Source organism: Struthio camelus, chromosome 1, assembly GCF_040807025.1.
Source record: "Struthio camelus isolate bStrCam1 chromosome 1, bStrCam1.hap1, whole genome shotgun sequence".
NCBI classification, from domain to species: Eukaryota; Metazoa; Chordata; class Aves; order Struthioniformes; family Struthionidae; genus Struthio; species Struthio camelus.
In genome coordinates this window covers 17858035-17930123 of record NC_090942.1, presented here as the reverse complement: position 1 = coordinate 17930123, position 72089 = coordinate 17858035, and the positions used below count along the sequence as shown (strand labels likewise).

At 44.7% G+C, this 72089-nt stretch overlaps 1 long non-coding RNA gene across 1 annotated transcript; it reads right to left on the bottom strand.

The window, feature by feature from the left end:
• Window positions 1–34291: 34291 nt before the first annotated feature.
• Window positions 34292–71237, bottom strand: LOC138065727 (uncharacterized). The gene is made up of 4 exons (XR_011138828.1): window positions 71167–71237; window positions 70768–70914; window positions 39503–39576; window positions 34292–34907 (listed from the first exon to the last, which is right to left on the bottom strand). It is a non-coding gene; the product is annotated as an uncharacterized lncRNA (long non-coding RNA).
• Window positions 71238–72089: the final 852 nt, after the last annotated feature.

Genomic DNA, 72089 nt, shown 5'->3' with positions numbered 1-72089 from the left:
GGCGACCAGCTCCTGCTAGCGTTTTCACGAACAAATCCACACATGGGATGGACCAGAACCAGCATCACAGCTGACAGTGGAGAACTCATCCGAAATAGTGCACGAATTACAACTAAAACCTGTCTGAAAAGAACATCTAAAATGTTCATATACTTAGAATAGAAGGAAATGCTCTCTTCTGAAAAGCTGTGAGGGTTTGATCCTTGAATTTAGCACAGGGTTGAAATTAAAGGACCATGAATCCTAATTCCAGCTCCACCACTCAGTTGCACGCTTTAACTTCACTTCTCGGCAACTCTGATTTTATGCTACAAAATGCAGACAAGCACATCCTTTCCCACCCCTTGCAGGGTGCTTTACTGTATCTTGAACTCCTAAGTAAAAGCTGGATATTACTGGACTTCCTTCACTTAATCATAGTAGTACAGGCAAGGGGGAAGCGGCCAGCCAGTAAAATAGGAAATTAAATTAAAACATCTCATTGGTAGGACAGCTTTCCTCTACCAGTTTTGAAACTTGTTTTACTAAACAGAGAAGAAGAAAATATTGTCATACCTAGCAAGCTGTGGTAGGGAGAATCAATAGGCGAGAACTCAGATGAAACTGTTCTGATACAAAGATTTTGTCTAACAGGCAATTTGTATTCTTTCCAACACTGCTTACATCCTAATCTTTACCACAGAAAAATTAGACATCAGAGAAAAGTCTCATGATCCACTGAGCTGGACATTTAGAAAATAATAACCATTAATTCAGGGAATAAATTAACCTGTAATTCATCATAACCTCTCAACTATAGCTAGTTAACAGGACTCTGTGCTCCCAATCCCCCCCTTTTTTTCTCATTTGCATTAAAGTCATTTTCATTTCCCTTCAAAACCTTCAGGTTCTGTTTAGCAAAGTGGATGCTTTACATATGGGACTCCTCGTATAACCAAGAATGGCCAGGAGCTCTTCCTTAATTAGCTCTGCTAGTGCAACCATGCATTTTAATTTGAATACTTGACTTCTCTCCCTCTACTTGTGAGAGGTAGCCTTCATGCACATTTTTACAGTAGGGAGACAAAAAAAAAAAAGATTTCCTAACCATATTTCCTCTGTTCCCTTAGCTTACATTTTGGATTAAATCTGCCTACTTCACTTTTAACATTCATCAGAAATATTCTGTGATTAAGTTCCTGCGCTCAGTACGGCCATGAGAGCAAGGAACCGACGTGCCAGGGAGCAAGAAAGCCTCATGCTCTTCATTTCTCCTAATAAGGATCCATTTGCAGGATTTTGTCAAGCTCTGGGAACGGTGCTGCTAGCAGTCATTCTTAAACACATGAACAGAAATGTTATCGTTATTATTGCTTGATTGGGATGTTGCTCCCCGTCGCCATGCACAGCATTCATAATCTGCGGGTCTGATGCTGTTTCCATAGTAGTCAATGAAAGCCTGGTGCTGTTAACAAGGAGCAAGGCCCAGCCTTAATCAAACACATCATCTATTTCAAATAAACGCAGCATGCAAAGTTACTGGAAGAAATAAACAGCAGTGGGTGGTGCAATACTATATATTTTAATGTAAATTTATTTACTTACTGAGTTTGGGGGAAGCAATCAAAAAAACGTAGAGGAAAACCAAATTGCCACTAGGCTTTTACCTTGAAACAGCTAACTCAAAGCTAACACCAGTTTGAGCATTTGGTTCCTTTGGAAGCGCAGTTGCTTGGAGAAAGAGAGAGAGAGAGAGAGAGAGATGCAAAAATGCTTGATAGATAATGTTGTCACTGCTAGTGAGCAGGGTTGCCCTGAGCTGGAAGAGCAAGGTGCTGAAGCCGAGGACCACCTCAAAGCCATGTAGCTTGACATAAAGCCTGGATAGCCTAGGCTGCATGTTATCAATAACTCAGCATCCTCAGAAAATAACCTCTCTGCTGCAGGAAGACAGCTGCTGGAGGTAAAAGTGCTGTCAAAGCCCCACAGAAGAGGCTCTTTACACAAACCATAACACCAGTGAGAACCGGGCTTGGGGCACGCTGACTGACCAAGGCGCCGAGCAGTTCACGTCCCAGTGACGCCCTCTCAGTCTGGGGCACCGGAGCTGGAAAAAAGCCTTCCCAAGGCCTTGGCCACAACCCTCATCCATGTCTCCCACCCCGCAAAGTGCTGTGCCCTCGTTTGACTTTAAGCAAATGACTTATTCCAGTCAACGCACTAAAACTAGTCAAGCGCGTCGTGACAGCCGAAATGAATTAAGGCCGAGGAAGCCACCGGGAGATTTGCCGTTTGTTCTGAGAAGGGCGACTCTCTTTGCTTCTTTCATATTTTCATAACTTTCGTAACTGCCTTCTGACCCGCTTAGAGAGCGTTGCAGGAGCCTTGGCAGGTGGCTGGTACTGCTGAATCTAGTGAAATTCGGGCTTGTTTCTGCTAGTGTCTCTCTCTCTGCTGCGGGGCTATTGTTCTCACGCTTTTTGTCTCCACTGAACACTCATCTGTCTTGTGCCACTGGTATATTTAACAGTAGCATACTGCAACTCTGGTTATACTTTGCCCTGTAGAGTAAATACTGTGATTTAGAAAACTGCAATTCCTGCACTGGGTCTGACATGTGGCAAAGTACGAAAGCTCTTCTCATTATTGTCATAAAAGGGGTTGTCTCAGAGGTCCAGCCTGTTACATAACATATGTCTTTAGGTGCACAAGGACACAAACACCAGCCAAAATAGCTTTCAGCTCAGCCTGAGGCTTCTCCCTAGGACACTATAATTCTGATTAGTTGGTACTGTAGATAGACTTCACTCACTTGTCAAGCAAGCTCTGCTGCTTAAAGAAAAGAACAAATCCGCTTCGAGCCTCAAAGGGGGGTTTAACTTGTTGTTTCTTTAAATTAAGCCTGCCCTGCCTCAAAACTCTATTGAAGTGTCAGCAGGTATATTCCAAAAATGACATATATAAAAATGACTGCCTTCGCCTCTTGCTATTCTCTGTTCACCCATGTAGAATCTAATTCTGAAAAACAAAATTATCTGCTAATAATGCTAATCTAATCTCCGTTCCTATGTCTGACAGTCTGCAGGACTGGCTTTTACAGCCTTTGTGAAGTGATTACAGTTCAGTGATGTACCAAAAGATGTGGCAGAGCCACACTTTGTCCAATCTGCTGTTTTGCTTCAGGCTGCTCAGCAAGTGATTTATGTTGTGGCACTGTCCGGTGTTGCAGCAAAAAATTGCTAGGCTTTTTTTTTTCAGTCTTTGAAAATTAGTAACGTAATGTGCTGCTGTATCTCATACCTGTCTTCATTTGAAGGATTGGGTCCACTTTTCAATCGTTCTTGTTTTGGTGATGCCTTAATAATAATTACAGTGAACATGAGCCTCAGGAAGCATTAGTATATCTGATCGCAGGAAGCAGGAAGGTAAGGGGTTTTCTCCCACTGGTATACGGATGACGTACGTACATAATTTCCACAAACACTTATGGTGGGGGTTTTTTTGCGTGTCTATTCCCCCTGCAGAGATGAGCCACGCTGTCTGACACCCACGTGGCTTCGATTGCAAGAGCAATAGTTCCATTTGCTGAAATCGGGAAGGAACAAAACCCAGCAAGTTCCCTTGAGGACTGAAATCAGACAAATCTTCAAGGAGAGGTTCCTGCAGCCGGGTTTGATGCCTGCGTCTGAGCAACAGCGCCGCTCTGCGAGGAAGGGTGTCCTTCAGCCGGTGCCTTTGGGTTTGGAGCCAGTTTCCCCCCATATAAATCCTTGTTACTGCAGGACGTGAGGCAGTCTAAACGCTGCCAGCACCGCATTGCACGGCACGCTCCCCCTTCTCAGCCTGCTTTCTGAGGAGTTTTTGAGATTGTTTTCCATAAGATCATGTCACAAGTCTGTCAAAATAAACAAAAATGCTTCGCAGTGCCATCCCCAGCAACACAGCTGAGTCTGCTGGTGGGGCTTCCTCCACACCAGGACCCTTCATTGCCTTCCGCAGGGTCCTGGTGGCAACGTCATCTCGCGAGCACATCATGGAGCCCTCTGGGCCGCACAGGGCCCACTACAGAACATAATGGGAGGAGGAACTCATTTTTAAAAAAAACTCTCTTCCTTACAATTTTAGTTACTTTTTTCTGTTCAGTCAAACAAAAACTCTCTCTTCTCTCAAAATGAAATTGTGTATGTTTAGCTCTTTTTGATCTGAAAGTGTTTGGGATTTTGTGGAGCGCTTTATATCTATCTGAACATTTTCTTTTCAAGTTCTCTTTAGCTTCTGGTAAAACCTGGAGTTACATTTTGTGAGGCAATCCAAAGACCTTTGAGTATGAGGTCTCCTTGTACGTATCTACTGTTCATAAACAATTTAATGGTATACACTAGATAGTACAAAGAGAATGACGGTTTTAATAATTACATTTTCTGAAAAAAGGCTCTGCTACGCTGCTCCCGCTTGGCACCTTAAAACAGCTTCCAAGAGGAAAATTTATTCTGATTTAGAAAGAGTAAAACATTGCATTGTAGAAGCGGTAAATCACTGCCTTTCAATTTACTTAATGCCATAAAACTCTATAGCACTGCTCATTCCTGCTTTTTAAAACGTCGGGCAGTAAGAAAAGTGAGAAATAAATGGCTTGCTATATAAATGGCATTACTGAAGCGCTGGTGCTCCCCGGGGGTAGAGCCGGGTAGAAGGGAGCAGTGGCTCCAGCGCCAGAGCTACGTGGGCACTGCGTGGAGTCACAGGCAGCAGGACAGCTGGGCCAAGAGCCGGAAAAAACCCATCGGAAACTGTGGAGCAAAGCTGCCACTGCAAAACTAGAAGAAACAGCCGAACCCATCGACACCAAGAGGGTGGACAAGGTATGTGCATGCAGACCGTCCGCCTGACCACCTCCAATCTCCCCGAATGCAGTGGGTCTGCGCTTGAAGCACAGAGTTCTTTAGATGCAGCACAAAAACTTGTTAGTGCTATGGTCGCAACCGGTGTGTTATGCAGAAGCGGGAGCAATTTACTTACCCCACTACATATTGCGGTGCAGAGAACAAAAATAATTTTTTCCCCAAAGATGGATGTATTGCAATCTTCCTTTAATGAAAATGGAATGCAGGGAGGATAAAGTTTATCAGAGGGCGGAACCGCTTGGTGAGACAGAATATGCACAGGTTTAAAGGAAATTATTTTCAGGCAGTTATGGGGATGATAGTTATGTGTGTATGAAAAAAATGACACAGTTGCAAAGTATACTAATCTGAATGGGCCCTGCTTTCCTGTATATGTTCAGACTGTGTCTGAGTTTACTTGAATAATCCTTAGAAATTGCTTGGGTGTTGTGTTTGGAGTGAATACCTGAGTTTTTCTTCACCGATTTATATTCATCATATCCTGCGTAAGAAAGATCGTGTTGTTCTAGCCGATTTATGCAATTTAAAATTTTAAATTCAAAACGCATGTATAAAGCCATCTTCATTTTAATGGAAGTTTTAACTGAAATATCTTAAAAACAACCAACGAAGGGATCACCTCTACCCCCTCTGACTGAATATCAGAGTTACATCAACAGCAGCATTTTAATTGAAGTAAGACAACCAAATATTATCTTCCCAGAGAATAAGTAAGTACTGTGTTGTGCCATCTTCCTGTCATCAGAGAGGTTCGTCTCCTTCACGTCCGCCTGCTGGGCTATGGGCTTTGCGCGCGTTCTCATTTGCAACCAAACAAACCGCTGATGTGAAACTTTCTACTAGTTTTCTACCGCTGCTCATGCTGTGTGTTTCTTGCCATTTCCTTTGCGAGGTCTTCATCTGCAGAGGCCTCCACAGTTCCCTGTTATCATTTCTTGCTTCTGATGTATTAGCCAGCTACTTCAGAAAAGGGGCGTTTCGACTTAGAGTATTTAAGGCACTGCAGCAATACATGCAGCAATTAAGAATGATACAGTGAAGGAAATGGGTCTTAGGTTGAATCCAATTACCCAAGCGTGAACATATTTGCACTCATTTTAGATCTGTAGCGGTACATCACAGGGCGGATACAGCTCTCCTCTCAAAGTGCATGCTTATGGAGCTGGCACTGACAGCTAGATGATAACTGCAGTTTATAAACTCATAACCAACATGCTGGGCCTTTTACAGTCTTTAATTTCACTTCTACTTTCCCTGTAGCTTGTTTCTCTACAGCTTCTGTAGTTTGAATTCATTGTTCCCTGCCTGCTTTTTTCCAGATTGAATCTCACTTTATTACCTATTTATATCTCTAAATTCTGCAGGTCTCTTTTTATTATTTTGCCAGCTATCTGAGCTTTTGCAACACCTTACAATTTAGTATGATCTGTAAATTTAATTAATGGCATGTTTGCCAAAGACCATAAGGAGTCAAGTCAATTGCTCAGCCAAAAAAGAAAAAAGGAAACCTTTATTGTGCAATAAATGTTCTGCTAAAAATCCTGCTCTGTCAGGAAACTTTATAGATTTCTTGGCCTTCACAGATATAATTACAAAGTGGCCTGTTTTATCCACAGCGTTTGCGTCATTTAATCGTTTGAAAATAGATTATTATCAAAGCAAATAAAGAAATTTAAAATGGCAACTTAAATCCTTTTTCTTTAGCTTAAAAGTGCTGAACAGGGTTAGATAAACATTTGTAGTATACGTTTTGCTATAACGTATCAATTAAACACACCACAGTGTTACTTGAATAGAATTAGCTCAGATTGGTTCACACATTAAGGGTGAATGCAGGCAGTCAATTAATAATTGATTTTATTTAGAAAGCCTGCTCTTTTCCCACTATTTCCATCATGTATTTTATATATATATATATATATATATATTGCAATTATGTGATGCCTCAGCCCAGTCTGATAACATTTGAACAAAGTCTGTAATTCTCTATCATTATTATCTCTAGACTATTATGATGCTGCTAGGAATTAGAGCAGAGCAACTTCCATCATTCTGCTAGGAATAACAGCAATTACTACCTTGGTCTCTGACTGAGGTCAGAACAAATAAATCAAGGCAGATAATTACTAACAATTCTCAAATTCGTCATTAGCTGTAACTCCATTTCTAATGCAGAAGGTTAGATTATTGGGGCTGACCATGATAGCTGCTCATGACTTAAACTACAGAAGAATTACAAAGCTCCTTCCCCCTTTCATTAGGCCTTTTGTTCTTAAAGTGTTCTGTGCAGGTGAACTCAGGATCACCTGGGGCACACTAATGAATTTTAACTTTTACAAAGAAATTCATGACTTCTTTGAAAATTGATTCTGAATGTTCAGTCTGAGCACCTAATTTTCAGACAGTGCAGCTCTTTGCTGGCAGAGAAGAAAAGAAAAGGGAGAGGATTATGCCTTCTTTACTCTTTCAAAATTGTACCCTAATTTTGGAGTGAGATAAAACATATGCTTTTTAAAGTGTGGGGCAGAATTTGTCGTTTATTTGGTTAGTGAAAGTACACAAATGAAAGCATGTAATCCAGCAAATCATGAATGCACCAAAGTTCAATTGACATAAACAGGATACAAGCTTGTAAACAGGATACAATGCATACATTCAGCATGTAAACAGGATACAATGCATACATTCAGCATGCATGCAAATTTATCCAAGGAAAAGTTAAAGAAGTCCTATGGTACCATTTTTATATTCTTTGTTTAGTCTGTAATTAATTGCTTTTACTTTTTTAGGATTTGTTTCCATAACTTATTGGCCTGCAGAGATGACACAGGATCTCCTTTTCCTTACAGATTTGTGCCTTTCCATAGGGGCAGCTGGATAATGTAAACTGGACACCCTCAAAGGGTGTTAAATACCTGTATTTAGACTTCAAGTAGTGTTCTGGATGTCACAGTGGCTGCAGTGATTCAGAGCATTCAGGCACATTAATTTTACGCCTTGCAAATGGTTTATCCTATTTTTTAAGAGAGGGATAGCTGACACAGATATAGAATTAGCAAATTGTTCTCTTCAATACAAGCACCTACTGTCAGCGTAAGAAGCACTAGGTATTAATTATTGGACACAGCAAACACGTCACTCCTGTGGGTTTGCAGAAGAAACCCCTCGGTCCTGCTCAGCCGTCAGCCCACGCAGCCTCCCCGCTTTCATCTCACCTCCCGTCAGCAACAGTCACTTTTGAGAGATGTTCTTCATTTTACAGTTTCAAGTTTCTGACTTTAGGTTCTGCCCCACAAACTCTGAATGAATCCATGGCTAATTTCTGCTCTGAGCCACCTGTGCTACTGTGTTAATGTCTCTTCACTCCAAAATTATCAGAGAAGAACTCTCTCTACCTTTGACTCATGATAACGTGTATTTATCATCCACTCATGGGAGGCAGTGCAGATGTTGGGCACTGGCTAAAGAGAGGTAACCTGGGGTATTTGAGGGTGAAATCACACAGAAAACTAGACCACAGCAGCCCCCAGCAAAGCAGCTATCCTGCAGCAAATCAGAAGTGAAACAGCGTGGGTGAGAGAGAGGGGGAGACGCAGTGAAACCCGTGAAAGACTGGTGCTCGCTTTTTCACGCGCTGTCTCTCTGGAAGGCGTTGAGATGCCATGGTGATGGGCACAATAATTAGAGTAGGCCAGAGAAAACTGCAAACTAAACCCCGCCTTTAGCAAGTGCAATACGCTCTGGGGGTCTTGGCAGGCTCTGGTGCACTCGGACACGACAGGACCACTCGGGGAAGGGCGACAGCCAGAGCCCCGACGGGACCTGCTGATGGGAGCGCGCCAGCACCCACTGCACAAAATAACACGCTGCTTTCTTTTCTCATAGGCAGGCACAGAGCGCACGACGGACAATAGAAAAATCAGCATGTTAGTTGAGCTGTCCGATAAAAGTGCTCTAGCTGTCGCTCAAACAGCTAGACTTGCTGTGACTTGCCTAGGTCTTCAGGGCTGGCGCATGGAATGAACGCGAGGACCCGAAAGCCACATCACTCCCTCCTGGAGGGGAAAAAAAGACTGAGAAGTGATTCACTCATTGAAAAGGCTGGCTTGTTTGGTTTTATAGGTAACAATAATATTTTAGCAATTCTAATTACAAGCAATAATTATGGAGCTGGGCCAGATCAGTGCTGGAGTACAAACACCTGCTTGTGTGTTTCCAGCTGTTCTCCACTGGAATTATTAATAAATACGTTGTATAGACATTTTACAGTCATTTTATGATCACCACCATTTTCTTTCTCACCTGTTCTGAAGCACACGCTTTACTACAGAGTTTATTTAGACGGAGAAAGAAAGCGGGTGCTTGGGGAGTGATAGCATTTAGTATTTCGCCAGCCTTTCTTTCCTTTGTGTAATCACTTTCTGCACCTGAAGGGAGCACGACATGAAAAGGAGACAGAGGCAGCTGATAATGAAACAACAGCTTAATTCAAATGGCTGAAGGAGGTTTATTCATTTCTAAATGAGAAAGGATGCCAAAAGTCGGCTGTAAATCTGAATGTCAAAATTGCTCAGAGCTCAGTCCACCTCCATGCCAGCGGCAGGCTTTCTGTGAAGCCTTATGACACTTACAGAGCTATTCACAAACATTTCCAAGCAAAGGTTGCAATCACTTATTATCCCGTTTATTCCACAAGTGCTCAGGGGCTGACTGAAAGCAGATCCCCGTTGTGCCGGGCATCGCGCAAACAAAGCCACGGAGACAGCCACTGCCTTGCTGGGCTTACCACGCTATTATTTTGCTGAAATGCAGTTTAAAATGTGGTTCAAATGTGGTCTTCTGGCTCTTAACAAAATGGGAAAATGTTATTTCTTGATCTGTGTCAGTTTGTTGGATGGGTTTAGGACAAGCAAATACCAATGAAGCTCTATATTTGAATATATTTGGAACAAATGTTTACATAAAACCAACAATTGGCCTAAGAGTAGCAATTCCTTTCGGGGTGAAATCATCCAGGAGGGTAGGCGAAACATGGAGGTGGTGGAGGTGAAGGAGAGGGATGGCGATGCTAAACGGGGCGCTGCGTGGCCAGGAGATAGGAGGTGGTGGCCCTCAAACCGTGCTCTCTCTGCAAGCTGGGACACGGTGGCCTGGAAAGGCAGCAGCTCCTCCCACGCTGCCCCAAGCACAGCCACCGGCAGCTGAGCCCAGCTAAAGATCTTACCAGAGCCGCAACACCAGGCAACGCGTTCTGCGCTCACTGGGATAACTGGGAAAACCACGTTTTAAGCTGTTTAGGAGCCTGAAAGGCTAGATAAGCACCTTACAGGATTTTCAAAAGCAGTTCAGAAACAGCTGAAAAATGCAGGGGAACCTTCCTGCATCAGGAAATCGTAACTCCCCACCTACCTGTGAAAAATGAGGTCCTCTTACAGCAGAAAACTCCTTACTTTTTCCTCTGAACTGCTCTGGAGCATAGACTGTCAATGCTCAAAATGGTAAGCAGTCAGACTTCTGTCCTAAAAGGCGAAAAAAATAAAGGAAGGGGAAAGGAAAAGAAAAAAATAAAGGAATCCAAGGCTTTTTTATTATACAGTTCCAGGCAAAACTGGCCAAGGAAGCTACTGAGGTTGACTACCCGAATGATGCACTTCATTAATTAGGGAGAGAAAGGAACGAAATCTCCACGATCCAAATAGCTTTTCACTTTTTAATAGCATTTCCTTATCTGCATTCTTTTAATTCACCTACACCATCCTTTTTTTCACATTCTCTTTTCTATTTATGTTGTGTCGATTTGTTATGATTGCCCAAAAGAGATGACAGGGAGAGCCCTAATGAGCTCTAAAAGCAGCTCAGGGCCAGGGAGGCAGGTGGCTCGGCTGCGTCTGAGGGTGATCACACATATTCGCAGCATCGCTTCTTGCGTCCATCTCTTGGGATCAGAGCAAGGTGAAGGCAGCCGTTGCAGAGTTAATAACTTCGTCTCCCAACACGGCATCAAACGAGGGCACCGCAAATTGCCAAGCCAGGCTGCATCTCCAGGCGAAGGGCATGGAGCCTCCGGCCCCTGCAAGCACCAGCCTCGACACATAGCAATTGGCCTAGATGTCAAAGTCGGTTACCAGATCTGAAGCTTTCTCGTAGGAAAGACGCCTAGCATCCCTACCTGACAAATGTGACGTGCCTGGGGCTCAAGCACAGTGATCTTTCTGCCTGCGAACTTCCTTTAGCAGACCCATGGAAACAGGCTCACAGTGGTATGCAATCCAGGAAAAAAATTATTGCAAAACTCTGTTCTAGTTAATAGGCATCTCAACGTATTTGGCAGAAGCATTTGAATGTCTGTCCAATTGCAGGAGGAAAGCACTGAGATAGTCTAATCACCTGGGGAAAGAGCTCTGTGCAGAGCTGGCTGTGTATGCCGGACAATAATGCACATCACTGCTAACTACTTTAACGCCCGTTCCTGGGGGATGTCCTGCCCAAACGAGTAGGCGAGGCATCAGCTGTGGCCAGTGCTCTGGTACCTGAGGTCCAGAGCACAGAGGAGGAAGGATGTTTTGCTTGCTGAAAGTCCAGGTCTGGTGAGCAGGATACCTGAGATGAGTCAGGCGAGCGGCGTGCTGGCTCGGCCGTGACCAGCTCCACGGCCGCAGATAAACCATTTGTCTTTTCTACTCCTTGAGCAAGAATGACATATAAGGCAAATGAGTATCCATATTGACCAGGATCCTACAAGAAAGGTAATTTTTGGGGTGATGAAATTCATTGCAAAGCATTACTTTTTATTGCTTCTTAAAATATCTACCACTGATGATATCATGGTATGACTTCTTAAAATAGCCACGAGTACAACTTCTGGCACCACAGTAACCCCGGCATGTTTCTCACGAAGGAGAATTTTTTTCAGTAACTTTCTATTTTGTATCAGTTTGTCACAAAATGTTGAGCATGTGTTGTTTAATGTCATGCAGAAGCACAACTTGGATATTGCTATGCTCATTCCCTGTTTCCCTTCACATCAAAGCCAGCTCATTTCCTGAGCAAGTGTTGCTCTCACCCATGCGTTTGCGATAAGCACTGAACAAAATCTATCTGTTGTTACAATACCTCGTGGAGAAAAACAACACAATTACAATTTTATGACTAATGAATTTAAAATGACCCCAGGAGAAGTCCCCGGCAACATCAGAAGGAAAACTGGGGTGTGTGGTGATTTGTCTTTACCTGCCTTGCAAAGTGCGTTGGGATAAATCCTCTAGCAGAGGTGTTGTCTCCTTTGGGGCTGTGAAGGAGACACACTAAACGTTCACTTCAGCTGTAACAGAGATGGAAGCTTTTCCCGGGTTGTGGATTTCACGTACATAATGCTTGTTGGTAGCCACCAGAAGTTACGCTTTCTGTACCTGTGGGATTTCTGTATGTTTTCCTTCCTCCAGAAAAGAGAAAATAAAAATGTTTTGACTTTGCAAGATCCAGGAATACAAGCATCTGTGACACTGGTGAAAGATAAGATCTAAATAAAACCTTCTCAAAACCAGAGAGAAATAGTCATGACAAGCGATGATTTTTGTTTTCTAATAACAAATGGCAGCTGGATTAAGACATCAGGTCACCCATGCCCGGAGCACTTACTCAAGTCTTTCATTTCCTAAAGCTCAACTGGCAGCAAATGCCTCTGTTTGAGCTGTTTTGCTATCTTGAATGTTAATCCCTGTGGCATGCAGTAAATACTCTTTTTGCAAATGCAATTTACATTCTTTACCCACCAAAAATATTCAAACCTCATTTCTGATAGTCTGCAAAGTGTACCAGAGGTGGCTTTGAATCAGGTGACAAATTTATCGTGCAAAAACATCTGTGCTTAAATTGCCCACTAAGGTACCTCATACTGCTTCCTATCCAACAACTTCTGCAAATTGCTTTCTTGTACTAAAAACCAAAACCACAGAAACGCTGATTATTCTAAATCGAAATGAGATCGTGAAAACACATTTTGCAAAATGACAATTAGGCAGTAGAGTTTTATTTATAGTTGTGAAATAAACATCAGCTAATCATCACCACAAGCACCAATTTCTATCCTCAGTTTAGGTGAGATTTCAGATGCCTAACTCATTATCAGCTTTCAGCAATGCCTGCTCATCAACAACAGTCATTTCACTTTAGACAAAATACAATGCATGTGATATGGCTGTAATTAAATCATACTCCAGGGAAGAGATAATAGTGAATTATAAGATGTCTTGAGAAGTGATAATAATTACTCCGTGGGGGTTCTTTTCTATTAGAGTTTAAATACTTTTAAGATTTCATAGAAAAGACTTAATTTGAAAGAACTGCTAAAGATGAAAGTAAACAAAAGCTAGGCGCTGTTAGTCCTAGCTGTGGCACACATCTCTGGCTGCATTTCAGCTCTTTTGCTTTCAGTTTAGCCCCACAAGATTAGCAGCTTGCCTTCAGAAACCATTATATTATTCACCAAAATTCCAAGGAGCTACCTAAATACACTCAATTAATTACGGATTGAGAGCTGCTATGCAGATTAGAAGTTTGGCCAAAGCCAAAAACACTCAGCTTAAAGGGAGAAACTCTGCTGGAGAGTTCCTTGGGAGTCTGAGATCTAAAATCCAGAGCTAGGAAAATACAGAGCTCTGGAAATGGAAGCAGAGGGCAAATCTACTGTCTCCTTATAAAACTGGTACTATTCCAATCTGGAAAAAGGCTGAGACTTGTCTGGAGTTCCAGTTTGAAGAATAGTGCTGGATCTCTGCGTCACGCGTGTGCCTTCTCAAAAATCTGGTTTGCTCTATGGGCTGGGCAACAAGAGGAAAATGAGTCTACAATGTTTGAAAAAAGAAATCTCTCATTCAATCTGAAAGTACTACTACATTCTGATTTCAGAAGATAACATTGTATTATTAAGTTTGCAGCTGTGCCTAAGACAAAGAAGGGAGCTGGGTGAAGGCAGGACCAGCTCCTGCCTTCAGCCCTTCAGTACAGATTACAGTCTAGGCCTACTCCCGTTGGCAGGGGGGTTCACGTGCTCTTGGTTTCGTCCAAAGCACAACTGTCATTTTATGAATATTAGTAGATAAGATATTCATACTGATGCCATCTATACAATATTCTAATATATAGTAACTGCATTAGACTCTCATGAGTTTTAAGATATTTCATAAAAAGGGTGTTATGCAGGTGTGAGAGAGCATATGGGTGTCTTTCGTCAGTGTTTACTGGGATGAATCTGAGATGCTGAGATCTTACCACAGCTCATTTGATCCTTTATTTAGAGTTTTGTTCCGGTGGAGAAATCAGGCTTAGATGTTTCAAAGGACCAAAGCCCTTTGCATATTTGCCACCTTCTGTCTGTCTGGTGCAATGGGCTTTTTTGAGAGTTGCTGCAGAACCCTCAGACAAGCACTTTGTGATCCTGGTGATTTGTTGTCACTAATACTGCCAGTTTATTTTAAAACCACCTCAATTAGCGTTTCAATGTGAGGCGATTCCTCAGTAAAGAAAAAAAAGGTTCTTACATGGGAACCTCACCATCCCCTCCCACAGTGAACTCTGATGCAAAGGATTCATTTTGCTCTTCTGCCAGGTCGTTATTCACCCTGAATGAAAGCCCTTTTACACTCTGGTTATCCATCAAGCCCTCTAATTCTTTGGCTGGTCAAAGGCAAATGCTAAAAACAAGTTATCACAGGGACACGAGTGAATGAATAAGAAGCATTGCTCAGATTAGTTGCTTTTCCACCTTTATGAAGTACTGGGTTTCTGTGGCACTCTGTACATAATTTAACTGCATTTTCGACCTATAAAGACCTGTTACACAATTCAAAATTATACCATTTCTCTATGAAGAAACTCTTCTAACACTCCTTCATAACAAATACAAATGAAAAGCAACTTACAATGTAAGAAAATACAGTTGAGCCCAAACAGGTGAGAATATTGGATACTGAAGTGATAAAATTTCCCTGCCATGCTTTTTTAAGGATATGAAAGAAATACGGTGCCTCTTCCTCGGAGGCTCTTCTCGGGAGACAAGCGTTTTGTAAACTACAGTCCTCTGATGATAGCGAAGCATTTCACGGAGCTGGCAGCCCTGCTGGTGCAGGCTTGTTAATGTTGCATGATAATAGATCAACTTCGAGTCACGAGCATTGATGCATAGGTTTAACTCCGTGCAGTTTACCAGTGCCCAAAATGTTTGAACACTAGCGCTCACCACAGCACTACGCTTTCCCAGTTGCCAAGTAACAGGCAGCACCGAGCAAGTCCCGATGCGTGAGAAACAGCAAAGCAAGAGGCAGTGTCTATCACAACCGGGGCGACAGCCAAATGCCGGCTTACTTGCCCTCCGAGGGTCTGGATGCTGACTGCGGATCTGTGTGCACCAGCGGCGCTAAAGGGTATTTAAGATCCTGCTTAGCTCTGAAAACGCAGCAGGACACGGTAGTCTTCTGATAAATCTGAGGAGAGACGCACAGGTCTAGCACCGGCAGAGATACGGCGCCGCATGCTTACGCCGAGCTCTGCTGACTCGCTGGGAATGTTCTTCTCTTACAGCCTCTCAAGGCTTTTCTATGGCCGTCTGAAAAAGATTAAAAAATGAAATACAAGTTAGTAGTAATGTTCTCTAGGTTTATGCATCATTCCAAACTGTCGTAGCCAGGTGAGATGCCAGGCCATTTTATCGTATTTAGAGGGTTATGTATTATTTTATCAACGTTTCTCTAAAATCCTACAAAATTTGTTTACATTGGCCTGACGTGATTACTGGCTGGCAATGCAGAAGAACAATGACATGTTTTAAACTCTGAGGAGATGAACAACAAGTGTCTTTACACCTTACAGCCACGCTAGAGAGGAAGCAGGAAAGTACTGGCACAGCTAAAGCTGGATGAAAGAGCACCAGCATGCACAAACGCGGAGATTCATTCCTCACGTTTCATGGGTCTGTGCATCTAATGACTGTGTTTAGAAGCACAGGTATCAAAATGCAAAGAGAAATCCTTTGCTTGAATATTTTGGACTCAGGAAACATCAAAAGAAAACCTGATCAAAGAGGCACGGGTAAATGTCTGTAATATTACCTTGACTGATCTCCTTCTGCATCTCCAACACACACATTACATGCCATCTGAGTGCACCCCTGTGCCTTAAGTAGATCTAATATATATTCATACACACTTTCAGATTGTTAAATCTTATTTTTTTCCTAGTATTTCTCCATTAAATACATATTTATCCCAACCAGCATTCGGGCTGTATTTGTTATCCTTCAAAAATCCCCACATTAACAGAACAGAGGACGGAAAAGCCTTGTTGCTCGCATGGTCTCAGCGGAACAGGTTTTCTCCAGCGTCCGCTCTACACACGCTACAGGAAAGTGTTGCTCATTCGTTCATTTAATGGTCCCTTAACTGGGCTTGCCACCTAGGATCTTAACTTTGCCATAGGGTAAAAGGGATACCGCAGTCTCCTGAGGCCACTTGCAATTTAGCAGTCCCCAGAGCCAATCTGTGCCTGCCCCTTGGACTCACCCTTGCCGCAAGGGAGGTAAAACCTTCTGCAACATTCTGATACATCAGTTTGGGCCACAGATGGGAACGTCTGCGCGCGACTGAGGAGCCCTGTGCTAAACCAAAGCCAAAGGCAGGCATATGTCGTGCATCTGCTTTCCTTCAACGGTGGGTGGGGAGCCGGGGACTGCTGGGATACTCTCCGTGGTTTTAATGCATGAGGCAGAGTTCAAATTTCACCCAGTGTATCCATCACGAGCAGGGTCAGTCCTTGCTTCTCCTAGACTCCTCCTGCCTACATGTAAATACCGTCTCCGCCACCTCCTCCCTCCCTCCCGAGGGGTGCCAAAGCCTGTCTCTTCTAATCACTACGTCGCCCAGTCACTGGCCAAGTTTTGTCAGAAAACATCCCCGCCAGCGCTGCCCTCCTGCTAATCCGTCCGTCCCAGGCGATCTGCCTTCCTCTGAGGATTTTCTCAGCACTAGAGCTAGGCTTACACCCCCCGTGGCAGTCTCACTGGCACCAGGCTCTAATAAGAACCTAGGAACCAGCCTCTCTTTGCAAATCATCTGAGAAGTTGACCTAAACGTTTGTTCTGAATATGATCAACGCTTCCTCCTCTCTGCATTTCCACCCATATCTGTCTTCCCTCGGCGGGAGGCAAAATTAACAGTCCAGGAAAGGTGTTGCTGTCTGAGTGGCGTGCTGACTGGCTCCGGGATACACAAGTCATCAGTCAAAGGCTAAAGGTAATCGTTGGCCAAAACACCCACTATTTAGCCTGTTTTGGGGGTCCTGTTCTACGCCACCACACCATAGTCCGCCTCCAGCGGTGGCTGTGGCCCAGCCAGGGCATGAGCTGCGGTGATACCGTCTGCGATGGGCCCGCAACGCCAGCGCGGGTCAGCCCACGGCTCTGCCCTTGCTCTTTCGCCCCCATAGGGAACAATCAATGGTTGCACCTTTTTGCAAGGTCCACCCACCAGGTAGTTTGGCCCCAGCTATAGCAGCTGGTTAAAGTGTCTCAAGATTGCCCGGGATTTGACAACCAAAGCCAAGAAAAATTGCTTTGGTCGCTGATTCCAGCTGGCAGCATTCGGGCAGCTCTGCAGGGGAAGCGGGCAGTGGGCAAGGCTTTGCCCCTCGCTTTCTGCCCCCAGGGGGGCTGCTCTGCTCGTTCAGGCATTGCAGAGATTTCTAGTCCAGCTCTCGGCCGAGCATCACCTCTTCACAGCAGCCAAGGGAGTGCTGACGTGTTCTAGCCAGCAGCAACCTCATTTTAATTAGAAGGTGAACATTAATCAAAAATCAAAAGCTGAACTCCCCAGCTCCAAGATTTCACCGTTTCCTCAGGTTTAAATTTCATATTTTAATCTTCTCTCACGCCAGATAATGGAATTTCAGCCAGGCAGGGGCAGCGTGTTTTACTTCTGTTGCAAAGTTCCTGGAACATTTTCAGAAGCTGTGAGAATAATCACACTAGGCATTAACTCAAGAGCCAGCAGTTAGCTCCATAGGTAGGCAGCTGGCTCGGCTGCCTCGGTGGATGAAGGAATGTGGCCCAGCAGCCAACGCTGGGAGGAATCCATATCCAAACCCCACTCAGCTTGTAGTCCCTGTGTGATCAGGGGGACGTTTTATCTCACCTGCCTGAGATGAAGTTTTCCCATCCATCAAATGAGGATAAAATGACGTTTTTACGAATGTTCTGCTGCCTGCACATAAATAGCGCTCAGCGTTGCTGGCCCTCTCCCTGCACTTGATTAACATGTACTTTAATCGCTGCATTAATGTTTGTTCTGCTGTTTCACTACCATTCTCCGACATCTTTATGAACTGTCTTCCCAGAATAATATTTTTCAAAATTAGCTTTCCAAAACAAAACTCCCCACTTTTTTTAGGAGGCACAGATTGTTTTGCCTGTTGGTGCAGTTGTTTCCCATCCACCTGGCTGCCTGTACTTCATGCCTTCAGCAGCTTGTTAAAATAGGGCAACATGGGCTGAGCACATTTCTTCGACACGCCGCACTCACAACGAGGGCTATTTATCAAGTGCACAAGATTCAAAACTGCAAGACCCTGAAATTCAGACTCATTTGCAGCGTCAGAAGCTGCTAATGGCCCATAAAATCTAGCAACTTCTCCATAAGCTGCTGGTTAATGAAAGATCAGTTAAATTGTTCACAGATCAGCTGGCACAGTGCCCTCTGAGTCACTGGAAGCTCTGGCTGGCAAAGGTTACCTTAACTGCACGCATGAAGCAAAGAGAGTGGTCAGAAGGGTTTGCCAGACCCTGCGACGTCTACTGCCGGGACTGAAGGTCTGTGCGCGCCCTCCTGCAGGTGCACGGCGGCACGGCGCTCGGCGCGGGTCCCCGAGCAGCCTCCGGTCGGCCCCGGCAGCGGAAGGGCCGCGCTTCCAGGCGTCCCTAGGCACAGCCAAACCAACCTGCTTGCATCTCGGCCACTTCGGAAGTTACAATAACGGACGTTCAAATCATTAACAAACAGCCCAACAGCCCCAGCCGAGGCATGGGAACAAGCTGCTCTGTCTGCAGCCCGTTTGGCTCTGCCAGCGGCGAGCGCTCCTCCGTCAGAGCAGCAAGCTTTCTCGGGCGCTGCCCAGATACAGGTGCTCGAGTTGCCAATGCCGCTACCAGGATTAAAGCCAGGCTGTGAGATAGCAGCGGAGTTCAGTTTAGCGAAGCAATTTTGTTTGTTGACATGTATACACACACCCAGGCAGTGAATCCCCGTTCTGCTTTTTAATTGAAACCATAAGGAAGAGCTGACTTTCCTCTCTCCAGGAAAGCCGCGCATGGAGCAGCAGAGACAGTCGCTGCCTGCGCGTTCCCGCAGCTCTTTGAGGGATGGAGGATGAGAAGAAGGGACACCGCAGCACTTAGCTGGGCTCCCGCAGAGCGTACGTTTGCCTTTTAGTGCCCCTGCTGCTGCCGCCTCTCACACCGATTGCTGCTTTAACTCGCAGCAGCTCTGCACAAAACACATCTGCCCTGCCTTCGGATGCAACAGTCCGGATGCGATGCAGAGCGAGGACTTGCTGTGCAAGACCAGGAAGCGGTCTGATGTCAGCCCAAATTAATGCCGCTCCCCACGCTGACATTGCGAGGCCTCACCTGTCAACACTGGCATTTACGATGCTGTGTAGCTTAACTAATGAGGCGCTCACAGCCCAGCCAGTGCAGGCCATCCATCTTACCAAGGCTGGGTGTTTTTGCACTGGCATATGCTACAATAATGAGAATCAATGTTGCTAATGACTTTGCCCTGCCCATTTTTCGGTCACCTTTGCAAATACACATTATGCTGGGAATGCACAGAGAAGAAAATAGTGGCTTTGAAATGCATTTCTGCAGGACGAATGCTCTGGCCTGTCTGGAGCACTGTGGAATAGGAGCTACTGCTCTAAAAGAAGCTATGCAACTCTGGGAAAGGAATTGCTGCTGAAGGCACTAGAACAGACAAGATTTGTGGCGTCAAAGCCCTTAAATATGTTGCACTGAATCTCCTCAGACTCATTCTTTCTTCTCCTAGGGCAAGCTTTCAAGTTTTTGCCACTGCTGAGTAGTTGCCCCCTTTTTCTCACACCAATCCACAAGCTAAAAAATGCCCGCTTTCCCTGATCGAGCATGCGCCCGGTGTCGGCACGGCAGGCTCCTGGGATGGCTGGCTTTCCTGCAGCAGGAAAGAAAAGAAAATTCCTTCCTTCGTGTTCAAAAGCACCATCTAGTCCTCAGGAGATTTACCAGATGTTCTGATTAAGGCAGTTCAATTGTAGTGTTTAAAAGCTTATTCCACCTGCTCCCTGCAACCTCCTCTCTGTGGGCAAGAGGAGCTCTAATTAAAAATTCCCTCCTGCTGTGACGGCTCCTCCCTCACCTTTCCAGAAATCACCATCATACAGACAACCCCCAGGGACTGTTCAGCCGAGGATGACTCTTCTCCTTTTTGTTTTTTCCTCCCTTACAGTGGAAATCAAAATTGATGGGAAATGAAGCCCAGTCGGTGTAGGACAGGAAAGCTCCTTCGCGAAGCTCTGCCTCCAGCGCTGGCCAGCAGTCAAAGCCTCCCCTCCCCAGCTTCAGCTCGCTTGTGCCTTTGAAACCCGTGAAAACGCACCTGCACTCACCTCAGAGGAAGAAACCTGAATCCGCATAACCCTTTAACATCCAATTCGCAGTCTCACTTGCCAGCTTCAGCCTGTCACAGCGAAGGACCGCGCTCAGGTGCTTGCCTTGCATGGCTCTTCAGAGCCAAGGGTCTTGCTCCAGCTCTTCGGAGCTGCCTTCAGAGCGAGGCGCCGGGACAGCTGAAAGCACCAACATGTAGCCTGAGAGCCGGGGAGGTACAACACCCGGCGTGAAGCATGTTGATACAAAACTCAGGGTACTCCTGCCTTGTTGGTGACTTCCCTGCTCTTGCAAGAAAAGCTGTAGCCCTTCTATCCTCAGGAGCCCCACTGTTCCCAAGTATACATACATATTGGGGGTCCTACCATTGCTCCTGCCCCTCTTGCTATGGTGAAAAACCTTTGTGTCCCGCTAACATCCATGGTTATTTACTCCAGCTCAGACTGGGCAGGAGCCCTCCCCGTAAAGCCCTTCATGATAATGTTCCCTTTCCTAACATATTCCAATGGAAATGAGATGCTGGGTTGTTTTACAGACACCCTGGAGATCCTGGCTCTTCACCTCTCCCACTGTTGAGCGGGATGCAGCAGGATTAGTAAAACACCAACCCTGCTCTTGAAGCTTCCCACCGTCCTGGGGCGCTGGAGGAGGTGGTGGCTGCAAACGGCTCCAGCGCAGAGTTGCCCTCTTCAGACAGTGGGTCGCATACGCTCTCCCTCCCCCTTCATCTGCACTCGCTGAAACACTGCATGTTACTATCCACGAGAGCACCAGTACTACAGACGCACTCGCTTGCCCCCCTCCCTTTGCTGAGCCTCCATTTTTATTGCGCTGCACTGATGAATTTGTGCGAGCTGCACCCAGGCTGCCGGCTGCAGCCTCGCGCCGCTCGGGAAAGGCCACACTGGAAAACCTTCTTAAGTGAATCCTCTGCTGAGATGTGCTGCTCGGATGATGGGATTAATAGTTTCCCTATTCTGGAATCACTCAAGCATGCAGACGGATAGATGCCCATTTAGCCTCTTTTTGAGTGGTAAATATGCTTCCCCCCCACCCTCAGGGGTTTCTGCCTCTATGCTTCATGCTAGGTGCATGCCTCTTATTTCACTGTCACACAACTCCTAGGAGCCGATCCCCATAGTAACAGGGCAGCGATGCATGAATTTAAAACTGCAGCAGGTCTGAGCACTGCAGCACTCAGCGTAGGTACGTATTCAGCGGCAGGGGATATGCACAGAAGTATATATAGAAGCAATGTGTGCTTGCTTAGCACATTTCGTCTGTGCACAGGTCAGGTAAATGTGGGTGCAAATGTGAGCCCTTCACGTACAGAGCCTGTACACGTGCCATGGCCAATAAGAGTAAAAATGACTGACTAAGGAGTCGGAGACCATTCAAGAGACTGTTCAGTCAAACATGCCTAGCACAGCCTAAAATGATCAGAGGATGATTTCCCAAGTTGTGTTGTTCAAACAGTTTATATTTGCATATTTTCATCAAAGAATATAACCCTTTAAAATGGGATCCGTCATAGCCCTAACATTAATTTGCATGGCAGGGCTGCAAAACTGTGCAGCTAGCACCACTTACTGGCAAAGCTGCAGACAAGGACATTTAACAAACTTATTTTGCCGCCAGCTTCTAGCACAGCAGACTGAACACAAATCTTAGCTCTAGCATTTATATATAATAAATAAATGTAGAACATCATCTCTCCCCTTCCCTGCTGAAAAAAGATAAAGCAAAAAAAAAAAAAAGGAAGAAATTTCCCTCTAAAGCAGCCTCCAAATAGCTTCCAATAGCTAGTGTTCCTTGCAAGAAATAGCTATATGCTTTGGCTCAATCTGTTGTATATATCCTGTGCACTGGTTACACCTCTCCTCTCAATCCTCCCTCTACTGCAATGGGTACAAATCCTCAGCCAGCTTGGGAGCAGGGAGAGGGGTCTGCACCTTTTCTCTCAATTCATCAAAGGGGTGATGTATGTCACTCATGTGGATATGTATTTACATATGCGTATGTGCGCATCTGCCAGGACCATGGATGGGCAGCTCTGTCCATCATTTTTAAAACAGAGAAAGCGAACCTTGTTTGGAGACATTGCCCTCCCCTGAGATATGCTTCATGCTTGCTCAGCTGACACAAAGCTCCGCAGGTCCCACTCGTGGGGGAGATGCCTTCAAAGTCGGTCGTAGTCCTTTAATCATGGCCAATATGTAATACACAACAGTTTTTCTTCTTAACAGAGGGTCTTCACAGGCGCCCGCTAAGCTGTCTCCTGCTCTGGTAGCTGTGATTTATCTGGGAAACGATGAATCAGTTCAGAGGCAGTGTGGTGTCTTCAACTTACAGGCCCCTCTACTGCCCTTCATTGCATTGCTGACCTTGCTTTACAAACATATTCTTTCCAGCCCTGTGCTGTTTGTTTATATTAGATGCCTTTTTTTTAACTCAAAATCCCAGAGGAATAGAAAGCAAAAAAATGTTTAAGCTTCTCAAAAGCTCATGCTTAGGACAGAACTTGTGCCAATTTTGTAAGCTTTTTGGAAGCAGCTGGACATCCCATTTTAGCCCACCGTCCACACAGGTGACAGATCGCTCACTGCTCTCACGGGCGGCTAGGACCCCCGCAGCCCTGCTCCTGCTGGCCGTGCAGGGCTTCGGTCACGGGGCGAGTTTCACTTGTTTCATTCTCTAAATAGAGAGGGGGATTAGGTGCCTGACCTCCAAAGGATATGAAAAGCTCACATTTTCGAGCCCTGTCAATTAGAAGGATCAACTTGAAAAGGAAAATTTGTTCTTTAGCTACACTGGCAGTCCCTTTAATTAGGCATCGCTGAGTACCTTCAGTCTTTGTGATCTTTAGCATTCTTAGCCTGTTGTACTTTATTTACATATTTTTGGACATGTATGTAATTCCTAATTAACAGTAGAGTTTACTCCAGCTATTTCAAGGTGTCACGTACTGTAGATCTTCAGATGTGTTTATTGGATGCCTGCTGAATTTCGATTACTCCTTTAGTCAGTCTGGAAAACCTGCATCCCTTTTTTGGGGTACAGGAACACCTATCAGAGGCACCCAGGGGAAGGTAATCCAGCTTTCGTAAAGTTTCAGCGTGGGAGCGAATGAAAGATGCCTATAAAGTGAAAGCTTTCAGAAGACATTTCTGTCAGGAATTTTTAAAAGAGAATTTGCCTGCAGGGAAATCCGTCTGACAGCAGGCTGTCAAAGGCACATCCCCACCAGGGTGGTCTGCCAGAGAGCCGAATAGCACGGATTGTGTTGGGATTTAAGGAGACTCAGGCAAATGCTATGTTTCTTAAAAGGAAGTGGAAGCTTTTATAACCTTTTCGAAGAGCAGACGTTTGTATGAGAAATGTGAGCCGCAGGGCTCGAATGATAAATCTGAAAAAGGAGGAACCTGAGGAAATAAGGGGTGCTCCTCTAGTTTTGTGTCATTCCCTTGTATTAAACTAAGCTGTCCTTCCAAGAAACGGCTATGTTTTCTGTAGCTCTCTCCCTCCTCTGCACCAGTTTGGCCAAAGTCATTTCTGTTAATGCCTCCACACTGAAATCACACAGCAGACACAGAGGGAGGAGGCAGGAACATGCACCCAGGGATGGGGACACGCACGCAGGGATGGTCTTAGAAGGGCTTAACTGTCACGGAAACACAGCTTTTAAGTATGCTGTTGTGACTTCAGTTTAGCTGGCTCACGGGCGAGTCTAGCGCCTGACTTAGGTGACCCGGATCACCACCTGCAGTAGATACCCACCTCTCTCCATTGACTGCTCAGGAACTCAGTGAAGGAAAAGGGCTTTGTCATATGACTAAAATGCCCAGGTGCAAGTTGAGGAAGGAAAATAAATACTGGCTCTCACCCATAAAGGGAAATTTGTGACTTCCACGACTCCGTGGTGCATGAGTCCAGCCCCTGCAGCCAAATGGGAGAATTTAGCCTTATTTCCCAGCACGTTCTATTTACAAATGAAACATTTAAGAAGCAGCAGCAGCAGAAATCCCTGAAATCCCTGAAATCCAGTTTCTATCTACTCAATTTCTATTTCCCACTTTCAGAGGCAGCAGAGAGGATGTTTTGCAGGGGACAGTCCTACAGAGACAGAGAAATGGAGGAGAAGACTAGAATATTATGTCTCTTCCCTGTCTAGCTTCCCTGATCCTAACAAAACTCTGTTTTATCCTGGCTAGCTTTCTCTGACCTATTTGCCCCGATATTATCCATCAATGTACAATTTTCTGCTCTTTACAGTTAATGATAGCTGTGATCAATATACAACAATAACACCATCTTTCTGAAATATCTGTGCTTTCTGTTCCTCTAGACTCGCTGCCCCTGCTTTCTTAAGTGGGTTGGATTTAACTTTGCCTTAGTAGCTGCTTATCTCTGCTGAGAGAAGGCCTGAGCTTCTACCTCACACTGCCTGGCTCCCACCCTTGCACTAAGAGACAATCATAGAAATAAAACGGGTGAATATTTCTGCACCATCTCTGCAGCTTAGAATACCCCTATTCAGAAGCACTTTAATAAAGTTTGATGAACAGTCCTGCCAAAAGCGCTCTGGAATATCCTCAGATATAAGAGAAAGAATGAGAATATAAATAAGAAGATGTGCAAATGACAAATCCTACCCAGACGTTTATGCAAAATGGAGCTGGAAGGTCTGAACCTTGCAATCTGCCTCCTTCCCCTCTCCCTATTGCTAAAAGGGGGGAGGTCCTGATTAGCACAGGGAGATAAGGGAGGCTGAAACCCCCCCCCCACACACACACACACAGGCTACTGGTCTTAGGCAGCACCCGCTGGGGCTGCGGTGCTATCTGAATAATCCTGCTGAGGTAGTTCTCCATGTCAGAGGATGGGAAGCTGAGAAAAGACTCATTAGCCATAAAGTTCTTTACTACAGCAAATCATCTAAATTCTGTCAAAGGAAAAATGCCCAGACTTCTCACATATATGCAGAGCTGCACCTGGCAGTCACCTGGCAGAAAACAAAACAACTGCCTGGGATGTGAGTGCTGGAAGGAAGGGGCCACCCTTTTATCAGAGTATTTCTGCAGTGTCCAGCAACTAGGAACCTTGGTTTGTGCGTGCGATGATAACACAACTACGTAAATAACAGTGACGGGGTAATAAGAATACTCCTTGTCCTTGATGTGTGGAGACATTAGGATTTGGCAGTTGACATGGTAATTACCTTTAATGAGGAATGCTTCTCAGGCCTAGACTGGCTCCATGAAGTGAAAGCAAGGCCTTGTTTGAGTCGGATACCTCTCTTACCAAAAACCCCAAAATCTGGAGTAGCAAAGCCTAAGTATTACAGCTGAGTGCTAGCTCTAAGCCATCACCTCCTTCTGGGAGGGAGCTAGGTACTGGGTTCTGCTTCTGTTTCTCCACTAAAGTGAAAAATCTTCACCTGGTGGAAGTCTTTGCAGAGCCATGGCGGAGGTTAGCGTCTCTGCATATCCTTCCCTCTGGAGAAGGGAAGGACACATCCCCCACGCTATCTGGAGGCATGCATGATGTCCTGTAGAGATTTTCCATGGATTAAAAAATGGAGAAAGGGGAAGGGGATGGAAGAAAGGCAAATCATTCCTGACCAACCTGATTGCCTCCATGCTGAAATGTCTAGCTCTGCGGATAAGGGGTTTGGACCAACAGAAAACTCATGAGGTTTAACACAGACAAGTGCAAAGTCCTGCACCTGGGGTGAAATGAAACCCTGCAGGTGGGGAACTGACTGAGCAGGCAGCAGTTCTGCAGAAAAGGACCGGGGGGTGTTGGTGGACAACAGGTCATACCTGAGGCGGTGGTGCACCCTTGAGGCAAGGAAGGCTAACTGGGCTGCGTTAGCATGAGCGTAGCCAGCGGGTTGAAGGAAGTGAGAATTTCCCTCTACTTAGAAGCAATAAGGCCACATCTGGAATACTCTATCCAATTTTCATCCCCTACCTCAATGGAAGAGAAACTCTGATAAACTGCAGCAAGTCCAGCATAGGGCCACTGAGATGGTTAAGGGGCCAGAGTGTAAGATCTATGAGAGGAGGCTGATGAAGCTGGGCTGGCCTTAAGAAGAGTAGACTAAGGGGGACTGAACTGCTGTCCACTACTACCTGAGGTGGAAATACTGTCTTCCACCACCACAGAGGAAGCAAATCCAGACTGCTCTCAGAGATGTAGAATGAAAGGACAAGAGGCAATTGTTATAGGCTTCAGTAAAGAAAAGAGCAACTTGACATAAGGAAGAAGAAATTTACAATGAGAGCAGCTATCCACTGGAAAAAGATGCCCAAAGTGGTTGTGGAGTCTCCATCCTTGGAAATGTTCAAAACTCAGCTAGGCAAGGCCCTGAGCTACCTTCTCTGCTTTGATACTTGCTCCGCTCTGAGACCAGAGACCTCCAGAAGACCCTTCCTCTAAATTATTCTAGGATTATGTGATTTTATGAACTGATTTCCCCTTCCCATTTAAAATGATTATTGAATTAAATGATATGACAGGCATTTAGCATCTGAGGATTGGATTCACTTCACAGGGTGATATCACGCCAACAGAGAACACAGTCTTTGCATTGCCAGGCTCCCGCACTACACAGTACCACTCTGTCTTATTCACTATTACGTGCCACTAAACATAAACCTTTGTGAAAATGATATATGGCAGTGAATTTGGAAATACACCTTCTCTCCCATAAAGTCCACATATGACATGCATTATCACAAGAGTTATATGTGAAGATGATGATAAAACATTTTCCAGACAGATGAACTATACAGGTTGTCCTGCATAGCCAAAATATTATTCAGCTGGTTATCAGCATCATGCAACCTTGAGAAAACTCAGCTGACAGGAAATATGTCATATAGTAGCATATATAGAGCCCAACTGCCTAGTTTTTCTTTACATTACAGTGCTCATAATTGTCAATGGAGGGGAAGATCACTGGAGAAAATTAACCAACTGTATCAGGATTAGAACCATTATGTCAACATGTAGAGCTGCATATTTTAGAGCATACTCTAATTAACAGGATATTGCTAAATTGAGGGGTTTTTCTTTTCACAGGAACCCAGACCTCAGAAAGCAGTGTAGCTGCCCAAGCCCTTTCTAGCTGATTTCTTTAATGATATCACACTGCTGACTGGTTTTCCTTAAGGAAAATGAAATCAGTGACATAGGGTCAAATTGCTTCAAGAGAAGATGGTGTTGAACTACAACTGTCTTTAGTAATCTCATTTCTCTGGCATTTGTTTTCTTAGAAGTGTTTCCCCTTCTTGATTACTTGATCGTGTGTATTGAAAGAAGAAAGCTCCCCAATGAAAGGCAAGGTTTCTGGAGGGGATAGGATTTTTTCCCACTAACCCTGGCCAAGAGCAAAATCATCTGAGCTCCACAGGCTCCGGTTTAAGGGCTACTCCTCTGCAGAAGGAAACTCAGGCAGTCTTCCTCTACAGGCATGAGGTTCCATCCGCTCTCTGGGAGATTTGCTTAAAGTTACCTTTAAAATGAATAAGACTTTAAACCGTCAGTGCCAAAGGTACTAAATCAAAGGAAGAGGACTGCTGCTTTGCAGCAGCTGCTAAGCACAGAGGTTTTATGGTCTGTGAAAATATTGTCTGTAGTGCAAAATAGAAAGTATTGTTTAATTGTTGTATTCTCTGCTCCATATTACTTGTATTGAAAGCTGCTTTCTGTAACTGATGTGGTGGCCTGTCTCATGTGCCATCACTGCCTACTGGAGGCTCATTCCCACCGTGCCGCATTTCCTCGGTCACCGGTGGTAACTTCAGCAAACTTTTGAAATTGGGTGTAGGTATCAGGGGAGTTATTTCTGTGGCTGAAACAACAAATCCTCCCACAAATGGATGCTTATCTTGTGCAAATAATCAAGTATTCCTTTTGTTAGTGGTATGAGAGAGGGTGAATGTGAGTGCAATTGCTGCCATAGGGGTACAGTGAGGAATTCATACGCTTCTATAAAAGTCTTCAGCACCTGGGGCAGCTAAGATAGGTGGCTCCAAGAGAAGGAATGCATTCACTATCTGAAATGCAATATGAAGCAATATGGTCAGATAAGTCAGTCCCCTAATCACATTACTGTGTGCTAGAGCTGCTGAGGAGTTATTTAAAATGACTTGAGATTGCAGCTGAGAAAAGCAGCTCTGGAGGAGTAGCCTGGGGAAGAGACTGTGTGTCACAGCTGTCAACCTTGTCCTCTTCTAGAGGGAAAAAAGCAGAAATAACTCCCTGAAATAAACACAGCACCCAGGAGAGTCTGTCTCCAGGACTAATGTGACCTGCGTGCCACCACCTGTGCAGTGACCAGCCACCTTCGCCCTCCCCGGTGCCGTGGGCGCAGTGCGGAGGTTTGCAATGGGAGCTGTTGGCTGGAAATGCTGGGGTCCCCAGTGGGCCCCACCAGCCCGGGCTCTGGGAAATGAGCCACGCTGAGGCTACATGAGCAATGCAGTTTTCTAACCACCAATTACTATTCTCAGGGCTTCTCAACTGTGAAGATTTGTGCCAGCAACTCCGCTAAAGCTGACACTAAGTAGCAGGAATTCGACACTTTCCCTCGGCTATCCGAGAGGGAGGATGTTCTTTAGTTAAGGGAAACTCCGTTCTTGGCTTTAAATGTTGTTTCTGTTCCATGTGTGACCAATGGCAGATGTTTAGCAGCAGCTTTGGCCTGGGGTTCCACCATTTCTAAAACAAAGGTGACAATATTTTTGACATCAAGATGCTGCATGTCTACATGAGTGTTACAGCTTTGAGATCTGCAGATGGAAGAGAAAAGAAAGATGTTGTTTTTATTAGGACTTCAACTTCACTGTACAGACCTTATAAAGCAGGCACCAGGAAAGTATTAACAAGAATATTTGCTTTCTAGATGTTACCTTACAGAGTAATTTTGCTATCTGACCCTGCTAGTACATATGAGTCTTCACTATTCAAGGAGGGACATTTGGGAATGTCCTCAGCCAGCCAGGAAGTTTGGATTGCTCCTGTTCGTTCCCCTCAATATGAAGACATGTCCGAGCCTATATTTTTCCTGGGACTTTACTGAATGGGTCAATCAAGCATAGACTATTTAGCTAGTGTTATTTACTAATAGCCATTCAAAGCCTCCTTCTTGCCCCTAAAGGGGTGCTGTTCTGCCTCAAATTGCTCTAGCACTTTAATAACAACACCTCTCAACTGGAGATTAATGCATCCTGTCTCATACACATGAAAGGATGTGTTACCACCCATGCTGCTGTGAGCGTTCTAGCTCAGCAAGGGCATGAAGATTTAAGCTGTCTGGGTAAGCAGTGGGCTCTGCACTATGTCAATATAATGTGGTATTTCTGATAGTGTGTTTTTATCCATTTCACAGTTTTGTCAGTGCATGGCGTACTTCTTTCTCTGTAAACCCCTGATGGGTGCAAAAAGAAAGGAGAGAGCAGAATTACTTACACATAGAGATATTATTAGGGGTGAAATTAATGAGAACATTAAGGTCAAGAAGACTCAGAGAGACTGGAAGGAGAACCTCCTGTTACTGAAATTTGATTTGACTGTTAGTCTCCCAAAGGGAGTCGCCCGAAGACAGCACTGGCAACTTCATCCCTCGAGACACTGAAAACAAAACTAGATCATGAGAACTGCTGGAAAAATACTTTTTATACAATATTTCTCTACTGCTGGGGAGTGATACATTAACCCCTGGGGACGTGTGCACCCCTGTCCCAGAGAAGTTGCAGGGGTAGCTGTGTCCACCCAGGGGCCCAGGAGGAGCCCGGAGGGAGAGGACCCCCAGCAGCGTTGGAGGTCCTCTCCCGCAGCCTGGTGGGACAGGGCCCAGATGGAGCTGCCAGCTCCTTGGGCCTGACCCAGTCTGTGAAATTTCAGATTTCAGCCTTAAGGTGTTCTCGGAGGATTTTGGCTGGAACAAAAGCCGAATTCAATGGGTGCTTTCCCAGGTGTAACTGACCACAATAGGGTAGTCAGCCCCCAAAGATAACTCAACCACTGCCATTCAATGCACCACTGGTCGGGGTGAGATATCAACTCACCATCAACACATTTTTAGGATAGCAAACTGCCCACTGCTTATTTCCCAGTGAATTATATTTCCCACTGGATCCCCCGCATTCACAGTATTCAGTTTTTAAGGGAGTTATTTCTCTTTTATGTTGCTACTAGAAAGCAGGAGGAAATAGACTACCAAGTACATTTTTCCTTGTAACTCAGAAGTATTGGTTAACTGGTGAATACCATAGAAATAGTTAAATATTGAAAGCCCGGCTACTGTTTTTGATGGAAATTTGTAAGAAAGTGAGCTTGCCAGACCTTAAAAATTGTGAATTGTAGGAAAAAATAATACCAAGGGTATTATTTTCATATGCTTCCATGCAAAAACCATAGGCTGATAAAATGCACACAAAACAAGTTAAATAGCTTATCACCATGGCAATCCCATAATCTTCACCCCGCGTTCATAGTAAATGTATGCTTAAACTGTTTGCTACAGTTTCTTTGCTAGCAAAATCAGCCTCTGCTCTTTACAGCCAACTGGCGTTCCTGTCCTTCCAGTGGCAATGCTGATGTGGCGAGCAGAGAGGTTATTGCAGCCTGTATTCGGCTGCTGGCAGCGCAGTGGGTTTCTGAGAACTGGCCGCGCTCTGAACTCTGTTATCAATGCACGGCACCACCGGGTCAGGCCCGGGGGAAAGCTGCTGCTCCTGCAGCCAGTGCTCCCCTGGCTGTCGGGCGTGCGTGTGCCCTGGGCTGCTCGGCGCCATGGGACGCCTCTCCTCGCGCAGGGTGCCCATCTGCGTGCTGGGCGACGGAGCACCTGCCCTGGACTGACGACACGGCATCTTCTTCCAAGGCCATCCTTGACGCATCATGTAAAGCCTTCGCCTTCTGTAACGCGTATGGTTAGCAGACAGTCATATGTGCACTCTCGTTTCTATTTTCGAGAACGTGCCATCAAATATTGGGAAGCACTTATGCAGCTGTGTAGTCCATTTCAGAGCAACCCCTTTCTGAATGGAAAATAAATTCGTTGACAACTTCCGATTCTACCTTTATTAACTATTTCATTAACCCTCAGGAAACAGTACTCTTCTAAACTCTGAAATAAAGAAGCCTCTTGGGATTTGTAAGAATTATGTTATTGTTTGTGTATCTTCTCAGTTGATGCTCATATCCATAATTCATATCTGGCATAGCTGCCTTATAAATGCCCCAAAACATCAGACTTTAACAGTACCACTCACAGCAATCACTGTTTGCAGAACCAAAAGACACCAGCCATCTAAACTGGATGCTTGTTAACATACTCCGCCCACTTAGAAGTTCAAACAAAAAAAGTTGTGAACCATTCTGGATTAATGTATAAGGAGGGTGAATAAGTCAGTGTTGTTATTAACATAGTAAGATGCAACTTGCTCATTGTTATAATTTTTCTTCAGGATGGATAAGCTATTTATGTGAAGAAAAAAAAAAAACCCTTCTCCCAGTTCTTATCTCAGAAGAAACTTGACAAGAAGCTTAAGGAGTCTGCTACCTGGAAAATTGTTTAAAGATGTTATCTTAGCATTCAGAAAGATCCTACGATCTTGCTAAACATCATTTTTGGTCTATTCTGAACAACTACAGTTAGCGTTGTAAAGATACATGGCAAATGAGTAAAAATATGTATTAGGGCAGTAAAAAAGAAATTGCTTGATTCTCTCTCTTGGAATTTATTCCCAACATTTATAGCAAACTGAATAACGAAGTGAGTAAAGCTGTACTTCAGACACAGTATAAATTCAGTACTAATCTGGTTATACAAATAATTCTTTTTTGGCAGGGGAGGTAATATATTGACTGAGATATAAGAATTGAATATACTAGGAAACAGAAATATAGGTTGAGGAAGCATATAGCTGTGATATAGATTAATTACAGGGAAGTGGGTAATGCAAAACCTGCCACCTCCCCTTTTTCAAAAAAGAAAAAAGGAAACAAAAAAACCCAACAAGATGAGCATAAAATGGGAGCAATCCTGCTTGTATGCGAAGTATCACAGCAGGAACCCCAGAACACGGTCGAAATGGTTGTCTCTGCTGAGCAATCGTGCAGGCTCGGATGTCTCGCAGCACCCCGCGCGCGTAACCCCTCTGCAGTACAATTGCCCGTTATGCCTTCTGTTATGATAAAATAGAACTGTGGAAAACTCAGCAGTTCTTGGTAACAGGATTTCATCCCCTTTTGATTTTTGATTTTTTTAATATAGATTTTTTTTTGACTGCTGCTTTAAGAAATCGCAATCCTCACCCAGTACAGCCTTCAAGAGCATGGGTTTGGGGCAGTCTTATCCGCGATGAAAACCCCCCAAGGCAGGGGCAGATGTTACTCCTCGTAGCTGGGGGGCTTCAGTCTTGGTGTGAAAGCTGGCGTTTGGCTTATGGGGCAAAGCTGGCCGCCTTTGGCTGCTCTTTCTGCAGGTAGTGCGCTGCCCTGCTGGCGACGGGGCGCACGTGCCCCAGGAGGCTGCCGTCCCTCGAGCTGCACCAAAGTCCCTCCTTGAGGAACTGTGATTTTTAGTCCTTCCCTTGCACTTAGCCTGTGAGCAGCTCTTCGATGAGGAGAGGGCAGTTTTGAGCCCCTTGCTAGCACAAGTTGGGCAGTGTAAGAGGGAAATGGGGACGGCTGTGACAGCACCAGTGGGAGCGGGCTGTGCACCCTGGTCTTCTGGGCAGCTGCATGGGACTAGGTGCTCGGACTATTCATTCAATGCATCCTCCAATCTTACTATATTTACTAGCAATTTAAACATACATGTATAAAGGTTTTGTTTGCCCTTAATCCCAGTTATTTGCCGTTGCTTGTGTTGTGAATCACAAAACTCCTGTTTACAGGCTAGAAATTACTACGACAGCATGGGATTTTATAAAGTCAAATGTATGGTAGCTCTGCAAGGCGTATGGTATGGCTGCGGCTGAAAGTCAGGAAGCTGTGCTAGCATGGGCTGTTGGCACAACTCAAGGGCCTTCATCACACGGGGGAAGCCCTCGTAGACGAACCTGCTATTATTTGAAAATTTAGTGCTCTTGGGATCACGCAACATGGTTGTGCTTGTGCAGCTCACCCATCCGACCACTGCATTGCCACTGTACGGAGCGCATCTCAGCTCAGACGTGCTGAAGAAAACAAATATCAGATACCTATTGAGACAGCGTTGCAGACCAAAGACTGGGACACCTGAAAATCAAATTAGAAAGAGGATAATTCAGATTACAGCCTGCCAGCTGACAAGGAGGTAGCAGCGCTGGTGAGAGGGTGCAAACTAAAACCTGAACCTCAAGCTAGACTTTGATAGACATCGCGCAACCTTAAGGGAGAATGCGCAGGTCCCATCCGCCAGAGGCACGTGTCGGGTTTTGCAGCTGGTGCGGCTGCAGGCCGAGGAATCTGTCGGTACCCCAAACCCCCACCAAAGCTTGGCCTGCGGAGCTGTTTTTTCAGACACTCATGTCTTCTCTCCCATAAAATCGCTCTCTAGCTCTGGTGGGGCAGAAGCAAGGGCTAGCTTGCTATGAATTTTTGTATTTCTTTATGAACAGGTCAGAAGAGCAAAAAAAAAAAAAATTAAAAAAAAATCCCACATCAGTAAGGGAACTAAACAATTCATTGTATTATGTTTTTTTATATTTATACAGTTCTGCAGGTTACTCACCACAGTACCACAAAGAAAGATAAAAAGCAGTTCTCATAATTCACATGTTAATAGCTCATGTGTTCTGGTGAGAGAAAAAAACATGGATAACGTTACCAGAGAGCAAACATAAAAGTTAAGGCAGATCAAGTTGCTGGCTATCGCCCCTACACAAAAGAAGTACTGTAGAAATTTGCATTTAAAGAAGAACAAAATAACAACAAAGAATTGGAATGAAAAGCAGGTGAGCACTTCATTTCCCTGATCAAAAACTATTTTTCAAATGTATTTGTTCTCAGATGCAAAGAACGGAGAAAGCAGAGGAGCTAGCGTTGGCAAAACCAAGGCAGATATGAAAGCTCAGTGACCGTTCCCACGAAGAATGCTAACGTGTAACAAGACGGAAGGTCGAATCCTGCTACCTCCCTCACAGGTACATGTCACATTTCTTTTCCCTATGTGTCACAGGAAGCATCAGTGGAGAAAACGGGAATGACGGAAACTTGCAGCTTTAGTAAGTCGTTGGGATAACCTCTGCCAGCCTCGTCTTTTGCAACCTGATTCGCTGTGCTCTGTCCGAAACGACATCATTGCTATGCATCGCACGGCTGCGCTTTAGAACTTTCACCTGCAAATGGGATTACAAATGAAATCATTAGTACAGATTCCCCGAGAAGCTTTCACAGTATTACAATTAGATTTCCCATTCTAGCAGCATCTAAATCAATATGATATGATTAGTTACTCTCGTGGATTACATGCTGCTGTACAAAACCTTCACACACAGAAATCTGGGTAATTTAATCAGGCAGTAATGGATTCTGGGAATGCTCCCACTGTCTAGAAACTTAAAATGATTCTATCGCTATAATAATTTGCCATTATGCACCTGAAGCTAAATTGCCTGACATACCTGACAGTGGACTGCAGTGATTAAAACGGGTCACATCTCATCAGCAAAAGTGGTAACTCTGCTGAATTCACTTAGAAAACTGAATCTGAGAGAGAGAAAAAACCCTTCAGTTGTTTTTTCCTGGGCTATAACTTAAATTTGAAGCTCTCTCTTTTAAAACGTTTACATGGATGCTGGGGGTGGGGGGAGAGAGAGAGGGAGAGAAAGAGAGAGTACAAATGCTATCCATTTCTCATCATTTTATTCAAGGCAAGAGAAATATATGAACTTATGCTCCTGGGGAAACACAGCAGACCAAGACACAAATGAATACATAATTTTATTCCTTGGAAGGGACTCAGTGCTGCTGAGCGAGATATCAGGACGGAGGAACCTTTCTGGAAAGGTTGTGAAAACAAGGAGCGCTCCGCTGTCGTCGGCAGCGGCTCACCGGAGAGAGCGGCGCTGCACCAAGGAGCCCCGACTGCTCGGAGCTGCATTGAGAGGGACAAATTTGCACCTAGTGCTTTCCCAGCTTTGTGCAGCAGCTTGGCTGTGCACCTCAGTGCTGAAGCAACCTTCTCCTGCAGCTAGCCTCGGCTTGCAAGCAATCGTAAAAAGTAAACCACCGTGCTAAGGGCAGCTCACAGCAGTAAGGGGAAAAACACTCAAAACGGTACACAAAAGACCAGCTATAGCTTCGTTTGGGAAATTAGGCCCGTATATTTTTAGACACACAATACTCCAAAACGTACTGCTGCTCATCCATTAGCCTGCTGGCATGTAAGAGCATATGCCCCCAAAACACAACTGTCATGTTACAGTTCAGCAGGGTTATTTTTTCTACAGCAATGTCCTGTTGAAATATTCCTGATTATGCCTGAATATGCCTGGGGACGCATGCCTCGGAGGAGAATTTTTCCTATCGAAAATGGATATTTCAAATAGCAGCCTAGCAAGAAAGGAAAGAAAAATAGCCATCCACGGAAACTTTCCTAGGCAATAATTGCCCGCGAACTCTGCCCTCATTATAAAACTTGACATCGCTCCCTGTAAAAAAAAAAAGCCCCCGTGATACACATGACTTTTCACCTCTACATTCTCCAGAATAGTCTCGGTTTTATCACTCTGTTCGGCTATGCTAACCCGTGGGAGCGTTACTCTTTTTCCTCTTTATTGTTTGTCACCCGGCGCCGAGCGGGAGCCGGCGTGCTGCAGCGCTGTGCCGTGCCCCGGGCAGCGCGGCCGCGGCGTTGCCCGCCCCGGGGCCACGCTGGGCCACCCCTCCGCCCGGGGCAGCCAGCGCTGCCCGGCCCCTCGCTTCTCACCTCCAACACTTGCGAGATAAATCCCTCGCTTCCTCCATTACCTGTTTGAGGCCCTGCATTCTTGCATCCGAAATTTCCCATGAGACAATCTGGGAAGTTCGTTAATTAGACAAAGCGTTGCTCGCCCTGTTTGTAGGTGCTTAGCGTAAAGGACAGGCCGGGAGGGTGTTTCTGACGGGCACATTGTCATGGCTACCCACCAGCCCTCTGCGGTCGTCAGCCTTCCATAAAATGAAATAGCTGACATTTAATGTAGGACCGGAAATTGGACCAGTGCATTACTATTAATAAACAATAAAGCTATTAAGGCATATTAAAGCTTCACGATGAACTTGTCAAAATGGATGATCTATAAATCAATATAAATAACAGTGACAGGCAGTAATTGAATTCCAGTAGTCCCTCAGCACATGCTAAGTATGAAAGGACATGACATGCTGAAAATAAAGGAGGAAAGCTGAAAAATTGATGACATTAACATTCTCCTGGTGAAATGTGGTGTCACTTTGGCTTTTAATGGGGGTGAAACTGTGACTATGTACTGACTTTTTCTTTTAAAGCAAGAAAACACCCAGATAAATCTAAAACTTCCCAAATTAGAAATTACTACTCAAAAGTTCACAGTCAGTCTGGATGTGGCTCTCACAAAGCAGCAGATGGACACAGCCCTCAGGTGGATTCACTAGCAGGGTTTGTTGCTCTGCTTGGGTTATGAGAAAGCTGGGGTTTTCGGCAGTCCAGAAAGTCTCTGAAGGTGGTGTCAGCTGATGCATCAGTTTTCATCTTCCATAAAGGACCAGCAAGAGTAACTTGGTCCGGAAATGTTAACGTTTGCATACTGTCAGGGTCTGGATGGCCACATATCTTTCAAACTCGGATATAACAAGCCAGGCCTCAAGTACGAGCACAGGACTAGATGGTCAGAATAGAAAGCAATTGGTGAAGTCAGAGCAAGCCTTTTAATGGAAATTCAAAAGATAGCAAATAAGTCATGACGGGGTCTTTGGATGGCATCAGGATCTCGTTTTTCATTTCCTCTTGATGTGCTCAGTGAAAGATAATCCAGCCTTTCCTAGCTGATTTTCTAAAAGACAGTCCTCTGTTACTGGAGTTTAGGAACTGCCTCCAGCGGAGGATGAGGACGTATTCTTGAGGACTCGTTTGCATGGGCCACCTCGCTCACCGGCAGAGAGCAACCGCGGTCAAAAATCATGAGTGATCTTTGCACTCGGAGGGTTTCTCTCTGCACAGGCACTCAGAAATAAGCACAGAAACAGTTGCCTGTGTATGAAGCGCTGATGCCCTCTCTAGGAAGGCCCTAAAGAGTCGTGAACAGCAGCGCTGGAGTAGGAGCTGTTTGTTGATGTAGGGTCAATAAAAGTGCCCAACAGACGCCCAATCTGTTCGGCTTGGCTGCCAGCGGGAGGTTAAAACTCCTATTTAACACAGTTAAAACTCCTATTTATCTGGGGGTCAGCTTGCCCCCCTGCCTTGCAACCACTCCGCATCTCTGTGCCCTCAGCAGAGCCCACATTTGGAAGAGCAAAAGAATGAGGGGGACACTTTCTGAAAATTGTGAGAGTTAAACTGTTTTGACACAGAATTTAAGACGAAAAGGGAGCAAGTCCATGAGGAACACATCAAAGAGGCAAACGTTTTTCTTTGAAATATATTTTAGGCTTTGAGATTGGCCAGAACTCATCTAACATGTCTGAGGAGCAGTTCTGCCTTCAGATGCGCCGAGCCTGTATCAACATAGTGTAAAAAGTTAAGGGAGCCTGTGGCAGAAAATCCAACCTCCTTGCAGAGGAGCTGGAAAAATGCAAGACACCTATAATTCGCACCCTGCTGGGGACTTCGGTCAGACTAAGCAGCTCGAAGTCAGGATTTAGCAGGATGAAGGCAGGGCACGAGGGCCCCTGGTCGCACCACCCACGCTCCTCCTCTCCCAGCAGCCAGCCTGCCAGTGCCACAGCTCCCCTTTCCCGAAATAAATCCCTCCCTTCCGAACTTCCTTTCACTCCCCTCTGGAAGCCCACTGATATGAGAGCTGTGCATTGACTAGCCATGCCTTTCAACTGGCACAAGCTAGAAAACATAATGTACAATAATAGTCCCAGCTTTTATCAGCAGAGCAGGACTGACACATCATCCGCTGAAAGTGATGAATTTGCCTTGACTTTTCCCTGCATTTGCATCATTCTTAATTTTTCTTATGTGAAGTTTTTTACTGTCATTTAAAAGGTGAGAATGTAGTTAGCTGAATGCTGTCCTGATTAGCTCCGTATTATAATTGTGTTTCATGGACTCCTACTGCTTGTATGTCACAGCTCTCCAAATTCCCATTATGCCATTATTGTAGGTTTTATGGTACTTCAGAACTGAAGTATTAAAAAACTATTCTGTAAGTGGAAAAATCACATTGACAATTTACCAAAGAGCTCGTATGTGGCGTTACGAGAACAACAAAAAACAAAACAAAGGACCGTGCTTATGAAATCTAGCATGAGTCTGCTGGCTTGCAGGAACAAGGCAAAACAGATGTAACATGGCAATGACTTCTTTTTCAACACTGCCTACAATGCTTCATCATCCTAGATTCAGACCTATGCACTCATGCTTCAGTGCAGAAGGGAGAAAATGATGGCCCGAAGGGATGGTACATGAGATCACTGGGAAATGATTTAACAAAATCCAGCCCTCTCCACTTGCATTTCCTTTCTGCGATGTGTGGGGGAAAGAGAAGGAGGCTGCTGTGACTGTGTTAATACAGTCTCCACATTTCCACCTCCTGTTTTCTCACCCCCCATGCTCAGGGGAGGGTTTTGTAACGTAAGAGAAACCTTTATTCCCCAAAGAGGCTACTTCACAGGCATCTCAATTACTGCTGTATTTGGAGTATCATTCTCGTAAGCATTTGTCCAAGAATAACTGTACTAGACTACTTGCTTCAGCATAATAAAACTGCCCCACAGAGCCAGCATACAGAGTTGCTTCACTGACCTCGCTGCTGCTGTGGACAGGGTCCCAGACTGGGTCCTTTGCAGCTTTCCATACCTGGGGCCAGAAAAGGAAACCTACAGAAAGAAAAAAGGCTTAATAAGATGTAACCAACAAGTGCTTGATTAAGATGAAGTCTTATGAGGAGGCATGATATATCTGTCTCTGCTTCATCTAAATTTGGAGAGAAACCAGGAAACAAGCTATTTTTTATGGGAATGCACTACTTCATTTTGTTATGAAATGATCACTTCCTTGCTTCAGACCAGAAAGGGGTTTCCTTGGGGATCTTGGGAGCTACGAAACCACCAGGGAACCCTCTAAAAGCTGCAGCTCCTGGGTAAAGCAAGATCTTTCTCTTTCTGACAACCCTAACCAAGCCCGAATCCTAACTCTGCCTCTACCCCTAGTCCAAAGCTTTTTTCCTAGCCCTAAAGCTAGCCCTACCCCTAGGAGAAGAGAAAGAGACAAATTTTAGTCTTGGGGCTTGTTGTCTAGTTCTCAGCCCATGCTTAGGGTTAGGATTGAAAGAAAGAAATCCGATAGGAGTGAGGCTGGAAAGGGGCTGCTAAAGGAAAGTGGAGGCTGCAAAGATATTGACTGTGAGAAATATTCCATCTGGGGAAAAAATGACAAAAGTTCATACGCAGTTAAGTTTAGAGCTAAGATTAAGGTTAGAAGAAAGAGAAAGCCTAGCACTCCAGTTGGACTGGAAAACAGCTACCAAAGGAAAGGATAGGCTGCAGTAGGAACTTGGCTGCAAGAAATTTTTGGTATGAGCAAGGTGTTGGGGTCCTCGTCTAATGCTCAGCTCATAGTTAGGGTTAAGATTGAGAGAAAGAGAAAGTCTAGAGCTTCAGCTGGAGTGGGGCTGGAAAGGAGCAGCCAAAAGAAAGCAAAGGCTGCAGCGGCAAAATATTTCAAATGTATCTGTCACATTAACCTCCATAAGCAAATTGTGAGGTGATGAGAAAGAAGTGATGCACTGCTCAGTTGTACCTCTGCACCCAGTACCATCACATACCAGAAAGTAATGCCTGGAGAAGAGTGAAGTGTCCTTCCTCCAACCCCAGACTCCACATGAAGTGCCAAGATTCAGAAACAAAGCTAGTTTTCTTTCAATAATGTTTAAGGACTCATTATCCACCAACTCTGTAATTACTGGCCAATAGCTTGTCCCAGCTCAATCTTCTGTGCCAAACACACTATTTACTTGAAAACAATAAAAAGACTCACAAAAGATGTTTTGCTTGAAGTACCTAAAATGGAATATCACAAAAGCAAAATAGATGGTACCCAGAAGCAAATTGCATTGAAGCACATCTCCTGTGCCTGGCTTCATTATTCTTCATTTGTTTATTAAGAGCAGCAATGTTTGGTGTCACTGGTCTCTTGAGGCTCTTGAATTGGACCTTGCTGATGGTTCACCTATGATGTGGTCCAAGTGCAAAGGATCCCTATTGTGCTGCTTTGGCTGCCTAGACGGCAGTTCCTGCATATCAAAGACCTACTGACAAAAGCAAGATCTTTGATTCTTGCCAGCAGAAAACAATTACAATCTTATTGTCCCCTGGACATGAGGACAAATAGCTGTTTACTGTGAACTGCAGATGCAATGGAAGAAATCAAATCCTTCAGTGGTTATGAATGTAAATACACATGCCTCGCCTTGAGGTGAGACTCACAATAAATTCCAGGAATTCTTTCCAACCTTACCTTTCGGGTGAGTGGCCAACTCTGAGCTTGAAAAACATACAGCTTGAACAGAAGAGCTCTGTTTCCTTCCTCTCGGTGATTGCTAGACAAGGGGGCAGAGGGGAAAGCAGGCTGAGTCCAGCTGTGGCAAATCCCTCGGGAGGATGTGCAAAGCCATCTTTTTGATTACATAATGTCTCAGCAAGCCCTTTGCCATTAAAATATGATTAAAAGTGGTGGCCAGGAGGAGTTCACCTTTAGAAAATGGCACTTACAAGAAATCACTTCCCAAGCAGATAGTCGTTTGAGTCCCTGAGATGAAGAAGAGGTTTGATGGATGAGAAGGCAATATTAAAATGTCTCTTCACATAAGAAAACAGAACGAGAGCAATCATCAGAATTTATCAGCCAGGGAGAAGCAGAGTGTTTTCTTGGCACTAAAGGGACCTGATATACTAAATCAAAACCTGAACATAGACTCACAGAAGAAAGATGTCTCTGCCATATGAACACTATATAAATGAACTTTCTGGAATTGGGATCTTATTTAAGCACACATGACAGTGACACCTGAGAAAGAAAAGCACAAAGTTAGTATCAACACTGGAATAGTAGCAATTTGTGAAGAAAAATGCCCCCACTGCCAGCTGTGCTTGGGAGTTACAGCTTTCTTATTTTGTGTCTGCTGCACTGCAAAACTCCAACTGCTTGTAACATCCAAACCAACACGCAGTAGCATTTCATCCGTTTTGAATTCAGTCACACCAACATTAAGGCCAGGTTCATCACAGGCCTGTCTTCTGAGGCCAACAGGAGTGCCCTACGAAAGCAGAAGCGGTCTGGTTCAGGGTGAGCCGTGTCTTGGGAAGCTAAGACTGTATTCTCAGCAACTTCTGATGCATGGCAATGATGCATCCCCATCAGTCTCAGAAAATAAGGGTCACGTTGAGACTGCCAGCCAAGGTGCCTGATTTTAATGGAATCACTACTTCTCTTCATGTTGTGGGTCAACAACCTGAGTCACTCCCCTCTCTCCTGAATTAAAATGCATTGCAGTCCTAACCCTAAGCTCCTCTAGAAGGCTGTTTGAATGTGGTTCAATATTAATACAGGTATTACTTTGAGGCTATATAGAAGGCTCTTTGATGCTATTCATAAGCCTATGCAGACTGGCCTCAGAACTGAGGTTGGACACTTAGTTTGCTGGGGGTAAATAGCTACACTGTATTTTAAGGTTCCTCATTATCTATAGTTAATGTATTTGGCCATGGCTGTTCTTAGATGGATTAAAGGCCTCTTGTTTTATCATACGCCTAATAGGAAAGTGCGACCACAAATTTTCTTTTATGAAGATTAATTGAGTCTTAATTCAAATCAGATTTGAGCCCAAATATGGATTTTGCATGGCTGCTGAATGTTCACCCATGTAAAATATAAAACAAGACTTTTGTTCCCTAACAGAGAGAGATACAGATTACACGGGTCTCCCCTGGATAATACTCAGGAAGAAAGAAGTAGTGCATAGCTCTGAAATAGCTATCTGAGTGAAATGCACAGGGAAGAAGTACTTAGTAGAAGGGCTTTATGTTAGAATAAGATCTGAGAGCATCCAGGCATCACTGGGAGAAATTAGATACAAACCTCTACATAGGAACCAGCGAGCTAGAACGCACCATAGCTGTCTACATTAACCTTAGCACTGACAATGATTAGCCTTGATTTCCATCTCTGGAAGAATACTCTGCAAGTAGTATAAGGCCTGACCTACTTCTGGCTGCTTAACTGTAAATTTTAGTTACTATGATTGAATCCTTTATGCTCTGGGTTTCTTACAGCAGAATCTCAGACTTTTCCTAACTTTTCAGAGGCATCAAATAAGCTCAAGGTCTGAAAATTTTCTTCTCTGGACAGAGAGGAGAGGGAGGGAAAAGGAGAGGTCCTGGAAGTTACCCAAAGCGTTCCAGCAAACTGTAAATCCTCGGTGCCTGGGTGTTTGCAGCCTCGAAGAAGCAGCACGGACAGAAAGAAATGAAGTTTGCAAGGCATGACTTGCACATCTGGATGAACACATCCTGCTTTTTACAGGCAGGGAATGGCTTTGTAAAGAGACAAGGAGACTTGAATAAAATGCTTGACAGCACATTTATTCAGTGGGAAACTTTATACAAATGCCATGTGTGACTGAACTCATTTTAATGCCTTGAAGGCTGAGAGGAGCTGGAGCTAACAGGTAAGGTCATCAGCTACCGCAAGTAAAATTCATATTTCTGCAGCTTGAAAATGTTTTGTTTTGTTTTGTTTTTTAACTGCAGAGATCTGCCTCCTGAGCAAGAATATTCGGGAACAGTTATCTAAACATGAAAAGTTTTGGCATTCAGCTCTTGCAAGAATACAACATCCCTTTGTCCCAGTCATTGGCAACTGGGCTGCAGTAAATATGGTCATTAGGGGAGTTAGGATAAGAAAAGAATTAAGTAGTTTTAGAAGTTTGGATCCCTATGGCTTGACCATTTATTACTCCTTAACTTGGGATTTTTTTTAATTCCCCTACACTCATATCAAAATGAACTTCAAATCTAGATGGAGCATTAATGTTGTCATCCCAGCCAGAAGTCAGAAAAAACTTCAACTGCTTATCTGTACAATGTAGACATAGCTACCAAAGAATTTCTTATTAATAACATTAAATAAGACAGGAGAGAAAGAGATGTGTCCTGAGGAATATGCCATATCTGAAAAAATCCAGTAAGGAATTTCCAGTCCCTTAACTCTTAATTATGAGGTTGATTCCACTAGGACCAGTGGGAATACAAGTGCAGAGCCGTAACAGAATACATTTCTGGACTATGTCATGTACAGTTGTATGTACAACACTCCATCCTTGCCTGGAACCTGGGGTCCACTTTAGATTTTTCTCCGCAGTTAAACCAGTACCATGAAAAACAAAGGTGATGGCAAAGGTGTTGGAGCTGGGATGTTCTTTTGATATGTTGATACAGATCCTAGTACCTATCCTGACTGTCTTCAGTATTGTGCTGTAACATGATTACTAAATCAGCACATAAAAACTCTTGAGAGGCAGGTGGCAGAAACTGGCCTCTGTTTGATGAAGTAGATGAAAGGCAAAGATGATTTGGAAAATTATAGGGGACTTTCTTTAAAGATTTTGAAATTACTTCCTGTTACAGCAAAATTCCCTAGTGCCTGCTTTTTATACAATTCCAATCAAAGAGATTAAGAGATGATGAAGAAATTGTTTATTCATATATTAGACAGATTGCAGAATTTGCTACTGCCCAAAAGTCTTGGGAAAGTTTTTGCAGAGGCCATATGTGCAATGACAGTAACTTCATGGTGGCCCCAGAGCTGACAGACAAACTACATCTGAGTAACAAAAGTACATATTTATTCACTGTTTTCACACAAAGTCCTTGATTACATCCTTGAAAATCAGTGAAGCGCTTCAACTACTGTAGCTATGAATAAAAGGGCTGAATAATTTTATGGCTGATAATAGCATTTTTACTCATGCAAATAAAGGAATCTCCCACGTCAAGCAGAAAGAAGATTGCCACAGGCATTTGAAAGTAATGAGCACATGCGTGTAGCACCGTGTGTTAGATCAAATTCATAACGCTCGAACAAACACAGCCTAGAATTTTCTGCCAAAATTTAATTTCATTTTCATTTCCTTCACGTGAGATGATTCTGCTTTATCCGAGAACCCAGTATGGACGCTGCCACCCTCGACCCCTGGTGCTGGGTGGTGAAGGTTGTTCTGCAGGACATTTAAGATAACAGTGAAGAGAGGTAAGCATATCTCTGAAGCCACATGGAGGTGTTTGATTCAAACACTTTTCCTTCTCCCATTCGCTTCTGTAGGAAGCAAGGTAACTCCAAGGAGATGCCGACCATCTAACTCTACTGAGAGTAAAGGGAATCCATGGGAGATCTGAGGCACTGTCATTCAGTCCTCCAAACCTCTTCTGGACAGGACACAATGTACAGATGATGGTCGTATCCGTCATATTAGCCTTGTTTCTACACTCCTTATGTCAGAAGTGGGAGGCTCTAGCTTCTTGGACCTGTCATATCAAGAACCATGCCCCAGGAATATTTCCTTATTGGCAAATTCCCCCTATAGGGACTAAAGGAAAATACATCTCTTGAATTTGAGACCCATACAGAAATGTCAAAGTCAATGGTGCAGAAAGAGCAGACAGGCTTCAAATATGAGAAAGGTTGCAAGCAAGGAGGAGCCAAGTTTGTCAAGTCCAGGAAGAATTAGCAGGCTCAGTGTGAGGCAAAGAAGTTTTAAGTTAGATATGAGGCAAACTTTCTAACTGTAAGGATAGTGGAGCATTGAAACAGATTGTCCAGGAATATAACAGTCATTTTAATGAAACATTAATACTCATTGAAAAGTCTTAGAAAACATCGGTCAGGAACGCTGTAGGTAGAGATGACTCTGCCTTGACCAGGTGAAGGACCAGAAAACCCCTCAGGTGTCAGTCTGGGCTCTAGCTCTTATCTCTATGTGTGGGTTTCAGTTCACAAATCATGTCAGGTGAGTAACTAAACTCGCACTGTAGCCTATGGAGATCTAGTTGTTAATTTGTTCTCTCATACCTAATGGTCTGGTGCTGTTTGAAATGCCCAAGGGTGCCAGAGGCATCACATAAAGCTGGCAGATCTGGTGCAAGATGCAGGGGAGGCTCTTCTGAAGTGGCAGCTGTGGGCTAGATATCTCAAAGGGCACCAGAGGGTATCACTAGGGAATAAAACTAAGCCCCTAATTAAGGCAGTCAGTAAAGCCTAGAGAGCAATTCAGCTCCCTCCTATAGACGCATTCAACCAGCTCAATCACCTTCTACATTTTTGCATCTCAAGCTGTGAACTAAACCCTGCCCCATGTCTCAGTGGCTTTGTGATACCTGCCATAGCCATAAAGAATGGTGCAGCCTGGTCTGAGCTGGCCTGCTGCAGCTGGACACAGCTGGCCTAGAACCCAGAGAGCCTCCTGGCACCTGCACAGCCATCCCCTCTTCCCTTCTGTCCACACATCACACTCTCACATCCTGACATAGGGAACAGCGTTGCCATCTACCAGTTACTCTCAGAGTACTCAGTTCTTGCCGTCAAGTTCCTCACCTAGAAAGTGTGACCTACCTACCTTCTCCCAGGCAGCCACTACACGTGGGAGCCCGAGTTTGTTGGAAATTTTCCCTCTCAGCAGCCCTGGAAAAAGATTCTGGACAGGAACCAAATTCTTTTCACTACCTCTCCTCATTAGACCACTGCCTGTCTCTCTTGCTTTAATTCTCTGCCTTCTCAGCTCCTTACAGCCCTCTTTGACTATCATTGCCAAGATACAATGGGTGCTGGAAAAGTTATGCTTAGGCTGGCATGCTTCTCCACAACCAGTAAGAGTATGTGGGTGATCTCAGGTCATATAAAAAGATCCTTATACAGTTTGCTACAGATTTCATACGAGGTCAGTGAGATGTACCAGATATCAAAGCTCATTTGGAGTCCTGAGTCATACTACCCTGGCCTCAGTGGAAAAGTCTAACACTTTCTAACACAGTCTAACACTGTATTTTGCTTTCATAATTTCCCTTTATTGTCTGCTATTAGTCTTTTCTAAAGAGATGTTTGAAGGAATAGCAATGTATAGTAAGCTGCTGCAACCTAACCTAGAGGACTATTCATTTGCAGCATTTTTCAGAGATGCTAACTTTTCAGCAATGCTCCCACAAGCAATAAGGCCCTAGGGTAGCAAACCTCTTGTAGGGGCTGGAGGAGCATCCCCTTCCCTAGCAGGAATACCCAGGAGTATAGCGCGGGACAGAAACACACCTGGCACATTGCTATTACCATTTCTATAGAAATGTTCTATGGAACATCTCTATTTCAGAGTATTAACTCTGGTAATGATGTCTGCAGTACAGAGAGAGTATATTTCTCTCTTTCTGAGACTGAAGTAAAAAGCTAGCATTTTGAGAGCTTTGCATATCTTACAAGAACTAGATATATTACCCCACAAATGCTATCATGCTGCACAAGGCCTCTGCAGTGATTTGGATATATATGTCTATAAATCAGATGTTCCAGGAAGCAAAAGAGGGTGATCCCTCCATTAACACTATCCAGCATGGCACACATTTCACTGCACAATGGTAGAGCAGCTATACAGCTGTATACGGTCTCCAGTCCTTTCTCAGGTAGATCACCGTTGCCTCCGGCCCATATCTCTATGTAGTTTTTAATGCATCTTTGCAACTATCATCTCATAGCGACAGCCCCTAGTGGGAGCAAGTGCTCATGCAGCACCTAATGCAATAGGGTCTTCCAGCTGTAACTGTGTCGCCAGTGCTAACGCATCAGCTACAGTGCTGTTTGCAGAGCTCTGCTAAACTCAATATTCAATGGCACCTTCTCAAGGAGCTCTTCTTATTTTGCGCCATGTCCCTTCCCAAATGGACTATGTCCTTTTCGTCTCCTGCTGTGCCAGCTGCAGCTAGCATGCTCCAGTGAGGCAAATGGAAAAAATAAATGAATTTTCCCTGCTCCCCCAGGCCTGGAGCTCTACCAGGAGCAAGGAAGCAGGAACAGGGCCACAAATTTCTTTTGATCTGTGAACGCTGGTCCAGAGGATAGTAACTGTATATTATGAAGGGTTATAAGGGACCTGAACTGAAATTTCCTCTCTGGCTTGCTCCAGCAGCCATTAGAGGTAACAGCCAAGTAGCTGGTGACTCCCTTGGCACGGGATGAGGTCTCTGCAGTACAGAGCATCTACTTCCTTTTCCTAAGAGGACAGCAAGAGGCCACTAGTTTAAGTGACTTAACTTAGTTCCTCACTGCAGAAAGAATTAATTTGCAGTGGCTGTAAAGCAGCAGGACAGCCAGGTGCAATCATGAATCTCGGCAGCTCTTCCTATTTATATTAGGCCCTTTGCAGCTGCTTTAGAGGCGCCTCACTAACTCTGAACTTCCCCTGAATACCAAGTGACTACGGCTGCACACAAGGTACTGGCCCTCCTCTCAAGAACACACGCACGGGAGAAAAAGAGAAAGTAATGCAAGGAAGCGATTGGGAAGTCTTTCCTTTCTGAGAAAAAAAGAGGGGTAAGCAATTCCCCGAGAAGAGCAGTGCGAGAGGGACTGGACAGCCGAGACCAGGCCTACTCTACAGTCAGGGCAGGCCGCCAAGGACCAGGACAGCCTGGTTTGCAGCCCCCATGAGCTGGAAAGCTTGACAAGTTTTTAATTCAAAGCTGGAAGTACGGATCTCAAGCGTAGACCCTTCTCCAGCCTGCTTGTTTGGGCTGCTATTTTTGGCAATGGAAAAGAGAGGGTTGCCCTGTTTTCTAAAGAAAAAACTGCCTTGCAGCTACTGCAAAAAACAGTGCAGAAAATAGTGGAAATGCATACGCATTTGAAATGCTAGTAAGGAACTCAGGCACACGTTGAACTACTTCTGCCAGTCTGCCAGACTTCTGCGTGTCACTATGTGTTTGTGTATGTGTGTCCATGTTTCCACATACGGCCCATTTTCTCAATACATGTATTTGTTTATGTCTACTTACAACATATATGTGTGTGTGTGTGTATATATATAGGTAGAAAGCCATGTATATATGTCCCTGTACAAATACGTTATATTCAAATACGTTATATTCAAATAGAGACGCTCTGACAGAAATACTTATATTTGGATCTGGGCACGCTCCTTTGCTGAGCAAGAGGGTGCTAATGGGACACCAGCTGCATGAAACAACTCAGTTTGGATGCAGCCTGTTCTCATAACTTCGTTGCTCGGCTGACAGCTAATACAAGTAAGGTTTCCTGGCTCTGTTGATTCATGACCCGCTCCCCAAATGGCTGGCCAAACTTTGTGCCAAGGCAAGTGTGACTGGGGTTGCAGATCACACTTTTGCACCATCACCTATGCTTCTTTTCCAGGATCGTCTACATATATATGGGCCACAGGTGGCTTTAATGCATCCCTACTTCTTTTTTATCTCTGTGGTGCTTCATCCCTGTGCCATGTGGTAGCAGCCCGGATGTGAAGGATTCAGCCAGGCACTTTACCCTGCCGAGTTAGATAGGGACAAGTTGATGAGTTGACCTTTCTGCTACTTGAATTGCATCTCCTGATTACGAATGTTCAAATGTTTGAATCATAATGCTTTGGGGGATAGGTCATCTTCCTCGAAAGTTTCACTAAGAGATTTGGCAGGAAGAAGGTATTGTTAAAATTAGGCAGGCATGGGGCTCTGTTTTGCTATGTGAGACACCAGGCTCAAAGCCCTGCTTTGCAGTGATCTGCAGTGAAAAAGCTACATGCGGAGCAGGGTGCTCAGCACAGACCTCTTCCAGGTGGGAGGTTGCCAGCGTCCAAAACACATACCCATACGCTAATACAGCACACATTGCAGCAAAACCTGCAAAACCTTAAAAGATGAGGTAAAAGGACTGGTGTCTTCTGGCTGACTCTGCCCTGATGGCTAGCTCTCTGCCCTTCCCTACATTGCGGAATGGATTCATAAGGCCAGGGAGGAACCGTGGTCACATCCTGCTCAGGACCTGGAAGTCTGCTGCCATCAGCCCATTGCGGACCATTTGGCTGGTCTAGCTATACTTTAAAATAGGTCTGCAGGGGACCACAGGCTGTTATCTGTTAGCAAAGAGGGATGGAGGCCTGCACGCAGGGCTGGGTAGCATGAACCAGCTTAAAGCAGATCCATATGTATGAATTTATCTAGGACTCAGAAAAGCTCGAGAAAAGTTCAGCCTTGCAGAATCAGGGAAAGCGGCAGCCAACACGACTGAAAAGCAAGCAAGCAAGCAATAGAGTAGCTATCTGTTCAGTATCGTGGTGACACACTTCCAGGCTCACTACCCTTGGCCAAGAGCCTGCATGGATCCCTGGCTATGAGCTGTATCGCTCTCACTTCTTGGCTCTTTGTACTCTCAATGCATGATCTCAATGCAGTATTTTCAGTACTTAACTAGATGCCCTATCTGGACACAGCAGTGCATTTCTGCACCCACGTACACTTCTTGAGTATGCTTTACCTCAAAACCAGTGCTCTGTGAAGGAGTATAAAAAAGTCACGTTATACTTTTGTTTCCTCAACATCCAGTATGTGCATCTTCCCTGGGTGCTATAATCCTAGCCAAACACAACATGGAATGGGAGGATCACTCTCACGTTTTGAGTTCAGTATCCCCAAGTCTCAAAGGACCCATATTCTCCAAGACAATCCTTCCTGCATGGGCAGTGCACTCAGCCCTCCTCCCTTCCTTCTTCTAAATCTCCATCTATATTACCCAGTGGTTTAGGGCATCTCTGAAACTTTCTCAATAAATTTAGTCAATAAAAAGCAAAATAAATCTCAACAGCCTGCAGAGATCTGGAATTTCAATAAACAGATGTAAAGAGGAAGGAAAGGAAGACGTGAAAGGTTTAGTGCCTGGCCTCAAATTGTTGCTGCAGCTCAAATCCACCGCTTAACTAACTTGTGTCATCTGTACTTTTCAGGTCCACCTGTGCAATCATTTGCAGAAACATTATTAGCTGTTTGATTTTTTCCCCAGTTTGCTTCCATAGCAACATCCACCAGGAAGAGAACAGCGGGAGCATATGGGGAAGTTGCAAAGCACATTTTCTACAAGAAAAGGAGGCCAAAGCATTTAATAGACAGCACTTAGGTTTCCCTTAGTAACTGAAAATCCAAAATACCTCTCTTGTTTCAATATGTCCTAGTATTAATTAGGCTGCTTAACGATACACGAGCTTAGAAACTGCAGGCTGGAGGTAACACAGGTTGTCTTTAATTAATCAGGGTACTGGAACGTTTCTGTGAGATTTAAGCTTATTGCCAAAACACAATCTTGTTACGTCTTTGTGTGCGCATGATGTTTTACAAGCAAGGCTCTGAGCTGTTAGACGGCCTTTGACATGCTAAATATTGTGGAAGAATCTGTGCATAAAGTTTCAAAGAGAAATGCAAGAGCTGAAAATTATCTATTTGAATAGTTTGAAATTCGTCTCCAAGGAATAGCTGAAAACTGTCAGGCCGATTTTAGAATAAGTCTGGAAAAAAACAAGAGTGTATCTATCTCCTGCTTAGTCGTTTCTCTCCTTGCCAGTAGCATCCTATATACCATGCACAGTGATATTTTATTAATGAAAACTGTACTAGTATTCCTCTTTAGTTTAAAATACAGCCCTTAACACTGAGTATGAAAATGTGGTTTTGAGCAAAAGGAAACAGCACTTTCCTAGTCCCCAGTCTACGAGGGAAAGATGGAAAACAATTTGCAGCTTATCAGTCTTGGAGAAAGCTAACAGATGGCCATCTCTGCACTACTTCTCTCCGAAGCATTAGGAGTTGTTAAGTCTTTTTAGTAAATCAAACACTTTTGGCTAGATCCATGTTTCTGTCATTGTGTGCTTGAAGTGGAGGCCTTGATGTTTTGGCATTTGTCATATACTGCATAAGCGTAACCAGACAGGGAGACTGATAAGACTGCAGCGTAGTTTTGAATGGATGGTAGTGGAAATCGAATTACGAGTATCCAGGCAAATGCCCCGGCAGACATCGTAGTGAGGGGTGGGTGCATCCCTTGGCAGGCTGCTGTCTGGTTCCCCAACCACCTCGGCAGCTTACAAGTGCACCCAGTGCCAGACGCACAGCAGGACATGCCATGATCCTCCTGGAGCCTTTGGGTAAACTGAGGGAAACATTTTGAAATGCAGATATAACATCATCTTTATTCTTTCCATCTTGCTCCATTGATTTTTTTGCTTTCTTTCTTCTTCCCATTTCTAAACCCTTCCCTGCCTCACACATGCCACTTCAGCCTCCCCCACTTCTCTCTCCTCCTTTCCTGGTGTTTTACTCTGTGGCTCCTATACCTGCTCCGTTTGTTCACTGCTTTCCATATTTTTCCTCACTCAGAATCAACTCTTCCCCTTCCAGTCTATACAAACATTTCCTGCTAGTTCAACTCCCTTTTCTGCAACTTCTGGTCCCCTTCACCATGAACGGTGCTGCTGGGGCCTCAGCTCGGTCCTGTCCCAGCAACTCCATACTGTCTGGCAGCTCGATCAGCACCCCTGTGCCCGGCCAGGGAGACCTCGGGCAGACAGCGACGTGACTCAGCCATCCTTGTGCCCCCACCACTAACCAGTCTCCTCCATTACCCTAGTACCATGTTCTCATGCTGCTCCTTTCTGCAGCCCTGTCTATCTGCCTGGGAGCTCCTCTGCATCCCAGAGCCTGGTAAGGGACAGCGCAGGAGGAAGAGCTCAGCCTTTTGGGGTGTCTCTTGGAACAGAGGAGAGTTTTCTGACGCAGCCAGGAGCGTCCTGCTGCCCATCTCAGGCTCAAGGAAGCTGTGCCAAACCTGCGTCAGAGCCCAGTACCCGCTGCAGTGCAGTGCCTCACCTCCATCAGCTCTGCAATCAGAGCACGTTGCTGCAACAGCACCCCCAAAAGCTCGCTAAAAATCGAACTGTGCCAAAGTCTGGCTTTGGCCAGGAAAATGCAATATCAGTTGCTTGAATTCTTTGACTGAACTGAATGAGCAGGCTCAGAGCTACCCAAGTACATATGTACCTCCGCATTGCTAACCGCTGCTGGAGAGAGCTCTTTAGCTTGTGCTAAGGGTTTGCTCTTTTGAAACAGGCAAACATGACTTTATCCTTTTTCCACTCCTGTGTCCCGGGCGGCACTGGTGTGCTGCATAGCAACAACCTCTGCCATTAAATTACCACATAAAAATAACCCATGTCCCAATCTGCTGCTATGCACAACCACAAATAAAACTGTGAGGAGTATGAACAGGTAATTGCATGGGCTGTAATTCAGCCAGATGTAAATTCTTGGTGTTTTCGGGGGGGCGAGGGGAGGTTGCCAGCATTTCTTTAAAAAATAAATGGAAAAAAAAGCAGATATTGGAAGGAAGTACCCATTTCCTGCTATACGATCAGTTGCTTGGGGTTTAAAGTGGAAACTGAGATCCCTTCGGTGACCACATATATAAAGATCAGTCTTGCCTGATGAGCAAAGGGTTAAGGCTGCCTGAAGGACTAGACCTTCTTTAACACCTGCTCCTATGATATTACAGCGGGTCTCTCAAACCCTATTTCTATTAAGGATGGCGTACACAGAGTGTATCCACCAGAAGTTATCAAACGCTAAATAAACAAGAAAGCAATATCTCTCCCCCTTTATTTAAAAAGCACCTGCTGCATCAACTAAGTTATAGCACAGATAGAACATGAAAAATAAGAGCTGGCAGAGACTAAATTGGTGAAACAATATTTCAGTTGGTCTCCTATAGGAACAACTTTTGTCAGACTAACCAAGAGCGTGGACAGAGCCAGGCTCTCCATCCTCCTCAGTTTTCAGAGACCGTCCTGCTAATAAATCATGACCAACAAGTGCTGTTGGCCAAACCTTAGCAAAAGCAAAGCCAGCAAGCAAAGCACAGAGCACCTGCAAGCAGGAAGGCGAAAAAGCCAATACAGGGTAATGCAGCATTAGGCAGGATTCCTCTGCGAGTCCAGAGGCACCATGTGAAAGAAAGAAAACAAATTGGTTTTGTTCCAAATAAGGCCCTGAGCTTTTACTCTTCCACTGGGGCTGCAGGCCACATTTTTCTAGTTCTTACCTCTGGTTATTTTTTATTTCTTAATGTGGACAATGTGTCATTTAAATATGTATAATGTAAATACCATTTAGATATAGATAATGGAATTACAGATAGCTCTGGACAGCAAATAACCCACTTTCTTTTTTTCACTACAGAGCCATAGAAATAGAAAAACTGATGCAACTTCATTATTAGCAAATTAGAGTGAGAATAATGACATTATGACACTCATATTATTACTTTGCCGTCATTATTAACATCTTTAACCCCTAAAGTGCGCTAGATGCACTACAGAAAACCGCAAGGCTACATTCAGATTGTCTGAGCATTCAGCTCAACTAAATCAGGGTGTCTGCTTGTAGATGTCAACATTCAAGGTACACGTTTAAGGCTGCATTACACTCAAGGGAAGTCTAGTCAATAGAGCTGATGGAGCACACGGAACAATTCAGCTCGCTCTAACACAGGCACCTCAGGAGTGATTTGACTGCCGAAACACAGACATCAAGCACCATTCGAGACTCTCCAAATGCCTTGCTGGCATTCCAGCAGCGTGCCTACCTATATGGCATGCTGCCCTATCCACCAGCCCAAGCAAAAGTCTCAAGCACCTTGTGGCATCTAGAGTGATACTAAGAGGTTATATCTAGGCACCTGGATCCCAACCTCAGTACTTGGGGGGATGATTCGCTCTCAGGGCTCAACTGACTGTATTCAGTTGCCTAAACAGAAGCATCTAGCACCCTTTGAGGTGCTCGAGAGCCTCGTGCCTCTACTCCAGCTGCCATACCAGAACAGCATGAATGTCCTATTTCATGTCTGCCAGCCTGGTGCAGTTGTCACAGACACATGTAGGGCATCGCAAACGGCCCTCTCTGAACACAGGCACCTGACAGACCCTCCAGTGCCTGTCCTGAGAACTGGACACCTCACTCATGTATAGGCACTGTACTGAGACAGATTTCTCAGAAACTCCCAAAACGCAGAGGACTGGAGTCAGTTGCTCTGGAGTATTCAAGTCATCCTCCAGTCTGATTCGAGTCATCTAACACGGTCATATGACAAACCCTGCCCTTGCAGACTAGCAGGCAGAGACCATCTCTGGTGGTACTAGATATATGTGCAGGGCAACTGACCCAAACCTGGTGTTAAAGACAAACGTTTCAGCTACGAGGGTGTCCTGTTCAGAAGCCTGATGCATGACTGAAGTCCTCTGCTAGCCAGGGATGCAGGCATTTGTTTTGTGAACAGTCAATGCATGACTACATTCAGCAAATTGCTGGTGACAAGTGAATGGGGACATTAGATTATTGCCCCAGGTGCCAATAAAGCTTCTATAATGGGCAATCCGAACACAGGCTAATACAGTCCTGACCAAAACAGTAGAAAGTGAAGGAAGATGAGGATTAGACCAATGCTTACCTTTTTGCCAATTCAGTAGGCTTTCATAAATGGCATCCATAGACCAAAATACGAGATTTGTGTTGGATTGTCATGGATAAGTAGATCTGAGATTTGTCAGCATGAAAGTGGCTTAATGAAACCAGACAAGCGAGGTCTTTCAGGGATCATTAGCAAGCTCAGCAACAGCAGTCCCGGAAGGCAGAGGAAGGACGGGAAGGGGCCAAGAAGGCAGTCAGAGGAGAAGCAGCAACTCCTGTGTTTAGAGAGTTTAGAGAACTGGGTAGCAGAAAGTGGGGTCAAGAAGCAGGGGAGACAAGTGCCAGCTTTACGGAGAAGGAAAATTAGATCACTGCTTGCACTTTGAGAGGAAAGAGACAGGGAGGGCAAGAGATTAAGGCTTAGAGAGAATCTGCAAAATGAGTAGAGGCTCAGCAGAGTCTGGGCAGAGGGTCAGGTAACAAGGCCGGGAGCGTCTGCAGGTGTCAGTGCCGGTGTGCTGGGCAGAGGGCAGGGTTCATGTGCTGCGCTCTGTTCTTAAAGAATACAAATACTGGCAGAAAAGTATAGGGGGGGGGTCCTTTTTTTTTTTTTTTTTTTGCCAAAAAGGTGGTGATGAAAAAGAAGTCTTTGCTTTATTCCTGAAAATGTATCCAAAAAACTCAAATGTTCACTTTATAATTTAACTCACCCTCTGTAACAATTTTAAATCACCTCAGAGATGCACTATTTTTAATATTTTAAATAACTCTGCGAGTATTAAATAAGGATTTAGTGCTTTTATCCTCCCATGGATAACACCGTGAGACTCTCTCACCTGTTTGTTATTGCATTCACTTCCTTTCCTTTCTGTGTATGTGACAGCAATGCTTTTTATTCCTCTGCTCTGAGAATTAACCTCCCCAAATACTGACATGCTGTAACAGCTGTTGTTCCTCAATTTGCACAAAAATGGAGTTTTATTCCATAATGCTATGCAATTTGCCAACTCTTACACCTCCACAGTACTGAAATCTTTTTCTCTGCATCAGAAGGTATTTGCATATCTCAGGGCATATCCAGCCTTCGTATGAAAACCAAATGCAAACTACACTTGTTTGTTTCTTAATATATTAGTAGTCTGAAATTTTTGCTATCTAAACTGGTTGTAAACAGTCCTTTCAGTCACTGATCCAACCTGACTGCCTCGGATGGCAGCTCCACCAGAAGCAGCTCCCACTCACCATCCCCATGAAAAGTGAGTGAGAAATTTTGGAATTTGCCCTTGGGGAACAACACGTGTGTAACCAAGAGTTACGCTCCTATTGCCAAACAGCACCATAATGCAAATGTACTACACCCGTGATAATGGTCTCACCAAAGCTGTAGGTACTAGGGGGTGAAGCATCACGACCTAAGGCAACCCCTTCAGTCCCCAGTGCAAACATAACAGAGGCTTGGTTGTTACTTTTTGCCTAGCAGCCTGCAGATCAGAGGATCCATCCAGGACAGAGGTGAGCAGAGGCCAGCCTCCACCCATCCTAGCGGGACAGAGTGGGGCAGTGCATAAATCCCCACTCATCTGGGATTTAGGGGGATTGGCCCCATTCCTGGTCACCTCAAAACTGCCTGAACGTCATGCCGTAATGTAGTGGTATGTTTAGTCTTCACAGGTAGTAATACGTTCCTAGGAGTCCTTGATTTGGTGCGACCACTTTTTAACAAGAGTTTGGCAAAAGGGATGCCAGTCACAGATGTATCTTTAATGGGTTGCCTAGTGGGGACAAACATGCAGGAAAAGATCTGCAAGGCCATGGCTGCAGTGAGGAGGAACCAGAGGAGGGCGGCAGGAGAACGAGGCCGGGGCTGGGGCTAGGGAGTCAGCTCTGCTGGCGCAGCGCAACGTTGGGGCTCTGGCCACAGCCAGAGACCTTCCTCACATCACATCACTAGTGCTTTTTGTATAGTCTCACCTTTGTGGAAATCCAGGCTAGATCATCTGTGTTGAAATCCAAGATGGTGTCAGAATTTCCTCTCCTTTAGCCACAGCAGTTTGCTATCCTAAATTCTTGCAGGTCCTCCAAGGTGGACTCAAGAGAGAGCGAGCTCCCACAGCAATGCCCTGAACCACCCCACGCTGCAGTGAAACGGACAGCATGCTGACACCACCTTGGTGATGGCCCCAGGGCTGATCGTGTCCAGGCCCCAAGCACACCAGCAAGCCCTAACTGCGCTGACCAGCTTCACCCGGGACCCCCCTGCCTGTGGCCCCATTTCAGCTCATCCCTGGTGCCCCCATCCTTGCCTCGCTATGCTGCAGGAGTGCCTGTGCCCAGCTCCAGCCCTGATTTCTTGGCAGGACTTCCCAGCAGGACCTCAGGCCAGACCCATTACCTCGTCTCTGGTGGTGGTCGCTGGCTGTGGATGGGACCTGCTGCTGCCACCACTCAGCTCTGCTCACCCCACTGAGGCACTGTGGGACAGCACCAGTGGTGAGGGCATGGTCAGCCCCGGGGTCCTCTGTGGTATCTGGCTCGAACGCTTCATGGAGCAGCCCTGCTCGTACTGCTCCTGATGACAGAAGGAAGCTGGTGGTGGTACCCAAAAGCCCATCAGCCTCAGTATCTGATGTATCTTAACACTTGTCATATAGCAAATACTGGAGTGCACTTTTTCCCCCCTTTTCTTTGCCTTTCTCTTTCTACAAAACCAGAACAAAATACCATTTGTTTTTTCACCTTTATGGACCAAAAAAAATCAGACTGCAGCCACTTCAGCCATTTCCACCACCAGTAATCAACTGCTCAGTGCCTCAGCACTTGCTCATTAATGCAGTACTGCAGTGCATGCAAACACAGTGACCTCCATGGTAGAGTAGTCCTGGATCCACCTGCCCGAAAGGACCTGTCATATTCCTGTGATAGCCAGGAATGATGATTCACGAGGGACGATCGTATCCCATCACTCTGTTTAAGGGCTGGGCTGCCTCCCCATGCCAGTCACCAGGGCTGTGTTGCCTTTCTCTAAGTGGACACAGGAAGATGATATTGTGGATGTGACAAGGGGCAAAGAAAGACTCCCACAGTTCAACCCACTTCATTTTTCAGTCTTAGGGAAGTGTCAGAATTGAATTCCCAGATACACCCCTCTGCTGTGTGGATCTGATTGAGAGACTGAAGAATATATTTTCTTCCTTACTCAGATGCAGATGAAGTATCACAAATATACAAAACCAACTATTCTCAAGGGAGTTTTGCCCAGAAGTGGTAGAAAGCTCATGCGAGCAATCCATTTTGTAATACCTCTGAGTTTTCTGTTCAAAATCACATGAAAAAGATTCCCATCAGGACAGCTGAATTGAAAGCTGAGTGCTAGCTATGGTAGGTCTCAAATCCAAATGAGTCCAGATATAGATTTTTTTTTTTGTTTTGCTCCTTTTTAATAATAATGTAAAGTACTAAAAGAGAGAGCTGGCATCACTGCTTGGTGCTCTGCTGCCAGGAGAATTTGGGTACAAATGAAATCACACCGACCACAGAACAAGCACAGCATAGGGTTGACTCTCCAGCGGCATGCAATGGTGTAGCAGCAGTTCAGCAGCTGGCTTCCTCTATTTGACCCCGATTTTCACAGCTCCACAGTCTCCCTCTGGTTATATGCAATTGGTAAAAAATCAGCATGTTAGTGCCACACAGATCTGCAGCAGACAGGAGCGCAAACACAGCCCGTAAGCCACAACTATCTTGACCAGGCTCTGTGACTGACATGTGCTTCTGGCCTTGGCTTTCTGCCTCAGTCTTATTGAAGTTAGACTATGGCATCCTTTAAAAGTAAATCCAACAAACAGTTAACACTCTGATATTACAATCAGATACTAAACTATCCCACCTTTAGATTTGTCAGCATTACATGGCAGGAGTAAAACTCTGGGATTTGCTTATATTCCTACAGAATTTGCAGGGTGGAAGTTTCCAGCACACATGAATCCTCTCCACCCTCCTGCCTGTGGCACAAAGGATGCTGAGACAGGGTCACACACACAAAGATTTATTGCCAGGATCTGTAGCTAATGGCATACATCAACTCTAAAGCTGAAAGCTATTTTCGGGAAAAAATAAAAAGAAAAGGGGAGAAAGGGAAAGGGAAAGGGAAAGGGAAAGGGAAAGGGAAAGGGAAAGGGAAAGGGAAAGGGAAAGGGAAAGGGAAAGGGAAAGGGAAAGGGAAAGGGAAAGGGAAAGGGAAAAGGAGGGTGCTTAAGGTCCTTTTGTAGTCAGGTCAAGCTGGACAGCTTGAACATTGTGACTGACAAAATGCGGTGGCGAAGAACTGGAAGAGAATGATGCGGTTGTAAGCAAGCACAAAGAGGGTAAGGGACAGGATGCGGGAGCAAAGAACAGGGAATAGACCCAAAGATGAGTGGTTTGTGGCTGAGAAATCCAGAATTCGGATCATATTCTGACTCAGTGTCTGTGAAAGTCCTTGGAAGATAGACTAATACTTCAGAGGCAAGAGACGGGCAGGGATGAGAGAGAAGAAAGGGAACAGTGAATTTTATAAATTTGGACTTCCAAAACTACTTTGTGACTTTGATGAGACCAAGACACTTCCTGGAGCTTCCACCACTTAAACGACATCCAAAAGTGCCCACCGGAGTCCCAGTGAACTGCACTGCAAAATAACCAGGCACAAACACAGTATGTCCAAGCCACAGTTACGATGATGCATTTGCAACTTAGCACTCCAAAATCTGGCTCCTTCAGACGGACTTTCTGCTTGACACGATGCAAACTCTTTGATTTCCCCATGTAGCAGTTCTCCATGTGCACAGTAAAAGGTGGTAATATAAATTATTAGACCACAAAATCATGGACTAGGACCTGTGTCTCAGACAGGGCAGGTACAGCATGGGGCTCTCAAGGGAGCTCCATAGGAACCTCTATGTAATAGTGTGATTACATTAAGCAAGAATAATAGTATCTCACTCAGCTTAGACAAAAATAATGGTGTCATATTTAGACACCCAGAATCCTATTTAACTTAACAAATCCAATTGCTTTCAGAGTTAAGCAAAAAAGCAGTATCAAATCGCTGTTGCTCATCGAGTCACACTGGCAGCATATCCCCTTCCTTGGTGCTCCTAAGAACTCAAAGGTCGTGGAGAAGTTTCAAAGACCTGTCTGCAGCTTCTTCCTGCAATCAGCCCTTTTATCTCTAAGGTATATTTTGTCTCTGTGCCATTTCCTAGAGTTGTCAGGTAATCAAAACTTTTTGTGTTCTCCCAACAGATTTCATGGCTACAGGGCTTTGAAATGAAGCAGCCAGGCAATGAGGCTTTTCTCTGGAGAAGGCATATGTTGACTAAACAGTTTAAGATTTTTATTCACAGTGGAAGTAAAATTGATCACGTACACCTGTGCACTCCAAAGCACACTCCTGTTCAACAGAAATGTAAACTTACTGCCTTTTGCAGAAAGGAAAGGAGCCAGAAATCTTATAGAGGTCATGAGAGATAAAAGGTTCGCCCCACGGAAGTCTTAGGGCACCAAGGCTCCTTTGAAGTCAATTAGAAGGTAGATTCCTACACTGAAAATTAGAGACTTGAGTTCTTTGGTCCTGTTAGAGTAGCTGGGTAGTAAAGAATAATATCAACTAGAGGATAGATTCCTTAAGGATCTATTGGGACCTAACGTCTTTCTATATCTGGCCCTGCCATCAGTTGTACCTGGCAGGTGGTCGTGCTGCTCCATAGCTGTATGAAAATGAGAAGTATGAGATGATCTTCCTTAGCAGTCATGGGTCCTGAAATCTCTTAAATCTTTGATCAGATATATCTCCTTCCCAGCTGACCTGACATCCTAACTGTGACCTGGGGAGCCTGACACAGGGAAATATTGAGGTTTTTCCCTGCCCATTCAAGCCAGGACCTATTGGCTGGAGCTATCAACCAGCTTGCTAGCCAACAGCAATTGATGAACTTCTTTCTAAGGTGATAGTGCTACACCTTGGACATGTCCAGTTTCTGCCCTGAGGTCTTTAAAAGACAACAATTTGCTGCATGTAGATAAATGGCAACAGTGGCAATATAGGAGTCACAGGAGAAAGTAGAAAATCAGACCATTGCTTAAAGCTTTAGACGTGTGACCACACAGACGTTTGTGCGGACAGAAATGTAAAACAGGTCTAAAAAGACCTAAATGCCACTGTGCCATAAATGTGCCTTTCTCCCATTCAACACCCAGGGACCTTTGGTATAACTAGCTCAGAGACAGCCATCTACCCTGCAGGCATCTCAAGTTAGATGAGGAGTTTCCTGTGTTTTGTTCCCCGTGGTTCCAATAGTATCCTGGGAGTCCCTCTGCAGGCTTAGATCCAGGATCTTGCTAAATCCAGAACGAGGTGCAACGAAATACAAAATCATATTCATTTTAGGCTCATATTCAGCTAGGCAGGATTTGTCTCGACAGGGAAAAATAGGCTTAAAATACAGTAGAAACAGACCAACTGAAAAATATTTAGAAAAAAAAAATCTGCAGCATCACTTGCAGTTGATGCTTTTTAAAAGTCTGAGAGTAAAGAACTGGAACCTCACTCAGATGGAAACAAAAGAGGAAAAAGTCTCATGTGGGGGTGAGGAGAGAGAATCCTGATGCACGTGGTGTTCTCAGAACATAAACCAACTTCACACACCTGTAGGTTAACACACTTTCCATGCGAACATCATTATTCTCAAAGATTTTTATTTATGTTCACATACAAGGAAAATTTCCATTGCACAGAAAAGATGAAAGAAAATTAAACCAGATGTGATATAGCCTGCTGGAAATAACAAGAATAGGAAACATAAGGTTCTCTCAGTGATAATTTCATCTTTTTATTACAAGTAGTTAACCCCACCTTCCTGGGATGTGCGCGCTACGTAAGTGCTGAGTTTCTGGAAAAGGCTAGGCCTGGTCATGGATTTTAGGGTATGAGGCCTAGAAGCTGGGAAGAAGCAACCAGCAATTGAAGAAGAAAAATGTTACCGGTTCGTCAAAACCTTCAGCTTACTGCCTAGCAGTTTTAACAGCAAAAAAGTGTGTACAGCTTGTCCTTACAGTAACTCTGTAACACAAGAGCAGTGGTGGGGATTAGGAAAAAAGAGTAATCCAACAGATGAATGTTTGCTACCTTTTCTCTTGTCTAAGCCCTTTGGCCTCAGGCAGCAGGGAGCCCATCCAGACCTGTAACGTAAATCAAGCGGTCTGAACTCATTTCCTCTCTCGCTCGCCCAGGCGGCTCCAAGAGGTTCAGCACTATCTCCTCGCCCAGGTAGCAGCCTATTTGATATAACTGCTCCCCACTGTACAAAGTGGCCAGGTGCTGTGACAGCTCATCGGAGCTCTCCAAGTCGCGCCAGCAGGATTTTTCTACGACTATCCTCCTACAGCCCCTGGGGATATGATTAATTCATGCAGCGTCACTGAAGGCATCTTTCTATGGCGCATGGAGTTAAAGTGTCCTCTTCACAGAGCTGCCTGGGGACAACTGTGAAATTTGTACAGACAATCCCACTAGGTAGTCAATCTTGTAAAAGCACTGATATTACAAAGTAAATACAAGTGATCTATTTGTTTAAGGTTATTACTGTGACCGACAGGGTATTAAAACAATCTTTCTACTGACAAAAGATATCAGGCCTGCATTCCCATTTGATGTTCCTAAGCGTGCTTTTTCTTGTCTCTTTCTCAGCCAGTGAGCTTCGGGGTGTTCATCAAATTTTACCGATATGGGGATTGGAATACACTGCATAGCCAACCCATTGAAATTCAATTCAGATATGGGCTTAAATTATAAAGAGAAACCTTAGCTAGTAATAACACTTTGATGTGCAGATGCATAAAAGTTTTAACTTCCACTTTCATCTGAAGGAAATCAGCTTCTAGTCATGCTATTTGATTCATATTTTATCTTTTAATACATCCAAAGCACGAATATTAAACACTGCCCTCCATGGTCAAGAAAATTACAGTGGGTACCGTATGAAGGCTTCTGTTTCATCCTTTTATCGAGGCTGTACATGGACAGGTCCACCCAACAGGAATATACTACCAACTTTTCAGAAAAAAAGGTCAGTCCCGTTAAATCTCGGCCCTTTTCAGAAGCATACCATTTCTTTTTGAATTGGAAATTTCAGCTAGGAAAGGACATTGCCTTCCGAGCTGGATTTTGTATTCCAGCAGCACATGGAGCTAAACAAGAAGTAAATCCTGACCATGAAGGGTCCCTGGGCAGGTTCCCCTCAACACTGCACTTTGCAGTCCTAGCCACCCTGTTTTCTGCTCTGGAGCTTGCCATGCTATGCAACTCCCCACTTTGCTTTTATTTATTTTCGCTTTTATTTATGTTTATCCTACAGCGGAAGGTCTTGTAGAAGCCAGAAATGCTCCTGCCCTACCAAATCCAGCCCCCTTCCCATCCAAGGAAGAAATACAAGGCATTCTTTCACCCAAGCTGACATCAGCCTCAGTCTGTTCCTGGTGACCTCACAGGATACAACAGTGACCCTTGCAGGATCAAGGAATAAACTTAGCTTATCACTAACCTGAAATCATTTATCCAGGCTTCATCCCTCACTTCAGCATTTCTTGCTTCCCCCGTTCAGTCTGGAACGCTGCTCCTAACCCAAACTGTGTCTTTAATGCTAAAGGTTCAGCGCTTGGTCAGCATTAACGTTAGGGCTAGGTCAGCATGTGGAAGGGGCTGAAGAGCTAGATTTAGAGCTTTCAAAGGCTAGGGTGAAGACCTGTGCCCACAGGAGTGGTGGTTTCAGCTACGCAATCTAGCCCACCAACACCTATTTGCCCCAGAAATACGTGGGCTGTTCCCTCCTTCCTGTAGCCTTTCCCACGCCATGGGAGTCTCACGGGGCTGCCTCCTCAGGCCCTTATTTCCTGACCTTATCTTTAAGCCAGGTGGACAACCAGCAAGAAGCCATCTCTCAGCAGGAACCAGCCGTCACTCTTATCCTTCAGGACCTGCAGATCTTCACCCCAGCTCTTTGACACCCAGTCGCCCAAATAGATAACTCCAACCCTAACCTTTTCTGAATCACAGCCCAGTGACTTCTCCCAGCTCAGAAGAAATCATAAAACATTGCCCTGTAGCCACCGGCCTTCACCCTACCCCTTGAGGAAGCTTAGGCTCTTTCCTATGACTGACAAAGAGCAGCCTCTGGCCTGTGCTACGCCTCAAACTGTGGGCAGGCGACGCCAGAGGCAGCTTACTCAGGCCAATGCCATGCCAGGGAGTGTGTTCATAATCAAACAATGTGGTCAATCGCATATCCTGGCTCTGTTTACTTTACTGAAATAGATATAGGCAGAAGTACAGTAATAAATACAGCCCTCAGGCCCCTGAAATCATGTTCTTAAAGAAACAGAAAACACGTCAGAAAACATGTTCTTAATCCCACTCCCTCTCTGTCTTAACAGTCATGCCATAAGCAATACCTTTGCAGGATAAAAATACAAGTCATTCAACTCTGCAGGCCTCAGTCCTCATTCCAGTACAGCAAACTTGGAGAACACATTACAGAATACAGTGCAGACAAGCAGTAAATAATTATTTTTTCCCCAGGTCTGATAAGTCCCAGTTGTAAAGACATTTTCTGGGAATTAAGTGTTAAGGCTGAAAGGATAGAATCAGAGAACTGCTGAATGATTTGCGTTAGAAATGACACCTGTCCAGAGGTCTCTGGTCCTATCTCCTCCTCAAAGGAGTCCAAGTTTCAAAGCAAGGCAGGTTACTCAGGGCTTTGAATGACATCCCTTTCCTCGAGTTATGAACCACTCCTACCAGTCTGGTGTCATCCATGTCTGTATCTGCCTCCGTACTGACCCACTGAGGAATGCCAGGTTTAACTAGCTATCAATTAGGCCTGGAACTGGTCATTGAGCCAGACAGCCCAGGCAGATGTTCACCCACCTTGTAGTCAGCTCCTTCGATGGTTGAAAAGGCCAAAGGCCTGCCTGGGACCTGAGCTGCTGTACACTGCACATCCTGTAGCCCTCGGGTGTGGGCTGTGTGCCAGCCTCTAAGATTTCGCCCAGGCGTATATTCAGAGCAAGGGCTAATGTCCCAGCTAACAGTAGGGTTGAGGGCCCTAAAAGATGACCAAGCAGGCTTACTGATGACTTCCAGGGAAACATCAGGGCTAAGGCGAAGGCAGGTATTTACTGGAACTAGCATATGCTAGCAAGTTTTTTGAGAAAGTGGCCTCTCTTCTTGTAACATGTCAAGAGTTAGAAGTGGGATTCAGGGTTGTGTGGCTATGTATTGATGGATTATGATTAATTACTAGCTGATAGATAAAGGGTAAGGCTAGCCTTGCAGTTTGGGCTATGAGTGGGATCCTCATGGGTTGATGCACTTAGGTATTTCCCCCATGCCTGCCACAATACCTTCTGGGTATGGGCTGCAGTAGGCTCTGGTAGATTATTCATAGTTTATATTTACTTACAGGCTCTAGTTTAACTACCCTGAGTGGTAAAACTCGAGGTTTAGAGGAAACAGAGGAAAAGTCTCCTCTGCAGCCAAGAGGAAACAACAATAAATAATGTCAGACTAATGTGAGAGCTAATGCCAGTGGGACAGATGGCCAGCGTTTAAGTATAAGGAAGGAGTAGCTCTCTTAGCTTGACTGAGATTCTGCAGTGACTGCAGGCAAGAATGAAAGCTGAAATGAAATGAGGCCTATAGATTAGAGCTATTTCTAAGCTTGATAGTAGCATAGCACATTGTGCAATGATGATAAAAAATTCTTATTTTTCAGCTCCTGTTTTCTAAACCCTATCCTTGTGTTTATCTATCTGGTCCCCTGACAAATGAAGAAACATAACAGGGTTTCACAGACTCACAGAATGGCTGAGGTTGGAAGGGACCTCCGGAGTCCAACCCCCCCTGCTCAGCAGAGTCCTCTAGAGCATATTTCCCAGGATCGCGTCCAGGCTGGTTTTGAATATCCCTGAGGAAGTAGACTCCACAACCTCTCTAGGCAACCTGTTCCAGTGCTCAGTCACCCTCACAGGAAAGAACACAAGAAACACAACCAACCCCAGAGCAAATGATGACTCAGCGATCCCAGTGAGCTCTGTTCCCTTTCTCACCACAACAAGCCTTGCAGGATGCAGCAATGATATAAGCGTTTTAGTCACAGGAGTCCTACATTTCTTACTTGACTAACTATAGTATACCTAACGCTAATTCATCTGAGCGCTGCATGTTTTGCAGGATTCGTTACCATACCACTTTTCCAGCTCTAGTTTTGACAGCCTTAACACAAACCAAAACGTGATCCAGGTAATGGTACCTGCAGTCCAGTTAATGATAAGTCACTCAATCTGTTGGCACCAACTCTGATGACACAACAAATGGCTGAGTTTTCAACAAGTGGTTTCCCATACCTCACCGAGCCGCATATCTGTGATCTATGATATATAGCTCAGGGTATGGCCTTGAGCAATATGATCTAGCTTTGAAGTTGAACTTAACTTTGAAGTTGGCCCTGCTTTGATTGCAGGGCTGGGCCAAATGTGCTCCAGAGGTCCCCACCAACCTAAACTCTTTGGGTTTGCGTACTCAGCTGACACAAGCCTCTCTTATGAGCTTTGTAATAACGGTCAAGAAACTATTTATGCAGTCCTCGCTTTCTCTGACTGTAATGCCAATGCTCACATTAGTGAATGCAGCCTGCGCCAGACCTGTGTACTAACTCACACTGTTTGCCCATGCTGACATTTGAGTTCTGTGGGCTTTGAAAGATGCATTGGTAAATTTGTTTACTCACCCGAGGAAGGAAAGAGGGGCCATCTTTTGCTTTCATGTCATGATCCTCTCAATCACATTTTCTAGAGTTTTCTGAAAGCCTCGACTATGTGCTTCTGGCCTCATTTGGTTACTCTGGCTTTCTTCAGCCTTTCCTCCTGGACTCAACTCACCCCCATATGCTTTTCCATTGTTTACAGAGGAGGAGGTGCTGCTTGCTCTCCTCTGCCCTGCTCTGGGCATGACGGCTGTCTGTCTTCTTCTACCGTACGTGCCATATTCCTGAGCCATGCCTGCTGCTCTCTGCCTCTTCTCATTTGCCCGAGAGAGAGAAGCATATACTGCCAGTTTTACACTTATGTCTATACTTTTTGGGATGCTCAGCACTTTATTTTTACCCCAAGTCCTCATCTTCTTTTGTTGAGAATGGAAGTAAGGTGGTCCATCATGGCTTTCTAAAGACAGGGAGCAATTAAAACCATTACAATGGCATTTGAAGAAACAGCTGAAAACTTGGAAGTTAGAGGTCACCTCTAATTTAGTTATCAAGTGGGACTGCCATGTCTCTGATTTAGCTTGTTTTCTTGGTGCTGCACCTTGTAATGGAGATTCCTCCTTCACGGCAAAGTCAGCTTCTGCTTCTGCCAAAATTCAGTCTATCGCAGAGCTGGGACACTGAGCCTTTGTCAGCTCTGGGAGAACTAGGACTTGCCAACTGCCCTTACTGAAGATGCAGCAGTAACATCCCTGTCCTCATCCTCCTCCTCCTCGTCTTCCCAGCTCCCCTGCAAACATGGCCTGCAGTCCTGGTACATGGGCGGTCCTCCTCTCCACCTTGGAGGCACACTGAGGTCCTCTCTTGCTTCCTGGATCTTTTCATGTGAACTCAAGGTCACTCTGACTGAAGAATTATTCACTTGCTCTTTGTGTATGGAAAAATCCAGGGAAGGGGCTCAAACATTCCCACTGCCTCAGATTTTCTCATCTGACTGAGCTCTTCCTTTTTGCACTGGCTGCTGCCGATGCTTATCTCACAGGAGCTTCTCCATCAGTTCCCACTGCAGCAGGAATCGACGTATTTAAAAGCAGTGCATGGAAAACACTGGACCTGAAATGAATCTCTATCACTGCAATTTAATTCCTTTGCCCTCTATGCCTCTGCACCTCTTATTGGTGTACACAAGCAGCATCCATGCCGCTGTGCCCAAAAGAAGCCCAATTTCAGATCAGATGGGCAGGTCTACTGGGAGTAATATAAATTTCAAAATGACAGAAGGCATTAAAAACAACACTTCTCAGTGAATGCTTAAGATAATGGTTATCAACCAGCTACGAAATCACCTGCTTTTGAAAGTATGAACAATGCATGAAATCTACAGTATTGCAGCCAGATAGTCACTATCAGATTACCTAACCCATGAGCCACTTGTTCCAAGTTGCAGCTGGGGCTGAGGTTAATTTTCCTGCCAAGGCTTAGCTATAATTTAAATTTCCTACACTATTTAAGCTGAGTAATCTGTACTTCAGGTCTCCTGAGCATTAATGAAACAGTTATGAGAAGTTTCAGGATAAAAGGTTAAACCCATAAAAATATGCAACTCATTTATAAAAATAACTCCATCAGATTTTTCACAAGCTATAACAGCAAAGGTGTTAATTTCTGCATTTGTAATAACGTTGGAAGCTCCACTGGTAGACGTCATCGGAGAAGGGTCTCTTTGGGATCCACTAGCCACAAACTTTTCAAAATCTGTAACGAGGCTGCACACATTGCAGCAGTGTCAGTTCAGCACTTCCTACCTCACAACCAGGGAAGCAGCTCAGGAGACCGAGAGGTGTCTCTATTTTAGAGAGGCATCCGTGATCTAGTGGCTTAATACACACTATCTGCGGATCAATTTTGGTTAAACTCAGTCCTTTTCTTTCTTTCTTCTCTAGATACAGGACCATGACAGTGTCATCTGCGGGTGACACTTTAGGTACATAAGGCACCTACCTGAACATTCCTAGGTGTCTTCTGCAGACTGAGATGAGTCAGTTGCATGCGGACAACTCTATGGACATACAAAGTCAGGTAAGACAAATCCTGTTCTTGTCTCTGAGCCTGACACACCCCTTTCCTCCCTCCCCGACGGGGAGAATAATGTCTACCAGTGTTATTAGAGGAATCAAAACGAAAATGGTCAAAAAAACATTCCACGCTTAAGAGTAGCTTTGTTATTAGCTGTTTTGGTATGGATTGGAATTGACGGTGTGCTGGATGCCCAACAGACATATGAAATCAGTGGGGTCTGGAGACAATTTCTGAGCTCTATTGAAAACCCAGATCTTTTACTATTGCTGTAAAATAGAATCAAAAATGTTTAGATAGCTCCTCAGGAGCTCAGAAATTATTTTAAAATAAATCAGCTTAAAATAAAACCAGTAATTCCTTGTTATAACTGATACCATATTCATATTCAAATAATCAGCTTTTCTCAGTAAGCATTAGCTTGTATTTGCCTATCAGTTTTTAAGAGTCTGGTCTTTCTTCTCTTCATCTAGCAGCCTTTTAAGCTTTTTCATCTGTATCATTTGCTGGAAAGTCAGGTAATGCAAGGCAAGCATCTTTATGTCTCATTATTACTGATTACCCAGCTCTGGCCTGCTTTTCTCCCCAGCTTATTCTGCAGGCCTGGCCTTTTCTAGGAAATGCCATCATTCCTCACGACAGCACAGCTTAGAGACTTGCTGTGAACTGTATCTCCTCACACCACTCTAAAGGATCTGACAGTGAAGCTATTTAAAAATACTTTCTTTCAGAAGGCAAAAGGATTGGTATATGGTTGTTGCTTATGGTACATTATATTATTCCAGAAGAAAAAGAAGCAGCCCCAGGGCTGGCCACAAACACGCAATCTAGGCTCTTTATTAGAAAATACACCGATTTACGTCAAATCACAAATCTTTGTTGTTGTGACCTGTGACAACTGCTGCAACAAAACCCTGCAATGATGGTTTCTTGTTTGGTTGATGCCTCAGTTACACACATAATAAACCTATGAAGCTCTGAGCCATTTCTTCAGCCTTACACTGCTGTAACTAAGTTCTACAGCTGGTCCACTGTCTTATTCGGTCTTTGGTCACAAACGACACTTTAAAAGAAACCTCCTCTCAAAATAGTATCTTAATAAAAGGTAAAAGGGCTATCTGCTCTCCTGCCTGCACCAGGAGAAGCCAAGCAGGCAGTTATTGCCCACAGCCCAGCAGTCCTTGCCCTTTCGCTCCAAACGTGAGAATTTATCAGATGGAAATGAAAGACAGTAACACAACTATGGCTGACTTCAGTGGGAGCTTGAGTAGGCCCTAGGAAAACATTACCTTGTTCAAACAACCTTAATTTCATATAGGATAGCTCACTGTAGGCTAGCCATCCTGTTAGATCTGTTTTTTTCGTTCTATTTGTATTAAAAATGAGAGCAGAAGTAGGAGAGTGCTTCAAGCGTACACTGTATGAATAGAAGTAGCAATAATGGTACTTAGCCTTTATGCAGTGGCTTTTTATCTGCAGATTTCAAAGCATTTCCACAAAAGGACATTACTGTCAATCTCCACATTCCCCAGAAAGGAGAAGTGACATACACAGGCTCACCCAGCACGTCCTGCCAAAGCCAGGGAGAGATGCCCAGCCTCCCGCCTCCCCCTGCCGCTGGCTGTGCGCCGGCCTCCCCACCCTTTACCTGGGCTGTGTCGGAAACAAGAAACGTCTCCTCTCACCACCTCCCTTTCCTGCGTGAGTGCCTATCTGCTTGCTCCTGGGACAGGGACTAGCTCTAAATGGGCAGGAGCAGCGTCTGGACAGAGACATGCTTCAACGGGACCCCGAGCTAAGGTAAAAAAGGAAGCAGCAAATTAGCATTGTACGTATAGAAGAGAGTTTATTTTATCTAAATTTGTTCTATACATACATAAAGAAGACCTGTACATAGGGGAAAGAGTAACTCATTCACTCTCATCTAAACTAGGGACAATGAGGACTTTCATGCAAATCAGAGCCCTCCTTTACTAGTTATTTTAGCATCAATGTATATTTGCAGGGGCTGTGAACACTCCCAAGACAGGGCAGTTATATTTCATACCTGTCTGTAGATCTTTCCTGCAGCATAAAAAACAAACATGAAATATGATGCATTGAGGTCCTTGTGTTTCAAGTTAGCAAAAGCCTGGAAAGCCCAACAGCTGCTGGTGTTTAAAAACATTTTAAGCCAAGTGGCTGTATCGAATGAATAAATGGCAGCAGGGAGCCTCTCCACAGCTACTTGAGAGTTTGGGCCTGTTCTTGACATGGGAAAAAGGCTTTTTTTGTGTGTTTCTTCCTTGTGTGTTGCAAACTCTGTACAACACAAGGATTTCCATGGAGATAGAAGCATTGCATATTGTTGAGGCAAGGATCTGAATTTAAAACAGAAATATGATTGATCTCCAAGTGCTGCTCAGGGGGCAAGGCACTGTTATGCTAAAAAGTATGCTTTGCAGCCCTCTGTCACACTGCTGTAGGTTTGCCATCGTTAACTCCTCAGTTGCCAAACCCAATATGCATTCAGAGAATAAATAGCTCGGAATAGCAAAAAAATGATTCAGTGGTAGCAAGGCTCCTTAATCTGTCTGATGGCTCAGTGCTGACTTTTCTGCAATACAAGTGTTTCCACACCAGCGTGACAATAAGCAGTCATCCTGCAAGGCACTGGGAAGCATCACTTCCCATGGACAGAGGGAGCAAGGGCTCTCACTGACTCCAAAAAAGGGCTGAGGAATAGGCCCTTGGGACTTTGGATTCATAGGCAAATTTAATAGGAGGAGTTAATAAAAATAAGGAAAAACTGTTGGACATACCTGTCAGCTCTCCATTAACTGCCATCAAATGAAAAAGAAAAATTTCAAGCCAAATAAGCATATGGTACCAATATTCTCTCCTTTTACATCCCACACCTGCAACTCTCAACACGTAGACTGAATGTTAAACAAACAGGAAGCACAGAGAGAAGCAACCACCTACTACCTG